This window comes from Vipera berus (genome assembly GCF_964194415.1).
Source record: "Vipera berus genome assembly, chromosome: 2".
NCBI classification, from domain to species: domain Eukaryota; kingdom Metazoa; phylum Chordata; class Lepidosauria; order Squamata; family Viperidae; genus Vipera; species Vipera berus.
Window position 1 is genome coordinate 104,069,754 of NC_138203.1, and position 68,561 is coordinate 104,138,314.

At 39.1% G+C, this 68,561-nt stretch overlaps 1 protein-coding gene across 1 annotated transcript; it reads left to right on the plus strand.

Moving 5' to 3' along the window:
* Nucleotides 1-8,753: 8,753 nt before the first annotated feature.
* On the plus strand, nt 8,754-58,148 carry RAP1GAP (RAP1 GTPase activating protein; the record flags this gene model as incomplete). Its single annotated transcript, XM_081321592.1, has 17 exons — nt 8,754-8,771; nt 9,725-9,772; nt 13,146-13,184; nt 13,549-13,740; nt 16,037-16,140; nt 16,524-16,602; nt 18,880-18,933; nt 19,023-19,106; nt 20,953-21,053; nt 32,065-32,194; nt 33,433-33,588; nt 35,462-35,533; nt 42,123-42,209; nt 43,893-44,027; nt 48,840-48,998; nt 51,704-51,807; nt 58,028-58,148. 17 exons carry the CDS (start codon nt 8,754-8,756, stop codon nt 58,146-58,148), a joined length of 1,683 nt encoding a protein of 560 aa, XP_081177718.1.
* Nucleotides 58,149-68,561: the final 10,413 nt, after the last annotated feature.

Sequence of the window (68,561 nt, forward strand, 5' to 3'; positions counted from 1 at the left end):
TGGTGAGGAAGAGGAGTGTGCTTCATTATTTCAGGATGCTTTTGCCTCGGTTTCTCTCTCTCCCTTCCCCAACTTGGTTCTCTCCAGGGATGTTGGAAATGAAGCTCTTAAAATTGGTAGCTAATGCTAATGTTGCTTGGATTTGTTGGAGTTGCTATCCCAGTAAGTCTGGAAGGAACCAGTTTATGGAGAGTTGGCCTACATAGTTTTGGAAATGTAGAAATGGCTAAATTTGATTGTTCATAAGGCATTACCATTAAAATGTGTAGATACAGCAGGACTTTGTAGTCTTCAGTTATGAATTAGACTGGAGATGGAGGGCTAAAGCAAAGGAAGTTTTCATTCCATTTACATTTTTACGAAAGACCTAATGGTATGCTTAGAAGTCCAGAGTATCAATATAAATTAACCCAGGGTAGGCAACCAAATGTGTTATTTAATGTTATTATTAATAGGATACTTATTTTTATAAACTAAAGCACCTCGTGTCAATTAGCCCCAGAAGATGGGAGTTTTGCTCTTCTTGGCAAAGCACTGCAGGCTAAGAGCAATTAGGAATCATTTCTGCCTGCACATTCCACTGCAAGTCAGTAGAACAAAAATATTTTATCACTTGTTTTGCCTCCCCCCCTCCGCAACTCCTCGGAGGGGAACATCCAGTAAGTATGGAAGGTGGGTGGGTAGTGGAAGTATTCTATTTCCTTCATCGCTCTGCATCCATCACCAGTTTTTGTATACTGTCCATGTGTTCATGGACATTTGTTCTGTGTTCCTGTAGGCTCCTCTGCACAACTTAGAAATCTGCATTCTCAATTGGGCAAGGAGTGTCCAGAAATACAAAAATCCCCTTGAGGAAGAGAGTCATTCTCCCAAATATGATAAACAGTTGTGAATACTAGCAAAAGGGGGTTTGAAGCAAATGAGTTCTCCCTTGTACTCACCTCATTTTTTTTATTCTTAAAAGTCAAGAGTGCCATTGCTGACATCATTTGAAATCTTGCTTTAGCCACAAATCCAAAAGATAGCTTTAGGCAAGTCTTCTTAATATTGAACTCTTCTCTTTACTTTGGATTATTATGAGGGAAGGGTCTAGCCCCATTATTTCCTTTCATTTTTTTACTGGAGAGGATTTGTGGAAGATGGAAGGGCTGCCCAATTTATTTTGACTTCTAATGCTGTGAGTGATCTGGAGGCTACAACATATGAAGAACAGCTGCAGGAAATGGGCATGTCTAGTCTAATGAAGAGAAGGATTAGGAGTGACTTGGTAGCAGTCTTTCAGTATCTAAGGGGCCGCCACACAGAAGAGAGACTCAACCTATTGTGAAGGCAGAACAAGAAGCAACAGATGGAAACTTGTCAAGAAGAGATCCAACTTAGAACTAAGGAGAAATTTCCTGACAGTGAGAACAATTAATCAGTGGAACAGCTTGCTTTCAAAAGTTGTGGGTGCTCCATCACTGGAAGTTTTTAAGAAGAGATTGGACAGCCATTTCACATGGTATTGGATCTCCTTCTTGAACAGGAAGTTGGACTAGAAGGCCTCCGAGGCCCCTATCAACTTTATTCATTATTCTGCTAGAAACTGTTTGGAAATATAATGGCTATATAAAGGCTTTATGGTACAGAATCCTGGGAAATAGTGGGACTTCTCCCAAATATTCCTGTTTCATTAAAATCTCAAAGGTATCATTTCTAACATGACTGTGTCTGGATCTTGGAGCTCCCTGCAGAAAGGGGATAATGCATTATTATGATCACTTTGATCAGTCAAATAAGCTATAGAAACATTCAGGGTCTGAACTTCATGTCTTCCAAAAGTTTTGGACTATAAATAGTCCCTGGTCACTGTCTGACCATGCTGAATGTAGTTGATGGAAACTGAATGCCAAAACCACTGGAGGACACCAAGCTGCCTTCTCCTGCAAATGTTCTCTTTTTTTATTACTATTGAAACTTGCCAGATAGCCATTATTCTGTGGTACCAATCAAATATCCCACTGTTGGAGGGTTTTAAAAGCTAATATATTTTAGTGGCCACTCAACAAGAGTTTTATTGTTGGCCTCTGGCTGTTGATCCTATCCTTTCTTTTTGATCAGTCGATATTTCTGGGTTCAGTTCCCATTATTTCTTGTTCCCAGGAAATTAACATTTTTAGTTTGAAGTAGATTGTTCTGGTAATTGTTGAGATGTCTCAGAATTAGATTTGCAATAGGCAACTTCGGGTAACCCAGCTCTTCTTATTTGATTTTGTAGCTGCTTTAAATCCACATTACAAAGCTTACATTGAACACTTTAATTTGCATTAGACACAAATGGTTTACCTATGTGAATGAGCCATGATGAGGTAATTTTTTTCCCTAGTGCACATTTGTTCTAGAAGCACACTGTGGATCAGGCTCTTCTAGGAAATCCTGAAAGTGGGTTTATTGGAAGCAGTAATGGCTCCTTGCTGTGCAAAGTCTGCCTTGCCCTTTTACATGATTATCTGTGATAAACTGATGTGAAGGCAGAGCTGCTTCCTCTTTACATATAGGTAGTCCTTCAGGTTCAAAGAAGACATGCTGTTGTGCAGTTCATCTGCAGCTACTGTTATGACCCAGGTGGTCAAGGCAAGGCAGACCTCTAGAGCATCCTTTATTGCTTTAAATAAATGTTCCAATAAACAGCCTTCCAACGACTGGTAAGGCTCCACCCCACGCTACCCTAAAGGCTGCTACGTCAGTCCCCCAAACAATAGGCCGCATGTAACAGAGAAAGACCACAGAGTAGGAGCACGCTCACAGGGCAGGTTCCAGGGTTCCAAGGCCAGTCCACACAGCTAAGCAAGTCCATGAGGCAATCTGTAGTCCACAAGGCACATCAAGGCACAAGACAAAAGGCAGTCTTCAGGGCAAAGACAAGATACAAGGCAAAAAGCATCCTCAAAACAAGGGAAAGATACAAGGCAGAAGGTAGTCCTCAAGGCTAGGCAAAGCAAAAGGCACAAGTCAAAGCTGGGGGAGTATAAGCCAAAACAAAGAATTGTTCCTGGCAGAGACTAACTCCCCACGGCTTCTCCTTAAGTCAATCCACTCTAGGTGTCCCTTGTGAGGAGGGGTGGGGTGACCTTCTCCCAAATAGCCTTGCAGCCCATCTCTGAGCTTGCCTATGCTTTGCTCTCTTTGCCCTTGGATCAAATGGGGGAGGCAGCTGTTTCTCATCAGAGGGGATCTGCTGCCTATCAGCACCACTGCCTGTCAGCAGCCAATCCTTCCCTGTGTCTGTGAGGGCAGACAGGCAGCATCGTCCTCAGCCCATGGCCTCTCCAAACATGCCAAGGGAGATGTGCTATCTCCGTTGGATGATCGCGTTTCCAACTCTTCCTCCTCCGACCCAGGCTGCAATGCGGCCATGATAGATACAGAGATGGCTCTGCAGTCCCAGTCTGGAAATGCAGCGTCTAACACAATGGAGGCACTGAAAGTCCATTGTTGCAGTAACTATGGATGCTGTTATGTGTTGCAGTTCACAGTTTTCTATCAGCTTTTGTCAGCACCTTTCTTCAAAGCTGACAAAAGGAGGCTTCATAGCACAGAGCTGACTAACAGGTTATGTCAGCAACCAGAGCTTCTGGCTCACTTAGCGGAATGTTACAGTGGTGTTAGTTTTCTTCAGAACATCATTGTAAATGTTTGGGTGAATTACCTCAAGGTCTCTTTCCAGCCTCCAGTACATCATAGAACAGTTGGTGAGGTGTACAATGGCCATCCATTTGGATGACATGTCCCACCCACTGCATCTTGGCTCTGATAATAAGGGACTCAATGCTGGTGGACTTTGTGTGACCCAGGAGCTCCAGGTTGGAAACAAGGTCTTGCCATCAAATGTCAGGGATGAAGCTGAGAGCACCCGTGTGAAACTTCTCCAGTTGTTTGATACATCATTGATACAGAATTCACTTCCATATAGGAGAGAAGGGATAATCACAACTCTGTAGACTTTGTGAATGTACGGACATTGTGTAATTGAGCACTCTAGTATGCAGCTGCTGGCCTTGCTGAAGTCAGTTTCTTTGTCCAAAGAGCCACCACTCAAGAAAATACTTCCCAAGTATTTGAAGCTGTTTGCATTTGTCAACTGGGTGTCATCAACAGTGATCTTTGGTTCTATGGGATTGGTATTTGGCACAGTCTGGTCAAGTATTTCTGTCTTATTTAGGTTTATAGTCAGACCGAAGAACATAGCAGAGTCTGAGAATTTACATAATACTGCTAATAATAGAAATTTACATAATACTGCTAATAATAGAAAATTTACATAATACTGCATAATAATACTCTTTACATAATACCGCTATTAATGCAGGTAAGCTCTCTTCTGTACAACTAAACCACAGCTTATTCACTGAATCCTAGACAGAGTGTATAGCAGACTGCAGCTAGAGGTAATCCAGACAGAAGTGCATCTGGAGCAGTGAAATATGTATCCTGGCATTCTCTATGCAAATGGATCATACTCAGAAGTAATTCTTACTATAGTACTGGATGAGTCTTTTTATTGCTTTGATAAATGATCCTTGACATCCAAGCATATTTCACTAGCTACAGATAATGCCTGCCACTTTGGAGTGGAGAAGTAGGTTGCTGGTTGCTATCTTGTGCCTTTTAGGATGGGGAGAGCTGTCATTTGTAAGTAATTCAGCTGCTATGTCCTGTTAAGATAGATGTCTGCAAAGTACTGCCAAAAGGTAGGCTTTAAGAGAAAAAAAACTGTGTGGAAATTTTGTTACCTGAATTCCAAAACATATATTAAAGCATTTGGACCTTGAGGGCCCAAATGAGGGCAGATAAGAAAAGATCCAATAGAAGCATATAAAATAATGTTGAGCATTGATGGAAAACATGGCAGAGATGTATTTTTCTGCCTCCCTTTTTCCTTGTGCAAGGAGATTCAGGACTCAAGGAAATACATGATTATACAGAAACAAATAGGAAAGATGTAAGATGGATGTAAAAGAAGACACTTCACGCTTAGATGGTTGTTAAAAGAAGACACTTCATGGAGGACAGGACTTTCATTGGCTACTAAGCTAGTAAATTACTCTAGAATCAAACACAGCCTATCTTAAAATACCAGCTGTTGGAGACCAAACATAGGGAGCTTGTTGCTAAGGACCACAAGATAAATTAACACATAAATCAAAGGCTATTGCTATTATGTCCTAATTCTGAACTTTGTGGATGTACGTGTCAGCTGCTGGGGTACAGAACGTTGGAGTAGATGGTCTTTTGTTTTACTGACAGGTATTTTGTCATGTATTGTAAGAACTTCTATACTGTTACATTGTGGTTTTGTATGCATAGAAACAGATATTTCACGCATACCAAATAGGAGGCCTTTCTATATCAAAGGAGGATTTTTTTTGTGGTAAAAAGTTAAATCAGGTCAAACTATTATTTGCAGGACTTCCACGTCAAGCAACTTTGGGGGGAATCATTCCAGGAAGATGGCTATTTTTTATTCATAGCATTCTCCTTTTTTATTTATGAATGATCCCAATATGATTCTTCAGGATTTCTCTTTCTAATTATACTTTCCTGAACATCCCATCCATGTGTGGGAGAAGAGGTGGAGAAGTAATTTGTCACTGCAGCAAGTGAGAGTCCTGAGCATCTGAAATGGAATGTGAAAAATCAGGAGTCTGGCAGCACCTTTTTTGACACATTTTATTAAAAGGCATCAGCATTCACCAGTTGCAAGTCACTTCATCAGATGCATAGAGTGGCTAGACTGATGTAGGATTTAAATGGGGATGAGGTGGGGGGAAGAAACATGTTATGTATGCAACAGATTATCTTATCAGTTAATTATTGTAGCATGTTAAAACCCCTTGTGCTTGCTGAGATCTTCTGAGATTGGCTGGAACTTTTTGATATATGTGAGTTCAACCATTTTTCATTCAGTGGCACTGTTAAAGTCTCCCAAGCAGTTGCTTTGCATGAAAGGGAAAAGGCAGCTGTGATAGAAGGCTGACATGGCAGACAGGATAATATATAAAAGGTCTCAGTCAAGGGGTGATGTCATGCTGGCCACAAGACACTGGAAACATCTCCAGACATTGCTGGCTTTTTGGCTTAAGAAATGGAGATGAGCATGGCCCCCTAAAGTCAGTCACAACTTGCAGGGATACCTTTACCTCACTCCAGGAATGGGAGGGAGAGATAGTGCTTAAGGGGTGCACTGGCATTAGGGAGGCTTAGGTCCAAGTCTATCCTCAGCCATAGAAGCTTCCTGGGTGGCTTGGGGGCCAGTCATTCTCTCTCAGCCTAACTCAGACATGTCAAACACAAGGCCCGGGGGCCAGATCTGGCCCGCGAAGTGGTTTCATGTGGCCCGCGAAGCCATCCTGGGAACAGTCAGGGAACGGCCCCCACTGCCTTGGCCCTGGCCCAGAGACCCTCCTCCTGCCAGAGACCCTCAGATCTGTTCCACTCCTGCCCAGGCCCCCATAGGCACCCTTGATGCGAACGATGTAGAGCTGGCCACGCCCACCCAGTAGGCCATACGCACTCTAGCCACGCCTACCCAGTAGGCCACGCCCACCCTGGGCACACCCACCCGGCCCCCTGAGGGCAACCGCAGTGCTGATGCGGCCCTCAATGAAATTGAGTTTGACACCCCTGGCCTAACTGATCTCACTGGGTTGCTGCTGTGTAGAGGAAATGGGAAGAGGTAGCATACATACACTGCTTAAGCTCCTGAATGAAAGGTGATTTGAATCTAATAAATAATAAATAAACCAGAATGCAAGCGGGAATGCAACAATGGATTGGCAAGGATGATTTGTGATTGCATGTATAGCTGTACAAGCTCTGTTCTTGGTTTTTAAACATGCTTCTATTTGGCTACTCACTGAGGTTTAATTGCGAGATGGCTTCTGCCTCTGAAATCATATTCAGTGTTGAATGCTTGTGTGAGGCGCATTAATAAATGTATGCCTGTGATGACTAGGGGAATTTACCTAGGGCTTCTTTCTTTTAGTGCTAAGCTTTGCCTAGATATCATTTAAAACCTTCTCTTCCTGCCCATTAACAGCTGTAATCTTTCCTTAAAAAGAATTATGTATATTTTCCTAAATGGATTTTATAAAAATACGGTCTAGGCCTTGTCTGAACTGCAGTCAGGCCAGTTCCTAAGCTTACTGTATGAAAAAGGGTGTCAGCATCTGGGAAAGGTGACAGTTCTGCAGCTGTTGTTTGTTTTTAATTATGCTAACTGGCATGTCCTCCTTTTCATACAGGAGATCTGATGAAGCAGAACACTGCATCAGTGACATCTTAGATTCACCTATTCAGGACTCTCAGGCTTCCCTTAATCTAGGTGTTCAGAATAAGGTAAGGAGTGCACTTGCTTTCTGCCTATCACTAATAGTACAGATGTGCTTATGTATTGTCTTTGCTTAGGAGCTTCAAATAATCCTCGTTACCCTTAGGGATATAACTTAGCTTGAGAGAGAAGCCAGTCTAAGGTCACCCAGACAGTTTTCTGGCTGACTGAGGATCTTCTAAACCGAATGCAATTAGCATCTGCCTCCTCAGGGACAGGAACTGGGTTAGCACAGCTGGATAAGCTCTTTCAACTGGCTAAGCTTAGAACATCAGTTCTTGGCACCCAAGTGTCAAAGGTTGAAAATGGAACTGATATATCTAGGGATTTGGGAAAGTTTGGAGCATACTGTTTTTCCACAAAAGCTCTAGTCTCTTTCGATCATGTTTAGGTGTTTATATAACAAACCTACCTTTTCTATCTCAATTTGATGCTGTCAGTAATATAATTCTTTTTTGACCTTATATATATTGCTAAGTCAATATTATTTCCTGTGTTTTGTCTATGAAAAAGCATCATCAAGTGTTTAATGAACAAAGGAGAAGGTTCTATTCAGCCTTCTCTCATGAAGGTACTATGTGTACAGGTAGTCTTCAATTTAGGACTAGTCATTTAAGAGATGGAAGCCAGGAAAATATTGATGAGAAATATGTCAGTTGTATCTGACAGTTTGAAAGATATTCATGTTGAATATGCAGTAGATTAATTTCTTTTGTCTTGATGAGAAATATATGGAATCAAGCAGAGGTAATTTTTTGGCTAAAATGTAGAACTTTTAATGGTAACAGACTGCCTTAAATAGGATACTTGATGCCCCTTAAAGTGTTTAAGCAAAGCTGGGCAGCCTTATGCACACCACCTGGAGTCACTCTGAGAGTGAGATGGGTGGTATCTAAATTAGATGAGTGAGTGAGTGAGAGAAAGTGAGAGAGAGATGATTGATAGATAAAATATGTTAGGAGTGCTATAGTGCTTGTCCTGCTTTTAGCAGATACTTGGACTTTCCAGGGTGTCTTCCAATTATAGTTTTTTAAGGTTTAGAATTTAAAGGTTGTCCTTTAAATGGCAAAATATTTGGTTCTTTTTAGATAAAAAGAAGTATCTGAGTAAGGAATACAATAGTGATGAGCAGCTCACTAAAAGGTATAAGACATGACACTTTTCCAAAATGGCCTGGTTTCCAGATAATTAGAGCTTATACAAGATGCTTTTCTCTGTTCTGAGACAGCAGCTATCAGGAAGCGCTCTGTATTTTGTGTTTTCATAGACACTGCGGTTTTGAAGACACAATCTAATGAAACAGTAATTATGATCTAAAGTTGGGGGGTCTGCAAATTGATTTCTTATTTTATGTGATTCCATACAGGTAGTCGACTTATTTGAAATGATTGAAAAAATGCAGGTATGTTTTTCTTGTTTCATGATCAAAATTTGAACTTCTAATAACAAGCTGCTTCTGCTATAGAATTGTCCTGGCACCTGAACTTTACCATAACCCAAATGCAATAATTACTTCAAAGGTCTCTACCCTGTCTATAGCTGTGTAAGCTGTGTAAGCTATTTCACACTTCCTGTTCCTGTGCGATGTTTCTGTTGGTTCATCTGGCTCCTGTGAGATTCTCCTTGTAATTTACGAAAATGTTTTTTACCTCTCTGCTGTGACTGTTTGTTAGAAATGGATGCTTTCTTTCTGCTGTACTTCTGGAAGCCTGTAACTCCAATAGCTATGCTCTCTCTCAGCGGTACCTCAGTTCTCTTGCTCTCCCTGTTTTCATTTGGGCCTGGTGATTATCTGGCTGCAGGAGGCCAAATATGCAGAGATACCTACCTACATGAGGGAAATATGTTGGGTGAAATGTTTTTTTTGGCTCCTCTCTTGTTTCTTATGTACTGGAATTTAAATTAAAATCACTCTACGTCTTTGATAAGCTCAATTCAAATTTGTGAAATGAATTATAAAAAAACCCAACTTGCTTTCCAGGGCAAATTGTGTGGTAGATATCACATAAAGTCTGACCCTAACACATGTAGATGTGCTACCTAGAGTAAGCTTTTGGTAATGTGATGAATGAAATTTGTCTTCCCATTTGATGCTCTCAGAGGAAAGTGGATGGGGAAGGTAAATTAGGAGAAGATTTAGTTTCATTGAGTTACTACTCTGATGAGTTATTATCCTTGCCCCAGAATTTTTGGAGTATTGCCCCCACCATGTTATTCAAAGGCCAAATGGACTTTCAACAACCTTCCCGCTCTGAGGGAGAGGGAAAAATAAAGCAGAGATTGATTGATTTCTTCTTTCCTCCTTCCTTCCACTCTTTCTTCCGGCCTTCCTTGTCTCCTTATCTGTCTGTCTAGAGAAGTCGTTTGGATGAGCAAAGATGTTCACTTCCAGCAACATTGAAGGTCAGTTACCATTGCTCATTGCATTTTTTTTGAATTAGGAATGATAAACCCCAGCAAAGTTCTGCACATTATTCTATGCACCCTAGTATTTCAGCCGAATTTCAATCAACGAACAACCCAGCTGGAGGCTTTGCAGATAAGATTTGTGGGGAGGGGCTGTTCTTAAGGACTTCACTCCCAATTGAGTGGAATCCTCTCTTTCTCCACCATGGAATGAATAGCAGTTTTATATTTCTGTACAACTGTGGAGTTAGAAGAGCTGGTGCAGGGAATGGACATCCTTAGAGGAATGGGAGCAAGGCTTACAATTTTGGGGAGGGCAGAAGTCACAATGTATTGTATAGTTTGGGAGTAGGCTCACATATTTTTGGACCTGTGCCCAATTTGGATTACCTCTGTCTTTGATTTTCTTCCTTAAGTTAAACCTCATCTATGGCTTGCATTATACTTTTAATGAATTTCACATCTCAAGATGTCAGAGAACTATACCATGACTTTTCAGGATTGTACCACTAAAGTTTAGTGGTGCTGCCAGGGGAAGCCCAAGATCTGCGGGCATCACTGTGATTAGAGGCAAATTGGAGTAGGGTGAGAGTTATAGTCCAGGTGAGGGAAAAAGAGAAATAAAAGAAATAGAAATTATTATAGAAATAAAGGAAAATTAATATTAATGTAAATCAATACTCCTTATGCATTAGTATTGGCTTATTATGAGCTTTGAAGTTGTATTACTTTAGTCATGCTATCTGGGAATTCTTGGCCCTAAGGGGAAGGCAGAAAACAGAGCAAGGCAAACCACCATTGTTTGTGTATATATTTCAGTGTTCAGGAAAGTAGACCAATTTGGTCTAGTGGTTAAGGCACCAGTCTAGAAACCCAAACGTCTGTGAATTCCAGTTCCACCTTAGGCATGAGAGTTTCTCTCATGACTAAGTCACTCTCTCTTAGCCCAACCCACCTGACAGGGTTGTTGTGCAAAAAATAGGAAGAACAAAGAATATTGGGTATTCACCAATTTGAATTATTTATTAAAATAATAAATGTGGGAGATTAATTAAAAACAATTAAATGAGGTGTTCCAAAGGAAACTAATCTTCCCTGACACCTTCTAATTGTACTGAGACTGCAGGGCCAAGAATTCCCAGTTAGCATGAACAGAATAATATAACTTCAAAGTTCATAATAAGCCAATACTACCATATAAGGGGCTTTAATTCAGGAATACTTCCAAATAACTCTGGAAGAGTAAGAATGGCAGAGATGAAAAGGAAAAGTCACTCTTTGCACCTATTTCCTGTTCTCTTGTGATTGTTAGGGTAATTTTGTGCCGATCTAGCAATGGTACTATTTTAGTTGAATGCTTCATTATGCATGCTACTAATTAGTAAAATATCCCTCTGATTTTTTTCTTCCATTCAATCATGTCTGATTCTTCAAGACTGTCTTGACAAGTTTTCTTGGCAACGTTTTTTCCCCCAGAATTGGTTTACCCATTGCCTCCTTCCTCACTGAGAGAAAGTGACTGGCTCAAGGTTACTCAGCTGGCTTTGTGCCTAAAGTAGGACTAGAAGTCACAGTCTCCCAGTTTCTAGCCTAACTTCTTAACCACTACCCAAACTGGCTCTCTTCACTATAATTTACAATAGAGCATGAAACCAAAGTTAAGCAAAAGATGCCATTCTAAGAACTATTCAATTATGCAAGGATGCAACTCTTGGTTGCAACAAAGGCTAATAAACGTGGAAGGTTGAGAAGATTATTTTTTTAAAAATTAACACTTATTCTTTCCTCATTTACTGGAATATAAGGAGGAAATCAAAAACAACTTTGATGACATAAATGACCATATCTCCAATCTAAACTTACAATTAAAAAAAATATCTCAGAAAATGATGATAAAGAATGAACAAACAAATCAGATAATAGAACACAAACTTGAAGAAAATGACTTAAACAGTGAAGCTACAAATGAAGAGAATTACAACTTAATACAAACAGGAAAAAATCTACAAGATTTTGCCATAACAATAAAAATGGAAAAGATATTTTATTTGTCAGGACATCAAAAGAAGAAAGAAGATTTAATAAAATGAATTATAGAACTGCTAGGAGAATCATTAGAGTTTGAGAGACAAAAAGCACATATCCTATGCAATTTGTCTTTCTCACTCCCAATAATACCCACAAAAATATAGGAACTTCTTGGCAAACGAAATATATTAACTTGGGAAGCTACTTGGCAAAAGAATAAGGCCAGAATTAGATTCAAAAGATTTACTCGCCTTACCAGATGGAATATTTCATGAGCAAACACCTGTTTGAATATGGTTAAAAGAGCAAAACAAAATGGATATAAAGGGGCTTGGATATATTAATGGACTCTGTAGTAAGAGGGATAAGAGATATAAGTAGTATAGTATCTTCTACAATATATGAAATGTAAAAATATTGGGATGATATATGTAAATGAAAAATTTGAAATTTAAAGGTTATTAATTTGAAGAGAACTAGGAATGACCGAAATATTGAGAGGAAATTAAGCTTAAACAAGAATTTTTGAAAACAGGATATATATCAGTAGTTCCTTAACAAGATAACTGTTACAAATATAAGTGAAATATAAGCCGATCAAAAAAGATATTGTATGTAGGTTTTATAAGATAGATAAGTAGTATAATATCCTTATAAAATATGAAATATGAAAATATTGGGATGGTGTATGTAAATGGCAAGCTTGAATATTTAGATAATATTGAGAAAATTATGACTGATAAAAATGGTTTAAATATTAAGGGGAAATTAAGCTTAAATAAGAATTATGAAAATACAATGCATGATGAATCAATAACATGATTTTTATAAATACAAGTTGATTAGAAAAAACATCATATATAGACATTATTTCTACAAATATGAAAAAAATGAAAATATTAAGAATTATACTTGTTTAAGGTTGACGAAGGAGAATGTCTGAGATGGTATGAGGACTTCTGTCTTGGTCAGGGGGTTGGACTGGAAGACTCGTAAGGTCTTTTCCTACCATGTGATTCTACAAAATGCTTCAGAAATTGCCACTCAGCAGGGTGTCTAAATGCAAAAGCACCCTCTCTCTCTTGGAGCGCTGGCTAAGTCTAGTTTTGTGGAATTCTTAAAGGGTGTGTTTGTGCATGCTTTTGAGGAACCAAGGTAAGATTTCTCTCTATAAAAGACTCTTAGAAAAGACTCAAACTGGGTGATTTCTGACAGTTGATTCTATACATTGTGCTCTCAGAAATAAACTTTACCTCTGGTTCAAACAACTGCCTGCATTCTTTATTATTATAATATTTCTTTCCAACATTAGTATTTAGTAATGGCCTCTATGCGTTTTCAGAGAGAAGAGGAATACATCCCATATCCCAGCATCCATGAGGTGAGTCAATGATGGTTTGAGTTCATATGTTTTAATTGAACAGAGCTAATTCTGGCTCAGGTTTTTCAGCTGAAGAAGGATAAAGTATCACTTTGGGTGATTGCACATCTGAGTTTTTTGATAGGATTTTCTTTTCTGCTGGTCTAGTTTTTTTATTATTATTAATCCATGGCTATTTCATGAGGATGAACTCCTGGAGCTCTGAAGTAGAAGGAGGATGCTGAGATATACTTGACAAAAGTTGTAATCCAATTCATGTGGAAGAAGTGGATTGAGGAGGGGTGATTTAAAGTGTTCAGATGTGTATAGCTATGGAATTTGATTAATTTCAAATGCAAGTGCAGATTCCCTTCTTTCTTAAAAGGTATTGCAGAGGGGCTGGCCATACCCTCTAATCATCTTACCACAGTTTGGGGGTTACTGGATTGAAGGGACTTCTCACAGCCTACCGGTATCAGGCCCTGAGTTGCAAGACTTGCCATCTCCTTGCAGTGGCAAAGTGAGGTTGGAGTGTGATCCAACAGCAAAGCTGTACCGCAAACACTTCTTAGGAAAGGTAAAAGTTTATATTACTTTAACATACTCCAAGCCTTTATATTTTAGGTATTTTCTTTGTAGTAATTTGCAGTATAAATCTGTGGATACAACTTGGTTAAGAAAGCAAAACATTATACAGCAATGTTAAAAATGTTACTTTTCAAGTAATTTTATTAGAGATTCAAATTTGAACTTTACTATGTCAACTTAATTTTTAATTTTATTATAGTAGAATATGGTACTCTAGTAGAGTAGAGAAGGAAAGGTATATATATATTAATAGTATAACATAACCTCAAAATTAATCATCATAAAAAAACAAAAAAAGGGTTAGGAAATTATGTAATCAACAGAACAGTTCCAAAACTTTGTTTTTATTGCTTGAAAGTCTTTCACTATACTAGAAAAAATGAATTCAAATATTGACAGACAACATATACCCTGTAAATCAGGAATAGATATTTTTTTGTCCCAGCATGTAGCTAATCCCATGCCCCTCAAAGTCAAAATTCTTGATGGTTTGATTGATTTATGATATGCTCTGATAAGGTACACTAATAGTTAGAATCAAGAAGAACATAAGCATCTTGTATGCTTAATATTTATCCATATTAATATATTTATCCTATTAATGTTAGACCCAAATGTGGTTGTAACAGAACAAATGCAAAGCATCTGTGTTAATGTTCCAACTCATGATTGCAAACAGTCCTTATTAGCAAGATAATTGCAATGAACCTTTAATAAACATTTTTGAGCTATACAGTAAGCATGAAGCTTTTAAAAATTAATCTCGTTTAATTAAAAAGCTAATGCCATGTTATTTAAAACAACTCTTTACTATTTCACTAAGACAAGACATTCAAGCTCATTATTCTGAAGTCACACAAATAACTAATATCAACTTCCTTCAGCTCCCAAAAAGATTTACTGACTTAGGAGCTATACTTAGTTCCTCTATAAGGTCCAATCACCATACATCTTAAAAAACAACAATAGCATCTGGACATGTGCTTGAATTGAATGAATTGCCAATGCAAGCACCATATGAAATATTAATTTATTAATTTTCTAAAAAGTATTTTAAATGTCTTCTTCAGAATTGAACTGATCCAAAGTAGTATTTATAAATAGCCCCAGTTTATGCAAAATTGGATTAACCAACTATTTTAAAACTGTACTATCCCATACTGTAACACTTTCATTAGAGCTGAAAAATGTATTGGCAACACAGTGTTTCAGTGTATATCTGCTGATTACATTCAGTATTGAAATGAAGTCTAAACACATATAAAACAATCCATTTGTTTGCCAGAATTGTTGCTATGATTCAACCGGATCCAACCTGGCTTCCTCTAATTTATAGAATAACTAAATACCATTGGATATTGTACATGTATTAATTAGAGTATGAAAACCTGTCTATAAAATACAATGTGTGTGTGTGTGTGTGTGTGTGTGTGTGTGTGAGAGAGAGAGAGAGAGAGAGAGAGAGAGAGAGAATACATTAAGAATTCAGAATTTGCGAGAACAATTTCCCTGATGTATAACTTGGCATAAACTAATACATTTATACAATAGCTATTAATTGTCACTTATGATGCACTGGTGGAGTGGATCATATCAATCCAAAGACTAAACTTACGGAGAAGCCCAAAATGAGTTAAAACCAAACTCAAAAACTTCCAAGAAACCTCATCAAAGACTTGTCAGCATCCAAAGAAATTATAGTATAGCTGCTGAGTCCCATCTATTTCAGACAGAGCTAGAATAAATATCAGTAAAGAAAACTTTAATAATGCTGGAATTTATATGTACATGTACAAATCTGGCCTGAACTGGTTGTTCAGTAGTCAGAAGAACAAAATATAATTTGTGGGCCAAAGCAGCTTTTACAAACTTAACTCCCATATTTATCAAGGAAATATATCTATAATTAGAACACAGAGAGATCATTTCCCATTATGACTATATTTGCCTCATTAAAAGCCAGGGATTTTTCCTTTGAAAAAGCTACAATATGCCTCTAGTAAAATAAAAGATATAAATAGCTGAAATACGTTTTGTATATCCACTGAAAAACCATGAAGTCTGGAGGACTTCCCCAATTTCAGGAATTTAATTATGACAGGGCTAGAATTCCCAGTCTCCAAAGTTTGTAGCCTGATGCCTCAACCTCTACAGCAAACTGACTCTCTCTCGTTACATCATAGCTGGGTTATCCAGCATTTGTAGGAGAGTCTGAGCCTGTTCATTTATTTGTTTATTTTGGAATATCATAAGATAAGACAAGCATTTCAATGTCTTTGTTTTAGGAGCATCAGAATTTCTATGCCAGTGATTCAGCTTTGGGCTACTTGGTTCTTTCTGTGAAGTACGAACAGGTGGAAGAGCAAGACCATCTTCATCTGTTGCTGAGGTAAAACTGCCCTTTGGTGCCACCACCCTCATGATATCACAGGGCTAGTCAGCCACCCTTTTCAGTAACTTCTCTTTCTGTTGGTTGGTTTTTCTAAAGCTTGTTTTAAATTGGCAACTGCCTGTCCTTGTCCCAGTCTGTTTTTTAAACCTTTTCTCAGTGACTTGTTTGGTTAGGTTCATTACTGCTGATATAAGAAATGTCCACAAGTCTCATCTGAATCCCTTTAGTGTGACAATTAATTTATGTGTAACAGAATTTGCCACTGTGTGTCTCTCTTTCCATCAGAATAGATTGTGGTGGGGGGAAAAGTGGGCTGTAGCCCATCCCCGATTGCTTGGTTGCTTTTTAATTTATTCTGCTTTTTCTTGTTGCTCAAATAGAGCCCGAGCCTCTACCAAGCATGATCTGATTCCCATATCCTGCCTGACAGAGTTTCCTAATGCTGTCCAAATGGCCAAGGTAAGTGTTCCAAACTTTATCTTTTACTCTCAAAGCCAGGCTTAAACTTTTGCGATTTAATGTTGCTTAATGTTGTTTTCTCTGTGATGTTTCAAAGGTTCCATGAAAACTCTGCCTCCTTCAGTTCATTATTGCACACTTCTTCAAGTTATGACAATTAGCATACTCTCAAAGGTTGGGTGGAGAACCTTTACCTGTTTGGGGATTACATGTGTATACAGACATTCATACATGGAGATATATGCTGCTCTTACATCCCTATCCTTCAAACATGTCCACATGCAGGATCATTGATCCAGATCAATGAATCTCTACAATCTATCAGCATTGGAGAAACAGCAGTGTGAAGTAACACTGGAAAGGAGAAGCTGCTAGATTGATTAGACCCAGGTCTCTGATGGATCTGGATAGTTTCCTGGATGTACTTGAGGAATTTCCTGCCTCACCAGTCAACAATATTGTTCAAACCCTGGGCAATCTGTTGAGCACAGCCAGCAATATGGCTATTATGGCCCTCTTTTTCCAGCAGCACGTTGGGTTTATCAAGAAGCTGAGTGCATTTAAGGAAATTGGTGGAGGGCTTGAGTATGGAACTAGTTTTATGACTGGGAGGTGATTAATTTCTCCATGAATGATATACAGTATGTCTTTCCCTTTAGTTGAAGGTCTCAATTATATGAACTTTATTTTTTTAAAAAGCCCTTACTGGACCTGGATAATCTTTGTAATTATAGAAATAGAAAGTATCTATTCTGGGATAAGGTGACTGAAAAGATAGGGGCATCAAAGTTCAGATGCTTCTTGACATAATTATTTGGATCCATTTCAAGTGAAGTTTTTCCTATGGTGCTAAGAAGGATTTGGTTGCCTCGGATTTTGTCCTATGGCAGAAAGTAGATGGAGATGAATGTGATCCTTCTAGTGTTCCTGGAAATCTTAAGAGCTGCAATTGTCATCCACAATGTGTCCTTGTGGACTGTATGCTGGAATTGGCCTTGAGTAATTCAGATCTTTTGGATGCACCCTAAATGTAAGGTTGTGTGAATTATTGCTCAACATCTAGATCACTGATTTACAGGAGTCCAGAGGACTCAGTCTCAGAGGGTTCAATCTCTTCCTCATGTTCTTTAACATCTACATGAAACTGTTGTGGGAGGTCATTTGCAACTTTGGGATGTCATAATGTCATCTCTACACTCCTCGTTATCTATTTCAAAGGAAGCAATTAGTACTTGGAATGTTGGTTAAATTCTGAATGGAGAAGAACAAGCTGAAGGTGCTACTGGTAAGAAGAATGTTTGACTTGAGGTTTAAATTGGAACCTGTTTGGAATGGCACTGTTCTTCAGAAAGAGCAGATTTCCAGTCTAAATAAGCTCCTGGACTTGAGCTGTCATTCAGTTATTAGGGGATAGCTGTGAAGAGAAGCATGCTTGCACAACTATAAGCAATGGGCTAATTGCCAGTCATTCCTACAGTCCTAATGATATTCTAGATACATCCTATCCCAACTATTGCTTTATGTGGAGCTGCTCTTAAAAAGTGTCTACAAATTGCAACTGATGTAAATTGCAGTGGACAAGCTACTGATTACTGCAAGGAACATCAATCATAAGATATCCAGACTGAGAGATCTTCATTGATTGTAAGTTGCTTACTGGAGCAATTTAAAATTTTGGTTTTGACCTTGGCATTCCTAAACAGCTTAGGTCAGGACGTGAATATCCGCTTTTCTCATTATGAAGCTTCCAATAACTTGGCATTCTGGCTCTTTTCTCACTGAATTCCTGCTTTTCTGTTGAATGGGCTCCTCTGCTCATTGAATCCTTTACTTTCATTCACCTAATGCAGCAATCTTTCCCAACTGGTAACTCTTTACTTTGCTACCTTTGAAAGATGAATGGAAGAGAGTTATTGACATTAATTATTAAGAGGTTTACTCTTGGAGAAGTATAATCATTTATTTTCAGCTAACTTGCATGTAAAACCCCCAAGTACATATGCTTAATCCAGTCTTGATAGTGTGACAGTTTAACCAATTGCAAGTTTAAAACCCACATTTAATTTCCAAAGTCATTCACTACATTTAAAATTTATAAATGTGAGTTTAATAATTGAACAAGAGAAGGAATAAATTAAAAGACAAATCCCTTGCAAATGCAAATCTTTTGAAAATGCAAAGCCTCCTGTGACTATTAATCATAATGGCATTTGTCCTTTGGCTAGGAAGTCAGGTTCCTACATTAGGAATGCTAAGTCTTCCTACTTTGCCTTGCAGTTACTCTGTGAAGATGTGAATGTTGACCGCTTCTTTCCTGTCCTGTATCCTAAGGTAACCCCTTTATGTTTCTAAACGTGCCATATAGATATTTTTTCTCCAAGCACTTGCCTGCTAATTCAAGCTCTTTCTCCATCTCCTAGGCTTCCCAACTTATTGTTGCATTCGATGAACATGTCATCAGCAATAACTTCAAGTTTGGTGTCATCTACCAAAACTTTGGGCAGGTAAAAATACTTTTCACTCTCACACTTGTTGCTCTGGGTTTCCATCCAATGTATACATGTGGGGAAATTGGAGACAAACCTCCATTCCTTCCATTGCATCCTCCCTCTCTTCTGCTGTTTGTATATAGTGACTTCTTCCTTGTTAATCTTATGCCTGGTCTTCTCAGCCACTTTTGCCTTATCTCAGTAATTGAAAACAGGAGCAGTGGGAAATAACAGTCAAGGTTTGTGGGGGAAAATTGCTTCAAAGGTTTACAGCCATTTCAGGACATATGTTACTCTTTTTGAAGAAAAGATCAGTTGCCTTTTGTTCCTTAATCTAAGTGGAAGACTACAGTATACCTATTACTAGAGATGTGGACTTTGGGGGATTTTTTTTTCTTCTGCAAATGAATATGATTCTACCTTAATGTCCTGCAAGTGTATTTGGGGCTACATTATTTGATGTGAAAACAATCAAACTCTATTTGATGAAGGTACAACTGTGCATTCAAAGAAATTAAAAGCTTTGATGTGTGGAGAAAAAATGTTTTAGTGTAATGTTGGAAACAATGTTGGGCAATAGATAATCAAACTCCATATAGTTTTGAAAGTGCTAAATTTGTTTGAAATGGAAAATATTCTGCAGAAAATTTTGATCTGATAAAGTTTTCTCATTCCACATCTTCGCAGCTTACAGCGCAATAACTCTGCCAGCATCTGTATCATCACGCTTTTGTTTTAAAGTGCAGAATAGAAAATGAGTATTCAAACAGCAATAAAAAAATTAAACAAAATTAATATTTTTTTAAAAGGTAAAAACATAGAGACTGTTTCATGCAGGAAGCCACACGATATGCCTCCTACCTTTGCTATAAACCTAATATTTATTTTTCCCATTGCATCTAGTTTGGCTGCATCTTTCTTAAAACCTGCACAGGGGGAAAGCAGGGTTGAGTATAGCCAGCAATTAGCAAATGTTCACTTGCCACACAAAGAGATGAGGCACACTGAAAAGTTATGATTTTTCCCGACCATAAAGAAACGTTTTTCAGACTAGAGTAAAGTAGATACTGAGTTTTCTGCTCCATGTTCAGGCCATACATATTCAGTATGGAGAATCTTTGTTATTGTTTGTAGAGCTGGTCAGATGAAGGGTGCGGGAAAGGTACTCCAAGAAGACTTAGAAGGGCCCTGGGCCAAGAATCACATAATAACTATATCATTTCAGACAAGACAACCGATATAAGAACTCCTACCTGAGCAGGGGGCTGGACTAGAAGACCTCCAAGGTCCCTTCCAGCTTTTATTATTGTTGTTGTTAACTAGAATAAGCATCAAAATCACTTTTCTTGGGTATTTAAGGCTGTGCTATGCATTAACATAAAGTTTACCGTGGTTTTTCATAGGCTTCATGAGGGCTACGGGCCAACCAAGAATAAAGACAGCTTGGTAGTGTCTCACAGGCCCTGCATTGGCAGCCTAAACCAGCACAGCATGTTTCATCATTCTGTGGGTCAGGGGAAAATGAGGAAGTATTGAACAGGAAGAGACAGTAGGAGTTTTATTTCTCTACTTACATTTTTTAATATATTTTTTTTGAAAATCAAACACTGGAATCCATATTTCACCCCAAATACATCTCACTCCTTTAACAACTCTTTAAGGAGGTTGACAAGGCTGGGAAAGTGGCTTGTCCAGAATCACTCGATGAGGTGAATAACTTACTGTGATTGAACCTAAGCACCTCAGCTATACACCATTTCGCACTTGCATCCTTTGTACACAAGGATCCTAGGATCATTTAAGAAAGAATGAGAAATGACTGTCTCCTCCCACTTTTCTTTTCTTCTCTTTTTCCCCCCAGACCACAGAGGAAGAAGTCTTCAGTAATACAGAAGAGAGTCTAGGCTTCTTAGAGTTTTTAGATCTCCTAGGTGATAGGATCCAGCTGCAGGATTTTCGTGGGTAAGTGCTTTCCATGTTACGCCTACTACCAAGTCATCTTTCCTGCATTGCCCTTGATGGCCTTCTTTTTAAAATATAATTTTTTAATAAAGTTTTTAATAAACACAGTAAAAACTAATACAAACTAAACTAGAAAGTGCAGAAGAGAAGAACAAAAGGAAAAGAAAAAAGCAGAAAAGAAAAAGGCAACAATAATAATTAGGAAGTGTCTTCCAAGTTTTGTCTCGCCAAGCATAATAACTTGTTGAAGGAAAAGTCTTCATCACGGTTCAGTCCAAGCTGGGGATAAGTCTTCATCAAACATTTCACCCTCTTTTAAAGTTACAAATAAAAACCCTTCTCCCCATAGCCTAACTTTTTATCTGCAGTTCAGATAAAGTCATCTTTTCAGATGGTTTAACAAAAGTCCATTAAGAATGACCAGAAATATTAAACAAATAATTTATCCCTGATCAAACAGTCCAACTTTATATTCTTTCTTTTTGCTCTTCACAATTTTAGCCCTTAACTCATTCCAGTGGATTTGATTTTTCATCAATCATTCATTGGCATCTAAGACGAGTCTTCAAAGCTTTCACTAGCCTACTTTATAAATCCCATAAAGAGACCTTGTCCAGGATTTCTTGTTGCAGCTGTTCCAGATCCTTTTCTTGATTTGTTCTTTTTGTATTCCCATTTTGGTGATCTCAATTTTGTTGTCTTTCATGCTTTCAAACTTCATAATATCCATACTATTTAAAAGTTTTTTATTTTTTTCTCATCTTTTAAAAATTTATCCATTGAAATTTGTATTTATTCTGAGATTTTAGTTAACATTTTGATCCACTTATCAAAAACTTTAGGATAAGAAAAGGTTATAGCCAACTTAGCCATTTTGACTTTTTTTTTTTGGCTTGGCCCTTTAGTTCCCTCTAGTGTACATTTGCAACTTTCATCAAGTCTCAGTTCCTAATATGGGTTTAGTTCCATTTTAGTCATTTTCAACAAGTATATTATTTAACTACCTACTTGTTTTTAGATCTTATAGCAAAAATAGCTAATATTCCAAGTCTCCTAATCTATTTTTCTTAAACCTTAATTTTTTTTGCTTACTGTATTTTATTTTCAATTCTTTTTTTTAAATAAAAATTTTATTAATTTTCTAATTTTACATTTAGGTATTTAAAAAGCAGTGTGGTGGCTGGGTTAATCAATAGCTCAGTAACATGCAAAAACTTTTAGTACAAATCTCAAACTACAGCTTCAAATATTTCCTCTCTTTTTCCCTTAATATCTACTATCTCATATTTAAGCTAATACAGTTCTTATTATTATCAAGTAAAAAGATCATTATAACATTTATCAATAATTTTTAGCTTATACATATCTTAATTGTGTTTACATTCAGTCCTTATATACAATCAATGTCTTGTTATTGCTTTTTTCCCAAGCTTTAATTTCCCATCAATATTCAAATTAACATTTAATATTTATAATTTCCAAGCTTTAGGTAACCAAAGTTTTCTTTATCTCAATTCATAACAGAATCTAATATTCAAAATACACATCTTGTCTATTTGGGTATAATCTTGTTCTATTTCCTAAACGTTATCTATTATCCCCCATCTTACACCATCTAATTAATAATACAATATCCCCTTTAATAAATCATAGCCCATTATATATATTGTCTGAGTTAATAAATCAAACATAGTCATAATATTTTTTTTCTTTTGGGTCTAATTTTTAAGTATTAAACAAATAGCATCCTTATTTTTGACTAATTTCCAAATATTTTAAATTTAATGTCCAAAATTTCCCTAATCTTAACTTCTCCCTTTGACCCTCTAATTAGTAATATGAAATCCCCTCTAATAAATCAAAACTCCAATTTTCTTCAGCCTTATTCTGGCTTCCTTTCTTTTTCAACTAGCCTTCCATGTCAACACTTTTAAATCATCAAATAAATCTCCCTCTATTATTATATATATTGTTTGGAATAAGAGAGACCATTTAGTTGCCATTTGTTTGGAAGGGCTAGCTAGCCCATTTGTATTCCTTAAATCGTCTCCCTATTATTCCAAATCCCCATAATTGTCCTGGTATGTTTATCTTCCATTCAGTCTGTTCTTCTTCTTGCTCCTCAAATTTCTTCCGGTTTATATAGAAAGTCTTTTCCATTTTCAGTGTTGTCAGTCCCTTTTCTGGATATTCCATTAACTGTATTTGTTGGTCAGTTGAGTCTTCTGTCTTAGTATTTGATTGTTCCACTTCTTCCGTTACCTTCTGCATTGTTAGTTCTTTAGTTATAGTTGGAATTTGATAATTTTATGATAATATGATAATTTTAAATCATATTTAATATCTATATTTAATTTCTTATCATTTAACAATCATTATTTCATATTATCCTTAATACTAAACATTAAACTCTAAAACTACAACCTATAAACACTTCCAAGTCCATTTCAAACTAGTTGATATAACAATATTTCTTCAAATAATCCTTGAATTTCTTCCAATCTTCTTCCACCAACTCTTCTCCCTGGTCACGGATTCTCCCAGTCAGTTCAGTGAGTTCCATATAGTCCATCTTGGCTACAAGATTGAAGAAGGTCCTTCAAGATCTTATTCATCATGATCAAGCAGGTTTTTTACCTGGTAGACATATGAAGGATAATATTAGGAATATAGTAGATATTTTGGAAAGGTTAGAGGTCAAAAAGAACTTTAAGGCTATGTTAATGTTTATTGATGTGGAGAAGGCCTTTGACAACATTTCTTGGAGTTTTATGAAGAAGAATTTTGAAAATATGGAGGTTGGGCAGAGTTTTATGAATGGTTTAAATGCAATCTATTTTGAGCAAAAAGCAAAAATTATAGTTAATAATGTGGTGTCAGAGGAAATTAGAATTGAAAAGGGTACCAGGCAAGGGTGCCCACTCTCCCCTCTGTTGTTTATTACGGTTCTGGAAGTCTTGCTGAATATGATAAGGAAAGAGGAAGGTGTGAAAGGGATTGTAGTGGGTTCGAAACAATATAAGGTAAAAGCCTTTGCTGACAATTTGGTGTTAACGTTACAAGATCCAGAAACCAGTGCAATTAAAGCACTGGAAATAATACAAGAGTTCGGACATGTTGCAGGTTTTAAATTGAATAAGAGTAAAACCAAAGTTTTAGGGAAAAACCTGTCATTAGAGGAAAAAAATAAGTTACAGGAAGCCACTGGTTTGATGTTTGTAAAAAAGGTGAAGTATCTGGGTGTAAATATGACGGCAAAAAATTTGAATTTGTATAAAGATAATTACGACAAAATGTGGAATGAAATTAAGAGAGATCTAGATATTTGGACAAATTTGAAATTGTCTTTGATGGGCCGAATTTCAGTTGTTAAGATGAATGTATTGCCAAAAATGTTTCTATTTCAAGTACTTCCAGTTATTGAAAAGTTGAATTGTTTTAAAGAATGGCAAAAGGTATTATCGAAATTTATCTGGCAGGGGAAAAAACCTGGAATTAAGTTCAAGCTATTAACAGATTCAAAAGATAGAGGGGGCTTTTCCCTGCCAGATTTGAAACTTTATTTTGAAGCTGCTGCTTTTTGCTGGTTGAGAGATTGGTTTGTGTTAGAGAATACAGATGTATTAGATTTGGAAGGTTTTGACAATGTATTTGGATGGCATGCATATTTATGGTACGATAAGATAAAGATCCACAAAGGCTTTAAAAATCATATAATTAGAAAGTCATTGATTAATGTGTGGATGAGATATAAAGACCTGTTAGAAAGTAAAACACCCAGGTGGATTTCACCACTAGAAGCTAAGACCCAGAAAAGGTCAAATATGGAAACCAAGTGGCTGAAATATAAGGATATATTGGTACAAGAAGGAGACCAATTCAAGATAAAAATATATGAGCAGTTGAAAGATAATGTGGATGATTGGTTTCAATATTACCAAATGAATGAAGTGTATAAAATGGATAAAAAAGAGGTTTTCAAATAGAGAAATCCAAATTGGAAACGTTACTGTTAGATACAAAATCAAAGAATCTTTCTAAGATGTATAATTTATTGCTGGAGTGGCACACGGAAGATGAACAAGTGAAATCAGTGATGATTGATTGGGCTAATGATGTGGGGCATAACATTATGATGGAGGACTGGGAGAGGATGTGGAAAAAGGGTATTAAGTTTACAGCATGCAATGTTTTGAAAGAAAATATGATGAAGATGATGTATAGGTGGTATTTAACACCGGTTAAACTTGCAAAAAATTATCATACACATGATAATAAATGCTGGGAATGTAAAGCTGTAGAAGGAACCTTTTACCACATGTGGTGGACTTGCCCCATAGTAAAAGACTTCTGGGAAAAGATTTATAATGAATTAAAGAAAGTTTTGAAAAACACATTTACTAAGATACCAGAAGCCTTCTTATTGGGTATAGTCGGAAAAGAAATTCCCAAAAAAGATGTTACTTTCTTTCTGTATGCCACAACAGCGGTGAGAATTTTGATAGCCAAGAATTGGAAGACACAAGAAATACCAATGGTGGAAGAATGGCAGATGAAAATGATGGACTATATGGAACTCGCCCAGCTGTTCTCTTACAGCTGAGTTTCTCACAGGTGGTGCCAAGGCCAGAAGAGTCTTATCTAAGGTCTGGGTTTCGAGCCAAGTCTCTTTTAGGAAATAACAAGTTGTAATACCAAACCTTGCCACAAGATGTCACCAATGCCGTTTAAAGTTTTTTAAGTCCAAAATTTTTATAATCCTTTTTTCAATTTTATTTCTTTTTTGTAGATAAAAGCAAAAGTCTCCAATAAAAATAGGAAAATTTTTGGTCCCCAAGTTTCAGGAACATATAAATCCAATTAGATTAAAGAAAAATATTCTTTTAGTGCTTTAATTCTCTTGGGTAGTCAATCGCCGCTATTCTTAGAGGGTGGGATAGAAATTCCCTTCCCTCTCTCCTCACAAGGGGAAAGATATTTTGGGCAGCTTTTACAGGAAAATAAAATACTTAGGGTAAAGAGAAGATTGGATCTCACCCAGTTTCATCCGCATTGCTTTCAAAGTGCTTGGTGGTAAGTTTTACTTCGGCTGTCTACAGCCTAGTGACGGGGCATATTACTATGGCTGGTCTTTCCTCCGCCAGTTTGGAGGGCTGCTCCAGTTCAAGCGGAAGGGCTGCCACCCTCCTGCGATCAAGTGGGGTTCCCCTCCGTGCTCATTGCCCCTACAGGGCGACTTTCAACCCTTTCCAGGGTCCCCCAGCAGAGTGAAACTGAACACGGAAGACAGAGCTCGCCTTCCAGCATCCATGGTGGCTGCGATGGCAAACTGGAAGTCCATTTTAATTTAAATTCTTAAGTCTCTATTTAAGCTTTCTTAAATTAAAAGAAGAAAGTAAAAGTCACAGGTTCCAAAATCATTTTGAAGGTCCCTAATATCCATGAAGGGATGCGGTGGCTCAGTGGGTTAGGATGCTGAGCTTGTCAATCAGAAGGTTGGCAGTTTGGCGGGTCGAATCCCGAGTGCCGCGTAACAGAGTGAGCGCCTGTTACTCGTCCCAGCTTCTGCCAACCTAGCAGTTCGAAAGCACGTAAAAATGCAAGTAGAAAAATAGGGACCACTACAGTGGGAAGGTGTAGGTCCGGATTACCTACGGCAACACCTGCGGCCGGCGTCAACTTCCCTCTGTCCAGTGCGCTCCCACAGAGAGGGCCTCCTCAGGGTGCCTCCGATCAAAGAATGTCGATTGGTGGCCCCCAGGGGGAGAGCGTTCTCTGTGGGCACGCCAGACCTATGGAACCGCTTGCCGGTTGAGCTCCGGACGGCCCCCGACCTTCGCTCCTTCCGGCGCGATCTAAAAATGTATCTATTTGAGCAGTCTGACCTGGTCTGATGGGTTAGGGTTGGGGTTTTAATACATCTTAACTATTGTTTTAACCTTGGGCATTTATTTAATTCGCTTTTAACTTTTGTATCCTGTTTTTGTATTTATTGCCCTGTACACCGCCCTGAGTCCTTCGGGAGAAGGGCGGTATAAAAATGTAATAAATAAATAAATAAATAAATAAATAAATAAATAAATAAATAAATAAATAAGGTAACAGCGTTCCATGCGCCTTTGGCATCTAGTCATGCCGGCCACATGACCACGGAGACGTCCTCAGACAAGCGCTGGCTCTTCGGCTTTGAAACGGAGATGAGCACCAGCCCCTAGAGTCAGAAACGACTAGCACGCATGTGCGGGGGAACCTTTACCTTTAATATCCATGAAGTCATTAAACTGAACATTTCCAAATATGATTAGAAAATAAGTTCAACTAGTTTAGTGTCCTTGTTAAAGGCTCTACCTTTGCTGAGAGCAAAGATGTTGTCTCCCTTGGCTCCTGGCACTCTAACCAGCAGGAAACCATTGTTTTATAGTCTCTTTATGAGGCACTACCATTCAGAGCACTTGTGGGCAATCTCCTGTTCTTTCCTCCTCTGGAGAATTTTGAAGGATCGGTCTACTTGCCAGTCTTTCATTCTACACAGCAGTCATCATCTCCACTCACTCAGTCTTCAGTCAAGCATGCTTCATAGTGGAAGCTAACAGTGAAGATTTCTCACCAGCCCCGAAAGGTACAAAATGACTCAGAATACTTGGAACAAAATAAGTACCTGATAGGAAGGGGTTTTAAGAGAAAAGCATCCTAGAAGGAAAAAAAGATGTGAAATGTGTAGTAATAAAGGGGAACCTAATAAAGGGCAAGTAATGGAAAGATATAGGAGGCAAAAAAATAAAGGAGAGAAGATATTTGCTCTATATGCTGGATAGAGAATTCTGTGAGGTAAAGTCAATATATCTTAAATTTGCTGAGGTTGAGAAACTTTGCTCTATATGAAAGAAAAAGCAAGTGCTTTTCCCTCAGGAAAATAGGCAAAAATATGTAGCAGCTTGGAGACCTAACTAAACCATGGGAAGTGGAAATGTAACTGAAAAAATGAGGAACCACAAACAAAAACCCCGAGGCTGAGAAATGTTATAGGATGTAGGGATGCAAGAACCAAGAAACAACCAATGTCCTGAAAGTGTTAGTCATTCCTTTATTTATTTTATCAATCACCTTCCTTTGGGAACTTAAGGTAGTCAACATCTCAGTTTTTATTTTTGGACCCAATCAGTGAAGATGGTTAGATTCAAAGATAGTGACTGACTATGGTATGGTTTGCTTACAATGATAAACCATGAAATAATAATAATAATAATAATAATAATAATAATAATAATAATAATAATAATTTATTTATTTTTTTTATTTTTATTCCATTTATATCCCGCCCTTCTCCGAAGACTCAGGGCGGCTTACAAGCTTAGCAGTAGCCTTCATTCTATGTATATGCCTGCTTATTAGGGCTTTCACACACACCCCAAGCGGCATTATTACAAAGTCAGCTTAATTGCCCCCAACAATCTGGGTCCTCATTTTACCTACCTCGGAAGGATGGAAGGCTGAGTCAACCTTGAGCCTGGTGGGATGCGAACCTGCAATAATTGCAGGCAGCTGGTGTTACTTAAGGAGGCATCAGCCCACTGCTCCACCAAGGCTCTATAATAATAATAATAATAATAATAATAATAATAATAATAATAATAATAATAATAATAATAATAATAATAATAATAATAATAATAATAATAATAATAATAAATAAGAAGAAGAAAAAGAAGAAGAAGAGGAGGAGGAGGAGGAGGAGGAGGAGGAGGAGGAGGAGGAGGAGGTAGTAGTAGTTGGAAGGTACCTTGGAAGTCATCTAGTCCAACCCCCTGCTCAGGCAGGAAACCCTATATCATTTCATATGACTTTTGTTTTCAGGCTAGCACAATGGGTGAGCCCATCCCAAGAAACAGCACATATTTTTATTTACTTATTTAAAATGTTTCTATAACCCTCTGTCTTTAAAAAATCTAGGTGGCTTACAAGCGATAAAACAGTATAACACAACATAAAACGGTATAAAACCAACAACAACACTAGAAAATCATGGCACCACAATTATTCTGCTCTAATGCATCCATATCCTGATCTTGCCCTGTCCCAATGCCTGGTGGAAGAGCCAGGTTTTAAGCCCTCTCCAGAATGATAGAAGGATAGGGGCCTGTTGGATTGCAATGGAAAAGATGTTCCATAGGACAGGAGCTGCAGCAGAAAAGGCATGGTTCTGAAGACCCACAAGGTGGCAACATGTAAGGGAAAGGACCTGCAGTGTGCCACCCTGTCTGCCCAAATGGGATGGAGAAACATATATGTACTCAGAAATAATATCCTCTGTAGGCTCCTTGTGAGTCTGTTCGTGCCATCAAATCAGTGTTGACTTCTGGCAAATGCCTGAATTAATGGCAAGGTTTTTCAGAAGTAGTTTGCCCTTTCCTGCTGTAAGGCTAAGAGCAGGGATGTCAAACTCGCCCTGTCACGTGACATGTGATGTATCATGACTTCTTTCACATTGCCGGATCTGGGATGGGCGTGGCCTCCACATGATGCAACTGACCCGCGGGCCAGCAGTTTGACACCCCTGGCTAAAAGAGAGTGACTGGCCCAAAGTCACCCAGCTGGCTTATACCCAAGGCAGGTGACTGGAACTAGAACTCACAGTCGGTACTTACGTGGGTGAAAGAATGGATCAATTTGAGGAACATAAGATTGCTGACACTAGAGGGACATGACCTTCAATTGGGATGGCACGCATTTCTACGGTATGGGAAGAGTGATATACATAGCTACTTTCAAAGACATTATATTAGGAATGCATTACTGCTAGTATGGACAAAAATTAAAAAACAACACTATTTGAAAATACCAGTCTGGTTATCTACAATAGAGGCCTTAATACATCCAAATGTAATCAATATGGAAAAAATTACAAGATATGATGACATACTAAATGAAAAGGGGAAACTTAAAACTATACAAAAACTTAAGGTGGTTGGCCTATCATGGTGGCCACAGTTCCAGATACAATCCAGATATGAAAAAGACAGGAAGTTATATGGCTTTTATAAAGAACCAACTGAACTGGATCAGATTCCAATGGGGATAGATGAGAAATTAATTAAAAAGGTATACAATTATTTATTAAGTACTAAATTTGAAGAAGAACAAGTAAAGGAGACAATGGTAATATGGTTGGAAGCAATGATAAAACAACATATAGATGTAAAATCAGAGATATTCTTACTGGGCATGTTACCAGGAAATTACAATAAAGGCAATACTTATTTAGTTTTACATATTCTAACAGCACAATTTTGGAAAAATGAAAAAACTCCTACAGAGGAGAATATAATTTTAAAAATACTGGAATGTGCCGAAATGGATAGGTTAATGTTAAAAATTAAAGAAAAACAAGAAACGAAATATTATATGACATGGGACTTATTTTACCAATGGTTAGTTGACAAAAACAGAGGTTAGAAAGTTGGAAATATGAGAATATGTGGATTATGTAAACAAGACTTATAATGGATTAGTAAATTGATTGTTATATAACTAATGTTAATGTGGGTAATACTATTTTTAATATTTTGATTGCTGTTTCTTAGTAAATAATAATAAAGTTGTAAGGGACCTTGGAGGTCATCTAGTCCAACCCCCTGCTCAGGCAGGAAACCCTATACCATTTTGGACAAATGGCTGTCCAGTCTCTTCTTAAAAACTTCCAGTGTTGGAGCATTCACCACTTCTGGAGGCATGTTGTTCCACTGGTTAATTGTTCTAACTGTCGGGAAGTTTCTCCTTAGTTCTAGGTTGCTTCTCTCCTTGATTAGTTTCCATCCGTTGCTTCTTGTCCTGCCTTCCGGTGCTTTGGAGAATAGCTTGACTCCCTCTTCTTTGGGGCAGCCCCTGAGATATTGGAACACTGCTATCATGTCCCCCCTCGTCCTTCTCTTCATTAAACTAGACATACCCAATTCCAGCAACCGTTCCTTATATGTTTTAGCGTCCAGTCCCCTAATCATCTTTGTTGCTCTTCTCTGTACTCTTTCTAGAGTCTCAACATCTTTTTTACATCGTGGTTACCAAAACTGGATACAGTATTCCAAGTGTGGCCTATCCAAGGCATTGCAAAGTGGTATTAATACTTCACGTGATCTTGATTCTATCCCTTTGTTAATGCAGCCCAGCACTGTGTTGGCTTTTTTGGCAGCTGCAGCACACTGCTGGCTCATATTGAAGTGATTGTCCACTAGGACTCCGAGATCCGTCTCACAGTTACTGCTATTGAGCAAGGTACCACCTATACTATACCTGTGCATTTGGTTTTTCTTGCCTAAGTGTGGAACCTTACTTTTTTCACCATTGAATTTCATTTTGTTAGATAGCGCCCAGTGTTCAAATCTATCCAGATCCTCCTGCATCTTAAGCCTATCTTCTGGAGTGTTAGCTATTCCTGCCAACTTGGTGTCATCTGCAAATTTGATGAGATCCCCATCTATATGATTGTATCTTGATAAGACTATTATGAATGTGATGATTATTATATTTTAATACTTGTATACCTAGACAACACACTGTTCAATATAGAAATGGATTTTTTTTATAATAATAATAATAGTAATAATAGAACTCACAGTCTCCTGGTTTCTAGCATGGTGCCTTAACCACTACAACACACCGACTCACAAGTGAGTTTATTTATCTTTACCATCTTAAAATAGCCCCTCTGGCTCAAGCTCAGCCCAAATGAGGGAAGGGTGCTATAATATGCTAATAGGTTAACTGATTCCTTTAAAATACTGAAAATAGAAGGGCAGTGAAGCAAATAACAATTTTCACTGATGTGGCCATAGGTTTCCTTAGTGGCCTATTTTTTTTCTCCTGAGATATGTATCAGACTAAAAGTTTTGACCAATAGTAGTAGATGTAATTATTACGGGCATGAATTAGGTCCCCATCTTTGATAATAAAAATAATAATTTTGTCCTTTTCTTGGCTTTCTTTCCCTTTGCCCTCCCTATGTTGTTCTGTTCAGATTCCGAGGTGGACTGGATGTCACAAGAGGTCAAACAGGAACAGAATCTGTCTACACAAATTTTCGGGGCAAAGAGATCATGTTCCATGTCTCTACAATGTTGCCTTTCACTGAGGGAGATGCCCAGCAGGTATGTTGAGTAGAATTGGGAAGAGGGCAGAGTTTGTCTTTGCATATTGTCAATTTGAGGCTAATAAAAATTCATAGAGAAGGACAGGATGGGCTGCAATGTCTCCTTGGGAACCTTCAAATTATCTAAATTGCTCATTTTTTCCAGAATGAGAAGGCAGCATGAACTCCCTTCTCAGTATTGGCAGGATAGATACTGTATCCTAAAACCCCATTAAATGAGTGCACTTCCTCATATGACTGGGGAAATTGAAACAACGCAGTCTGTTTGTTCTTACAGTGATCTCTGTGTTATGTTTTGGCCCTCTTATACTGATATTCTGCCAGAATGGATGTGTTAAATTGCTTCCTTTTAGACCCAAACATTCCGGCATGCTAGCCAAATAAACTATAGTAGCAGTGAAAACTAGGCAACAGATATTGTTGTTTTATGCCTTGTTTTATGTTTTATATGTTTTTGTAATTTTGCTAATTGTTTATTATAAATAAGTAAAAAAATCTGTACTTAAATCTAACTTTCAGCTGTGCATGAATTGGAATTTGCCAATAGTGATAAGCCAGGATTCAGGATCTAGTCTTAGATTCAAACTCTACTACATGGGTTATTTTGAAGTCATTCGTAAATTTCCCAATTTAGTTGGGTTATGGTCATTTTTAGTCCTGTGTGAAAAAAGAGAAAATAAAATGTATATGTGCAAAATATTCTGTCTTACAGAATTGAATAGCCAAACCCTGGCCCAGGGCTGAACAAACCTTTAGAAAAGACCACAGTCTCCACAGTGTACTGGTGGAGCTATGATTTTTGTAATTTCTTGGATTTGGTGGGAAGGAATTTGGCAATAATTCTTTATATCTAAATGTCATTAAGCCAATTTCAGGATTTACACCACAGTTTTAAGTTTAGGTTTAGGTTTCCTGTTCCAAAATAACAGAATATCACCATTGTTTTTGAGCAACAGGATTTGCATGGGGGAAAGTTCAAGTTGTAGAATAATGAACATTTTATTTTATTTTATTATATTATTATTATTATTTATTTTAATTTTATTATTTAATTTTATTATTTTTTAACAAATTTATTAATTTTTTTATGCCATCCATTTTCTACAAGGTGACTGTGGGCAGCTTAGAAGCTTGCTTGCTACAAACATTCCTCAATTTGGAATAGGATGGAATTGGTTTGAGGATTGCCTAAACTGTGTAGGATAGGTTATCATTTTGTGCAATCTTCCTTTTCAGCTCCAACGCAAGCGCCACATTGGGAACGATATTGTGGCCATTGTCTTCCAAGATGAAAATACTCCTTTTGTGCCCGATATGATTGCATCAAATTTTTTACATGCCTATATGGTGGTGCAACTCCATCACAATGCCAGTGGGGAGACTCTGTACAAGGTAAATGCACACACAGTCCACAATTTACCATTCCTGGGGAAGCCATATAATGTTCTGTGGCATTACAGTGCCCACTGCACTCTGAGTTCCTGTTTTATCGTTCTCTAACTTTTCTTTTGTTTCTACCGTTGGACTATCCTTCTTTTATTCCTCAGCAACAATCATTATAAAATATATGTATTTCTTCTTCCATTCATGTGTAGGGTAAAAAATATGCATTAGCCATAACATGGTGAGAGTAATTATTCTTGATGATAGTTTTCGGAAGAATTACTGCAATTGCATTAAAAGAGGCCTATTACTTTAATATCAATACTATACAAATATCTATGTAAAGTAATAGTATACAGCTTCTGTGATTGTGTGGGTCTATGTGCAAATGGCGGTCCTCTATCTCAATGGTGTGACCACCATCTTGCATGTTTTGACCCCCTGGTGGATGCTGTGGCCTTACTTGTCATGTAGATCAGGCATTCAGAAACCTAAAAAGAATAAGGGAACTAAATTAAAGGATACTAATAATCAATTTAGAATTTCAGAACGGCACTGCTTAAATTAACTAGAACTTCAAGCATCAATAGAATATGAACTGTATCAGGATCTAAACCAAATACTAAACCATCAGTAAATTTATATAAATCTTTATAATATAGTAAACATTATATGTTTTTAAAGAATAGGATAGGATAGGATAGGATAGGATAGGATAGGATAGGATAGGATAGGATAGAATAGAATAGAATAGAATAGAATAGAATAGAATAGAATAGAATACATTTATTGGCCAAGTGTGATCAGACACACAAGGATTTTTTCTCCAGTGCATAAGCTCACAGTAAAAATATGAACAGCAGGTAATAGATCATAGGTCATAATCATAGTTACAATCATTAATCATAAGTAACAAACAACTGATAAATCATAAGAAATCAATAGGAGAAGATAGGAAAGATGAGAAAAGATGAGAAATGAGACATTGTTTTGGGAATTAAGTGTTCATCAGAGTGATGGCACAGGGGGAAAAACTTATCTTTATCTGGTTGTTTTTGCACGCAATGCTCTATAGCAGCGTCCTCAGGGGACAAGTTGAAATAGATTATGTCCAGGATGTGAAGGGTCTGTAGATATTTTCTCACCCCTCTTTCTGGTTTGTGCAGTATACAGGTCCTCAATGGAAGGCAGCCTGCTTGCAATAGTTTTTTCTGCAGTCGTAACTATCCGTTGAAGTTTGTGTCTGTCCTGTTTGGTTGCTGTGCGAAACCTGACAGTTATTGAGGTATAAATGACAGACTCAATAATTCCTCTGTAGTATTGTATCAGCAGATCCTTGGGCCATCTGAGCTTTCTGAGTTGACGCAGGAAGAACATTCTTTGTTGTGTCTTCGTAATGAAGGTTTCTAATGTTAGGTGTCCTTTTCAAGTCCTTGAAGATAATAGAACCTAGAAAATTGAAGGTCTCTACTATTGATACTGTTTTGCCTAATATTGTAAGAGATAGAAAGGAAGGTATATGAAATCTAGCCAAAATTCCCTCCCCATGGAATTTGGAAATTTATGATTATTGTATTGGGCAATACAATAATCAAAGTGGTATAATAAATTAAAGTTAAAGCTAACTGCAAAGAACTAGAATAAAAAAAATTCAATAAACAATAGTTTGATCAAATGCTTGATTTTTTTAAAACAAGTTTTACAATGCTTCCTTCTTCTCCTGGGTCAACGTGGCATTAAAAATGAAACTTGTAACTGGAGTGTTGTCAGTCCCATGCTTTGGAGACAGGTTGGCAGAAATGTAATTTGGTTACTAATTCTTTTCTTAAGGCTGCAGTGGCCTTTCAGCTGTTTCTTAAACTGTTAATTATGATTGTTTCAGGTTTCTGTGACTGCCCGGGATGATGTTCCCTTTTTTGGACCCCCTCTTCCAAATCCAGCAGTATTCAAAAAGGTTAGTATGTCTGGTCCCTAGAGCAGCTTTTTTCAACACTGCAAGCTGGATATTTCTGCAGATTATCCAGGACTGGGAAAATCTTATGTCAAATGCTCTTAGTGATCTAATCCTTCATTCTGTAGTGTGCAATTCAACTGTCTGAGTAATAATCCTTCTTTCCCTTTTAACACAACAGCCAATTTGGAGGCAATGATTGCAGTTCATTTCACACTGTCAAACAGTGAATCGGTTAACTTCTTCCCCGAGGTGCCGGGAGCGAGGATGTGCAGCCTCTTGAGCTCCGGCTGGTGTACCTGAATGCCAGGTCCGTGGTTAATAAGGCTCCCCTGGTGCGGGATTTGGTGGAGGGTGAGCATGCGGACCTGGCTTGTATCACCGAGACCTGGTTGGGTCCAGAGGGTGGGGTCCCTTTGGTTGATCTTTGCCCACCAGGTTTCCGAGCGCTACACTGGCCTCGGGCTCAAGGTAGGGGCAGGGGAGTGGTGGTAGTTATCAGGGAGACCTTATGTCCGCGGGAGACCACCGTTCCTCAGATAGTTGGGTGTGAGTCTCTCTTTTTGAGGTTTGGTCCGGGGGCGCAGTTGGGCTTGCTGCTGGTGTACGTTTCGCCTAGTCACACAGCGGCAGCCCTGCCTGAGCTACTCGATGTCCTCTCCGGTTTGGTGATTGAGTTCCCCAAACTTTTAGTTTTGGGTGACTTCAATCTACCATCCCTGGGAGGGTCATCTGAGTTAGCCCGGGAGTTCATGGCTTCCATGACGGCCATGGACCTGACGCAGGTAATTTCTGAACCAACTCATGAGGGAGGCCACACCCTTGACCTGGTTTTTTTATCTGGATGGTGGTTGGATGATCTTGGTGGGGGCTTTCCATTTATTATGCCCCTGTCATGGACCAATCATCACCTCCTGTGGCTGGTCTTCCGTTTTGCCACCCCCCGCCGTGGGGATGCGGAACCAACTAGATGGTACCGCCCCAGGCGCTTAATGGACCCTGACGGGTTCCAGGCAGCGCTGGGATCCCCACCTGCCTCCGTCGCTCACAACTCGGCGGATGCCTTAGTGGAAGCCTGGGAAAGGGCAGCCACTGAGGCACTGGACCGAGTTGTACCCTTGCGGCCCCTGACCCGGTGCAGATCCCAACGAGCTCCATGGTTTTCCGCGGAGCTCCGGGAGATGAAGCGTCGGAAACGGGGCCTAGAGAGCTGCTGGAGGTCCAGCCGATCCGAATCCGACCGGTTGCGGTTAAGAACCTATATTAGGTCTTATCTCGCAGCGATGAGGGCGGCAAGGGAGAGGACACGAGGCTGGTTCCAGGTGGTTATATCTGCTTCTTTGAGTGAGGGTAATTTCCCCACCGTCTTGAAGGAGGCGGTGGTGAGACCCCTCCTCAAGAAGCCTGCCTTGGACCCAGCTGTGTTGAACAACTTTCGTCCAGTCTCCAACCTTCGCTTTCTTGCGAAGGTTGTTGAGAGTGTGGTGGCGCATCAGCTCCCTCTGGTCCTGGATGAAGCGGATTATCTGGACCCGTACCAATCGGGTTTCAGGCCCGGGTACAGCACGGAGACGGCATTGGTCGCTCTGGTGAATGATCTCTGGAGGGCCCGGGATAGGGGATATTCCTCTGTCCTAGTCCTATTAGACCTCTCGGCGGCTTTCGATACCATCGACCATGGTATCCTGCTGCGGCGTCTCAGGGGATTGGGAGTGGGAGGCACGGTTCTTCGGTGCTTCTCCTCCTATCTCCTGGGACGTTCGCAGTCGGTGTTGGCAGGGGGGCAGAGATCGGCCCCTAGGTCTCTTGTTTGTGGAGTTCCTCAGGGGTCGGTTCTCTCGCCTCTCCTGTTCAACATCTACATGAAACCGCTGGGTGAGATCATTCGTGGTTTTGGAGTTGGGTATCATCAATATGCCGATGATACCCAACTTTTTATTTCGACCCCAAACCACCCCAGTGATGCCCTCGCTGTGATGTCCCGTTGCCTGGAGGCGGTTCGGGTCTGGATGGGGAGGAACAGACTTCAACTCAACCCTGACAAGACTGAGTGGCTGTACATTCCGGCATCCCGGGACATTCAAAATGTTCCATCGCTTTCTATGGGGGGTGAGTCTTTACCCCCCGTGGATAGGGCTCGCAACTTGGGAGTCCTCCTAGATTCATGGCTTACCTTAGAAGATCATATAGTAGCCGTGACTAGGGGGGCTTTCGCTCAGGTTCGCCTGGTGCGTCAGTTGCGGCCCTATCTAGACCGGGATGCCCTGTGTACGGTCACTCATGTGCTCGTGACCTCTCGTCTTGACTATTGCAATGCTCTCTACATGGGGCTTCCCTTGAAGACCACTCGGAGGCTCCAACTGGTACAGAATGCAGCCGCGAGAGTTGTCTTGGGAGTTTCCCGGTACTCCCATGTTACACCTTTGCTCCGCGAGCTGCATTGGTTACCAGTTGTCTTCCGGGTGAGGTTCAAGGTCTTAGTGATGGTTTTTAAGTCCTTACATGGCATGGGTCCGGAATACCTCGGGGACCACCTGCTGCCGGCGTCGACTCCCCTCCGCCCTGTGCGTTCCCACAGAGAGGGCCTCCTCAGGGTGCCTCCGGTCAAAGAATGCCGGCTGGTGGCCCCCAGGGGGAGGGCCTTCTCTGTGGGCGCCCCGGCTCTGTGGAATCAACTGCCGGATGGCACCGGATCTCCGCTCCTTCCGGCGCGGGTTAAAGACCCATTTATTCGAACAAGCTGGCCTGGCCTGATGGGGAGTTAACTTAGGGTTTTAATATTTGTATATTTTTACTGTTTTATTTTGGGCAATAATTTAATTCTTTTTTAACTTTTGTACTTTTGTATTTTTATTATATGCCCTGTTCACCGCCCTGAGTCGGTATAAAAATTTAATAAAACTTAAACTTAAAACTTAAACTTAACAACAAGAACAACAGCATCATACAGTTAATCTTACAAACAGATCTTGCTTTTCTTCTTTTTAGACCTACCTGGGCAAATCTGAAATCTATTTTTTCAGATTTGGGGACTGTTTCAATTTATATCCAATGGGGGTACAGAGCAAATTCCAGCTGGAAGGATTTAGAGTTTGCTGCAGTAAGGAGTCAGCAAACAGGAGCAGGGAGATTTTTATAGATTTGGCTTTGCTGTTCCTAAGTCACGGGTGCATTGCATTGACAGGTACAAGAGCATTGACTGAATTCATGTTCTACTGATGCTCATTCATGTCGCAGTCCCCAGTATATATCCTGAGGCAATAGGAACAATTGAGACACCAGTGAAACCTTGGTTAGGTAAATCTCTTGGGTCTTATAGGAAGTACTTGACTTATGACTGGTCACTTAGCTACTGTTCAAAGTTACGACGGATCTCCCAGTGGTTCTTACAACCCAGTCCCAAATACCACTCCCCTACAGTCATATGACTGCTTTTCTTGGCAACTGGCCCATATTTATGACTAGTTGCAATGTCCCACAGTTATATGACCGCATTTTATGATGTTTTGGTAAAAAGTGGCATTTACTCCTGGTTTTTGGCAAAAAAAAAACACCATCCCATAGTGAACTGACTGTTTAATGACCAACTTTAAACATTAAAGGTCATAATATCCAGGTTGGAAGCTTGGGCGTCCCACTTTACAAACATCAGGCTGTATTACAGTTGTAAGTTAAAAACTACCTGTATTACACATTCCTGCTGTCTATGTTCTCCTCTGTGCAAAAGAATTCCACGTCTGAAGAAAAGCTCACACTCTTTTTATATAGAAGAGGATTTTTTTCCCTATGAGAATCATGTGCAATACATTATCGGGGGGGGGGGGGAGAGCGACTTCATAGCCACACAGTCCAAACAAGGCCTTATTAAAGTATATTTCAATGCATTCATCAAGTATATGCTGTGGATGGAATCATATTCTTAAGACATTCTTCTGGGTTCTTGTATTTCCACAAAGTCCATGTTAATTTGGCTTGCTAAAAAGCATTCCCAATCCTCCATTCTTTTTTATATATAATATTTTATTAGTTTTCTAATTTTACAATTAAGTATTTAGAAAGCAACATGGTGACTGGGTTAATAGTTCAATAACATACATAAATCTTTAGTACAAATCTCAAGTTACAACACCAAATATTTCCTCTCTTTTTCCCTTAATATCTACTATCTTGTATTAGGCTAATACAGTTCTTATTATTATCAAGTAAAAACATCATTATTACATTTATCAATATTTTTTAGCTTATACATATCTTAATTGTGTTTACATTCAGTCCTTATATACAATCAATGTCCTGTTATTGTTTTTTTCCCAAGCTTTAATTTCCCATCAATATTCAAATTAACGTTTAATATTTATAATTTCCAAGCTTTAGGTAACCAAAGTTTCCCTTATCTCAATTCATGACAAAATCTAATATTCTAAATACACATTTTATCTATTTTAGTATAGTCTTGTTCTGTTTTCTAAAAGTTATCTATTTTCCACCATATTAAATCATCTAATTAATAATACAGTATCCCCTTCAATAAATCAAAACCATTATATATATTATCTGGGTTAACCAGTAAATCAATAATATTCATATTTTTTTTCATTTGGGTCTAATTTTTAAAAGTTCAAATACTCCCTCTCTTTTTCTGGTAATATCTTTTATCTCATATTAAACAAACAGAATTCTTATTTTCAACTGATTTCCAAATATTTTAAATTAGGTGACCAAAATTCCCCTTATCTCAACTTCTCCCTTTTTCCCTTTTCATACCAAGGTCTATTACACATCTTACCTATTCAGTTATAATTATAATTATACTTTATCTTCTAAAAAAATTCTATTTTCTACCATATTCAACCCTCTAATTAGTAATATGAAATCCCCTCTAATAAATTAAAACCCTAATTTTCTTCAGCCTTTTTTTGGCTTTCTTCCTTTGCCAACTAGCCTTCCATGTTAGTGCTTTTAAATCATCAAATAGATCTCCCTCTATTATTATATATTATTTGAAATAAGAAAGACCATTTAGTTGCAGAACTAGCCCATTGGTATTCAGTAGATCGCCTCCCTATTACTCCAATGTCCCACAATTGTCCTGATATGTTTATCTTCCATTCAATCTGTTCTTCTTCCTTCTCCTCAAATTTCTTCTGATTTATATCGAAAGTCTTTTCCATTTTCAGTGTTATCACTCCCTTTTCTGAATTTTCCATTGGCTGGATTTGTTGGTCGATTGAGTCCTCTGTCTTAGTGTTTGGCTGTTCCACTTCTCCTGTTATTTTCTGCATTGTTAGTTCTTTGGTTGTAGTCAAGATCTGGGTTTGTATATTTAAGCTGGCATCTTGTTCCTTTATATTGCATCTTATTTTGTCACAAGCTGAAATAATGGTTTCGTCTATTGCTTTCAACATGGAAAGGATTTTTTCCTGATCTTCATCCATATTCTCTTAATAGTGTGTTAAGTTGAAGACTCTAAAATCAGACGTTAAAAATAATTTTTGTAACTAGTTATGGGACATCTATTTCACATGTTATAGGTGTCTTTATAGTGGAAGTTATTTGTCAAATAAGAATTTATAATCCAAGGTATTCCATCATCTCGTGTAATAACAGATGTTTCTCATGTAAAGAAATAGGAAAGCAATTCCCCACCTATAGCTCTGAAAGTCAGTAAAGGTTTACATTCAAAGTTCAAGCAGGCCAAATATGCTTCCCAGAAGTTCTCTTTACAGCTGAGTTTTTCACAGGTGATATCTGTCAAGGTCAGAAGAGTTTTATCTGGAGTCTGGACTTCAAGCCAAGTCTCTTTTAGGCAATAACAATTGTAATACCATACTTCAAGCCAAGTCTCTTTTAGGCAATAATGAATTATAATACCATACTTCGCCACAAGATGTCACTAATGCCATTTAAAGCTTTGTAAGTCCAAAAATTTTATTATCATTTTTCAAGTTTTATTTCTTTTTTTAGATAAAAACAAAGATCTCCAGTAAGAATAGGAAAATTTTTAGTTCCCAAATTTCAGAAGCATATAGATCCACTCAGATTAAAATTGTTCTTATAGTGCTTTGATTCCCCTGGGTAGTCAGTCGCCGCTGTTCTTAGAGGGTGGGGTAGAAATTCCCTTCCCTCTTTCCTTACAGGGGGAAAATATACTTTGGGCAGCTTTTACAGGAAAAAAATATTTAAAATCTTAAAGAGAAGATCAGATCTCACCCAGTTTCATCCCCGTTGCTTTAAAGGTGCTTGATGGTAATTTTGACTTTGGCTGTCAGCAGCTTAGTGACAAGCTATATTGCTATGCCCCGGAACAAGCGGAAGGGCTGCTGCCCTTCCGTGATAAAGCAGGGGTCCCCTCCTTGCTCGTTGCCCCTACAGGGTGACTTTTGACCCTTTCCAGGGTCCCCCAGTGGGACGAAATTGGGCGCGGAAGATGGAGCTTGCCTTCCAGTGTCCGGAGGGGCCACAATGGCAAACCCGAAGCACCAACACTCCATTCTTAAACCAGAATGGTTATGGTTCTCATTGGTTAAAGTGAGAAGAGACCCTACAGAATGTCCAACATTATGGTGGACCCTTCCTTTTTTCCTCCTTACAGGGCGCAGATTTCCGTGAATTTCTTCTGGCAAAGCTTATCAATGCGGAGTATAGCTGTTACCATGCTGAGAAATTTGCCAAGTTGGAAGTAAGTCTGGTTACTTAATATGTTTGTATTAATAACTTCTCAAGCAAATATGTATATGAAACAAAATATATGAAATGAAAATGCACAATTAGCAATGTGTATAAATTGCTGAAATATCAGCTTTGGAAAATTCCTCCCAATGTTATTCACATTTAAGATTCCTAATGGTTAGGAAGGGATGAAAAGAATTTGATGCCCTTTTAACATTTCCCTCAAGAAAAGGATAATTTCTCAAGTAAGGACATAATCACATGATATACATTTTTTGCCATCATTTCTGGCTTTAATGTCTTACAGTAACTATCATCAATTACTGTACCCTGAAACATTTGGATGAAGCTGGATGAGAGACTGGCTGTATTTGGAAGTGGAGTGGTTAAAGGCTTTCCTGAAATATTTGTACAGTTTGGTCCATGCGAATCTGCTTGAATATATCAGCAGTTGATTTGTATGAACTCTGTCCAATAAGATAATATTTAATTTGCTACTATTTGCTAGTTTAGCTGTACAGGCATTTAGCTTTCAGAAATAAATAGAGAAGTTACTGATTACAGTCATTTCGATTGATTTGTTTCTCCTAAGCGCCCCAGTTTAAACTACCAAATTCACAAAATTGAGAAATCACAAAACTTCAGCAAATCCAAAATGAAAAATAGATGTTCTTATTTTCCTTTTTAAGAAATTCACCCAAAATCTGATGCCTTCTGATTTGCCCACTTTTGGCCCTATTAGTTATGGGCCTAAAATCCAGCTGGTTAATAATATGGTAACCTTCTTTAAATAATGTTCAGAATAATTTTAAAAAGGGAAGTGGATGACTGTATTTATATGATGTTTTTGGCAGATGCATTCTGACTCTTATTTGGAACCTAGATGAAACCATCCAGAAAAAAAGCTTTTCAATAACATATTATTTCTGCTGACTCTATGGTATACAGATGTGTTGTGTAAAAGAAGAGTAAAAACAACAACAAAAATCAAAGGAAAGCCTGAACTTACTGGCAACAAGAATAAATTATTTTTTACCTTAAAACTAGTAATTATTTTCATCATCAACTTGTCAAGATATAGATCTTCATTTTCTGGCAAAATTCAGCTAGGAAACATTCTATAGCATCACCACAGAAAGATTTCTTTCTCAAAAGATCTCTTGCTGAATCTCTGAGAAGGGATCTAGATTAAGGCTTTTGATATTAATGATAGTTTTCCTGCAGGCATTTATGAAATAGTTGCTCAGGCAGGTGGGCAGTCTTTTTGAACTGGAATTTGGAATTTTGAAAGCATAGCTGGATGTTCTCTCAAAATGACTGCCCAGATTTCCTTTTAAGTAGAACCTACGTTTATCCGCCATCTTCCTATTCTTCCTTTTTACTGGTAGGATCAGGCAGGCAGAATATCCTCATAAGCTTATTTGCCCCTTCTAGTGTTGGCCCCTTTTAAATGAAAACTACCGTTAACATACGTTTAAGTAAATAAATAGGAGACTTTTGAACTGAACGCAATATCATACAGGACAACACTGGAGGATGTCAGCTAAGAACAGTGACTCAACAGATTATGTAACCCATCCAGACATAAAAACGCCTTCTGTTTTGCCTCTTCCTCTTTTCAACATGCACTCCCATAGTTTGACTTGAAATCTTTGACAACATGCTTCTTTTTGTTTCTCTCTTCCTGGAGCAGGAGCGCACCCGCAGTGCACTTTTGGAAAGCCTTTATGAAGAACTTCAGATTCGTAGCCGCAGTATGATGGGCCTGGCCTCGGGGGACGAGGACAAAATAGAGAATGGGGGTGGTGGCTTCTTTGAGAATTTCAAGGTGAGATATAGCATAAATACTGAATTTCTCAATATCCTTCCATATTTACTAACCTGATGCTTGCTCTGGGTAGTATGGTTATAATATTTCACATGTTTCTAAGGGTTTATGCCCTGACCATATTTAGTCTTTTATTTCAATTTATATGGTCACCCATCTCAACTTCATGACTCTGGGCAGCTAGTAATAATTAAAATGGCATATAAACATAAAACAGTAAAGAAACAACGCATAATCTGTTACATACACAGACCCAAGGTAAAAAAGCTACAACACAAATCCTCACAGGTATTGCTTGGACTGACATTCAGTTCCCCAAGCCCAGTGACAAAACTGTGTCTTTAAAGCCAAGCAAAAGGCCCACAGAGTCAGGGGCAATTTAGTCTTGGGGAAAGGATGTTCCAAGCAAAAGTTGCCAGATTGGAAAAGGTTCCCTTGCCCCATCAAATGGTACTTCCTAGTAAACAGAAAGTCTTTATCGGCACCTTGAATTGCACTCAGAAGTACCGGCAACCAACACAACTGACATGAACAGAGCCTCTCACTCCAAGAATGGAAACAGTTGGTGCACAAGATAAAGTTGTGCAAAGGCACACTTGGTCACTTACCTCCAACTTTAAAATAGTGCAATAGATAGGCCTATAAATATATGCTCATATTATGTTTGGTGCTTGGGGGAGAGGATTCCAAGGCTGAAAAGGAAGTCACAAAATTTTTCACCTCAGAACTGTTAGGTGCTATGCTAGCTATCAGTCTATTCATTTTTCTTGGAAAATAAGGCCATGGAAAATCCCCACTTGATGTTTTGAGGACAAATTGTAATATCTGTAATATAACTCCCACCTGGCATCTATATATATCTGAATCTGTACATTAGCTGGAAATGAAAGTGTATTTGATCATTATGTGGAAGGGAAAGTCTATTTGATCATTAATACTTGAAATATAGCACATTTTACATTCTAGGGGAAAATTCTTTATTTAACTTGGAACTTTCTGTCTCCCTCCCAGATGGAGTCTGGACAGTGTACAATAAATTATTTAAACATAGAAACAATACATACATTCTCAAGAAAGCTTTCTCTTTGTCCAGTTTATGTAGTCTTGCCTCCCCCACTATCAATACAGTGGAGGAGAACGGGCATGAGAAATTGGAGAATATGTTGGAAATCTGGAGGCCTAATCATGATGATGCTGTTCCTAAAAATGCTGAAATATGTGTTGTGATATCACAGCATAAGAACTGCCCTCTCATGCTAGCATCCCTGCACTGTATGAACATATATAAGGGGGAGGGCTGGTATCATGGTCCATGTTTCCTCACCTCTGCTTGCCCTCCCACACCCATGCCTGTGTTTGAAATAAGCAAAATGTCATGAGGCTTAATTGTGTTTCAGAGGGTATTCCTTTCCACAGCTATGTAGCAGTAGCCAGGATCAATTATATGTTGTATATTTGAGTGAAGTGACTAGACTAGACTAGAAAAGGGAATCCAACTCTAGTCTAGAGTTTTGTAGTAGGTACAAAAAGGCATGCTCTTTGGTATTTCATGTGTGAATCAAATCAAGGATTTGAAGGATTTCAGGCTACAAATCACACACAAAAATATTATATTGGGGGTTTTTTTTGCTCTGTGCTATATGCCATCACAAAGAAAATTGTTTTGCATTTTAGACTGAGAACATGCTGTTCTTTTTTTACTCAGCATAGAATCTGCTTCTGTACTGGTGCTACAGGCCTGGAAAGTTTTGTTTATTTATTTAGCTAGTTAGCTTTCTTTAGGCACCAGAGGAAGAAAACAAAGCTTTCTTTCCAGTGCTACCATATATGCTACATAATTCTTTATTCAAATAGGTAATGTAATATTTATGGTTGTGGAAATATATTGTCAGAAAAGTGCAATTGTCGTTATTTTCCATTTTTCTGTATCTGCACAGAATAATAAGACCTGTGTGTCCCTTCCCTCAACAGAGCTTCTTTGACACATCTGTAGAGAGTTTTGAAAAGACTTTAGCATAACAGTTTTGTGTTTGCATCCTGCAATTCTTATGCAGGAATGTATTACAGTAGTATGTCTGGTGTAAAGTGATAAAAATCTGGCCACAACAAGACATTTCCCTAAGAAAGTAGGATACCTTTTTATGGCAAATCTTTCTATGGAATCCCCCCTGCTTCCAGTCATGAGGTAGGGAAAAAAACTGAAGGAATTACTCTACAATTATTCCAATTCAGACTGCAGACTGGGTTGATGTCAGGTTAAAAAGGAAATTCCACCAACTTTAATGGGCAATACTACAGGCTATGTGCTTAGGATTGTAGCTTTACATTTGTAATGGTCATACTTTGTACATATTCAGGTACTAGAGACCCCTACTTAATCATCCTCAGAAAACTCCAAGTCTTTGCTTTCTTTGTTAGAAAGCCTTAATATGAAATCCATGTAAAATAGATATATGCAGGTGATGTACAGGTAGTCCTTGACTTACAACAGTTCATTTAGTGACTGTTCAAAGTTGCAGCAACACTTAAAAAAGTGACTTATGACCATTTTTCACACTTACTACTACTGCAATATCCCCATGCTCACATGATCAAAATTCAGATGCTTGGCAGCTGACTCATTTGTTGTTGTTAGCTGCAAAGTCGTGTCCGACCCATCGTGACCCCATGGACAATGTTCCTCCAGGCCTTCCTGTCCTCTACCATCTTCTGGAGTCCATTTAAGCTATCCTACTGCTTCAGTGACTCCATCCAGCCACCTCATTCTCTGTCGTCCCCTTCTTTTCTTGCCCTCAACCTTTCCCAGCATGAGGCTCTTCTCCATTGAGTCCTTCCTTCTCATTAGGTGGCCAAAGTATTTGAGTTTCAACTTCAGGATCTGGCCTTCTAAAGAACAGTCAGGGTTGATCTCCTCTAGGACTGACCGGTTTGATCGCCTTGCAGTCCAAGGGACTCGCAGGAGTCTTCTCCAGCACCATAGTTCAAAGGCCTCAATTCTTTGGCGCTCAGCCTTTCTTATGGTCCAACTTTCACTGCCATACATTGCAACTGGGAAGACCATAGCCTTGACTATATGCACTTTTGTTGACAGGGTGATGTCTCTGCTTTTTAGTGTGCTGTCTAGATTTGCCATTGCTTTCCTCCCCAAGAGCAAGCGTCTTTTAATTTCTTGGCTACAGTCCCCATCTGCAGTGATCTTGGAGCCCAGGAAAATAAAATCTGTCCATTTCTTCCCCACCTATTTGCCAGGAATTGAGAGGGCCGGATGCCATGATCTTGGTTTTCTTAATGTTAAGTTTCAACCCAACTTTGGCACTCTCCTTCTTCACCCGCAACAAGAGGCTCTTTGGTTCTTTAGCCGACTCATATTTATGACAATTGCAGTGTCCCAGGGTCATGTGATTACCTTTTGTGACCTTCTGACAAACAAAGTCAATGCTGAACCAAGATTCACTTAACTACCATGTTACTAGCTGAACAATTGCAGTGATTCACTTAACAACTGTGGCAAGAAAGGTTGTAAAATGGGGCAAAATTGTATAGATATGATCTCAGAATAGTACATAGTTTGGACATTCCCCAGGATGTGCTAATTTGTATTGGGAAGCTTTCAATTTCTAGTTGACTTCCTGAAAACATTTTAAGGAAAGGTTGAATTATAGTCATATAACATGGGATTTCTAATTCTTTAACTTGTTTTGTGCTTGAGCAGTACACAGATATAAAACATATCACCTGGACATGGTTTAGAGGAAGGAATGTGGGAGGGCAGGAAAGGCTCAAAGTAAAAAAAAAGGTCATGGTTTCGATAGAGGAGAATATTTGCAGCTCAGCGTTGAAATGAGGGGTCCTTGGTGCTCTCTGAGCTTGGTTGTTTTCTTGCAGATGTTCCATTAGTCAAACTAGATAATATCTTCAGTACTATCACTGTCAATATTGCAAAACTTGAATGAAATGAAAGACATTTCAATATAGGCTGCAAGCAGTGCTTCCTGGTATAATGTCATTTTTGTGGAAGAGCAGTTGAATAGCTGAAAGAAATACATTTCCTACAAAAGTAAAAAGTGAAAGATAAGAGATGTGGTTATGTGTAAAACTGTTCCCAACATAATGGAAGTCAGTACCACTTTTATTGTTTTATGCCATTAATTGAAAATCATGAGTATCTTGATTTAAAATACAATATACCATCATTTTACTTTATTAAATTAATAATTATTTTTCAGTAATTGGAGCGGAAGTACTATCTTGGAAAAGAGTTTAATTTTCACTGATGACATTTTCAGATAAGAAACTTAAGGATAAATATTACCTTCAGGATAAATATTAAATTTGACATGAAAGTTGTTAAATGTCAGGGTGAGTATTCAGAGCATCAGAAGGAGTAATTGATGCTTACATTCAGGAATTCAGGATATGTGGCTCCTCTGCTTTTCATTATACAGTGCTGCTTGTCTTACTTTCAGTACTATAATGTAGATTTGGTATCCCAGCTTGTATCTTCAAGGTTCATACAATAAAGGAAAGAGTTAAGCTGGAGAATCATGATTGCATCTGGTCAGTATCACCTAGAGGAAAGCAAGAAAGTTCTTAATGAAGATTGTAGCCTTGGAGAGTTTGGGCAGATTCTGTCTACTTGGATATTGGGGAAAAAATACTTTCTTTGCTTGAGAACCAGTACTGAGGGGAAGTCCAGGGTTAGTTTTCTTTGCCTCCCAGTTCTTATCCACCAGCATTTCTGCTACTCTGTGCTTTCCTTGTGTGTGTATGTCAATGTCTCTGTGTCTGTTTCCCTGTTGCCCTTCTCTCCAGCGGGTGATCCGAGGCCGTAGCCAGAGCCTGGACACTATGGGGATAGCCATGAGGAAACAGCAGCAGCAGCAGCCCCCAGCAACTCTACCCAGCCGCCCAGCTACTGCAGGCCTTGCCCTCAACTCAAGTGTCGCCGAGGGTCCCAAGGCTATTGCTGCGGTAAGGTTTTGTGGGGTAGGGACTGGGGAGGCTAATCAGCATGCCTTCAGCCCTCCTTCCCCATTTTTCTCTAGACCTGCTGCTTGTCAGCGCTCTTTGCTGGTAGCTGTAATTCCATAAAAATACCTCAGATGTCTATATGGATTTGTTTTCATGTCTCTATGTTCATTTGTCATTCATAGTCCTCTGTCTCTGGAACCCGACTCCATTAATTTGAAAAGTGGTATAGTGGAAGAACTTGACAATAGGGAGATAAGCTAAGGTAAAAGTCAACAAAATTTGAACTGTCACTAATACACCAGATATTTTAAAGGCTAGAAAAATAACAAGCTTTTATCCTAACACCAAAAGACATCAGATTGTTTCCTACCAGCCTCAGATGCCAGTAGCATTAGAGGAGGGCTTTGGGAAAAGATCTTGGTGCAAGAAAGATGATCGTTGAGAGAAATTCAACAAGGGCCCAAAATGGGCAATGATGTATCAGAAAAGCACTGGAACTTTGAAACTGTATTTGTAAATGGCTTCATACATAATAGTAGGTTGTCATATACATTTTCTGGAAGACTGATGGTTGTCAGAATATGGAACATTCTGGCCATTTTATCTCTGGGAAAAAATTAAAAGTGTCCCTTGAGGCTTCAGTAACAAAGCTTAATTAGTAAGCAACAATATGTTTAAATGAAGGAGCTTGAAAATCCCACATGACCAAGCTAAGTGATTTCTTATAGATAATTGTGTGAAACCAGATGGAACTCTTGGGGATATTTCATGTTAATGTCCTTAGTCTAAACTGTGATTTCATGGCACTTCCTTGTAAAACCAATTCCATCAAAACATTATGTTTTCAATTCTCCATCCAATTCAACTAAAGACTTTTCCTCAATGCTGAACTGAAGTGTTTCCCACCCATTAACAGAAATCCATGCCAGCATGAAATTTACTGTCCCTGTTACCCATCCCAATTTTCCTTACATAGTCCCTCTTTCCTCTCATTGCCAGCCAATTTCACTGTGTTCTTGACTGGCCATGTTGCGGAGGCATATCAGGAATTAAGGAGATTGCAGGGCATGTTTATGTCAGGTTAGGAAGTTGGGAAGGACCCAAGTAAAAGAATGCCATGATACTGAAATTCTTAAAAAATGAAATAGAATTGTATTTCCCCTGTTCTCTGTTTTGGCAGTTTTCTGAACCTTTAATTTCACATGCTCTTATTAAGGATAATTTGGTAGGGGATATAGCAAATAAAGCCTGTTTCATGATTATTTGACAGCCTCAAATGAAGGAAATAGGAGCAACTAGGATAAGGTTGTTTTCATCAGGCATTAAACCTGATGATGTGCACTGAAATAGTTCAGGTTGAATTCTAAGCATGCAAGTAACATTTCTGGTTTAACAGGCATGGAAAGCATGTGGAGAAAGCTTCCTATAGACAAACTGGGCAATTAGGATGGAGTTGTCACTATTGTTTGAAAATACGTGGATTATTAGTTAGTCTGACTTGGCCACAGATATGCTTGGGAGGTTTTGGCTGGGATCTACTGCCTTCAAATCATATGTTCTTCCATTCAACCATGGCTCAGTCCACTGTTAATGAAAAACAAGCCTTCCCCCCAACACTGAACTTGCAGATCTGGGTCGGCGTACGCATGTGAAGCTGCTGTTTACAATTAATTCTGGGTATTGGAATCACTCGTCTTAGGGGACTACAGTTTTAATTTGTAGCCTGAAGATGACACTGAGATCCATAGTTACAAATCTATGCCAAGATGCTAATTACTTCCTTTCTCTGACCACAGCTGTAGATTTCTAGGTCCCAAACTACTTGTTGGAAGGAACGCCAGGAGAGGAAATCTCCATTTGGAGAAATTATGTACACAGAAAATAAATGCTAGAATGACATGTAGATATTGATAATTCTGTTCAAGATGTGTGTTGCTTGTTATCAGTGATATAACAAAAAATTGTTTTGAAGGAGGAGGGAAGTTCTGCTGGATATTCAGGAAGGGAATGACACTAGACCAGGGGTCAGCAACCTGAAACAGTGAAAGAGCCACTCGGAACCGGTTCCCTCACAAAAGGAAAAACTGGGAGCCGCAAAAAATGTGTGCGCAGAGTGGAGCCAAGGCAAGATATGCACCTACCCTGCATATTTGAATTGATTGGTGGAACTTTTTTAGTCCCACTTTTTTTGGGGGGGACTGCACATGGCAGAGGACTGGGAGCCACAGGAGATGGCTGAAAGAGCCGCATGCGGCTCCGGAGCCGCGGGTTTTAGACCTGTGCACTAGACCATCGTAGTTGAAACTTACTTTAAACTCAAAGTGTGGTTCTGCATACTTTTCCCTCTATTTTCCTTTCTCCTTCAATCTATATTGTCTCTCCTGTCTTGGCGCCAGTATCACTCTATATATCTAAAGTATTTCTCACTGTTTTCTCTGCAGTTACTAGTTTATTGCTTTTAGTGTATTGCTTTTTCTTTTCTTACTCTACATTTTTCTCTATTGAATTAGCTTATCTAGCTTTCTAAGTAGCGCCATGTCATATATACTGTCTGGCATGCTGCACAGATTGATTTGTTAGCATTAAATGTATAGGCAGAATCTGGAAATCTAGTTCTCCATCTTTTGCTCCTGTTCCAACTCGTGCTTTTCTATTTCTTTCCTCCTCCCTCTTTTTTTTCCTTTCTATCACTTCCTCTCCACTAGTCCTTTGCCCTGCCTGGGAGAAGCCCATCGCGCAACCGAGGCAGCCGTTTCAGTGGGAGACGTAGTAGTGCCATTGGCATTGAGAACATCCAAGAGGAAAAGAGGTATGGACCACGGGAAGAATGGCAAGACTAGAAATAAAGCAGGGGGAGAAAACAGTGTTTGGTACAAGAGTTAATCCAACTTTGTACCCTCAAGGTCTAGTGGAACTGCATCTGCCAGAATTCCTAGCTATCGTGGCATTTAACCAATATGTAAGAGAGGTGCAGTCTGTATATATCAGGAGGGCACTAATTTTGAAAGATGGGGTTAGTATGTCTATAGGTAAGTTTTTGGCACGACAGGTCTTTAGTGCACTTAAAAGGTAATTTTGTTTGTTGCAGAGTAGCAATTTCAGCTGTAACTTTTAATCTACTTTTGTGACTCATGGACTCTAGTTTTATTCCAAGAACCAAGAGCACTTCTGTCCAAAGCTACTTGCTTATCAAACCAACAAAGCGTTCCTCTTTGTTTATCATGCAGCCTGTTGACTCCATTTTCTTCATCTGTGTATCAGTTATTTTGTTTCTGATGTGTTATCCTGGAGTCTATCGGGATAACTTTGCCAACAGTTCTGTGATTTCGGTAGTAAGCACCTTAATGCTTTCATGGGACGATTTCATAGCAGTTCTGAATTTAATTTCTGGAACAATTGAAAACTCAAGTTCTGAACTGGGCATAGAACATAATTTTTGGTTGCAGAATATAGCTTAAATATATTAAGAGAACACTAGGTTGAGAAGAGAATCTCCATAGAGAGATGAGAAAGATTCAAGGGAAAAGAAGCAAGAGAGGAAGGAACAAATATCATGATTGACATGAGGATTAAAAATAAGAGAAGGAGAGGCACTGTTTTGCTTGAATCTGGGCCTAAACAATTATCTCACTGTGTTTTTCTGATCAAATTACAAACATGCTCCAAAATTATAGTAAACTGATTTGGGGACATGCTATGGCACCACAAATTAAGCAAAAAGGTCTAAAAGAAACTGATTTCATTAATGCATTTGTTGACTTAGCTCAGGTTAGGCAACTGTTTTCTGGCTAGGAGCTGCACATATAAAATCAAGATGGTTCCTGAGAGCCAAGGAGGGCATGATAGTGATGTGATATAACAAAAACAATTTCTTTAGCCCATTGTCATGTTTGTATTTTTGAGTGGGGAGGATTAATTCTGCCTTTTTTGCCTTTTTGTCTTAAGTGCAAACCTGTGCCATTGAAATGATTTGTTTTCACTTAAATTTTATAGCTGGATCTTGGAGGGCAACACAAAATATGAGGCTCTGTGGCTCCATTAAATTTCTGGGGTGCCTGCTACTGGTCTAGATGGACAGATGCATGTACAAGACAGTAATTTTTGAAGAGCTGAACGATGACATATTCTTAGTATATTCTTTCCGTTGTGTGGCCTATTAACAATTAACCTTGTATCTGTAAATAATGATAACCCTGATCCATATTGGATGCTTACTCTTTTATAACTAATTTACCTGCTTCTCTTTGTCTGATTACCAGATGAACATGGTCTATAATAGTAATTATTTTGGAACAGTACTCTTAATTACTCTGTGCAGCTCCTCACCAACCTTTCAGCTTGTTCACAGTGTACAAATAACTTACGGAAGCAGTGCCACTGTTACATACCCTTCAGCCCCTCAGAATAAAAACAAATAAAACGTAAAATCCCTTTTTTCTATCCTGAAAATGGAATGAAAGCACAAGAAAGAAAAACTTAATAAAAGGAGTGGTATTCGGTCATAAAAGCAACACAGATGTTTTTTTGCAAAAGCATGCTGAAGTCTTGCAAATGTAATTATATGGAAAATGTCATGCTATTGTAATTTGGTGTTAAAGTTTGCATAAAAGTTCTACTTTAGTGGGGGCTTCCGGTGGCGACGCGACGCCGAAGACAGCCGTTTTCGGGCTGCCCGCTCTGCAGCTGTGTTTTTCCATCGTAAACAGCGCCGATCAGCTGTTTAGATGGATTTGAAGCCCCCTCCTCGGGAGAAGAGGGGGTGAGGCCCCAGGTAGGGGTTGAGCTTTCCGGGGTCGCCTGAGCTGAGAGTTTGGGCGGCTGAAGGATTGAGCCCCCCCGAAGCCTGGGTTGCTCCGAGCTGCGCAGCGCCCCTGCTCCGGGATTTATGGAGCAGAGCCAGGCGTTAGCAACCACCCCTGCCAAAAGGAAATACTTTTGATTATCAAGATGCAGGCAGAGCGGTACAGGAGGTCAAGGTGATGTGGACTCTTATCTTTACTCTCTAGCTCAATGGATTTTATAGCTTTAAAGTGAAAGTGCGCAATAAGTGAAAGTGGGGGAAGATGGCGGCTAAAACTTCTAAAGCTCTTCGGAGTGCGGAGTCTTCCCTGGTGCAACAGACCTCATTGCAAGCTTTGCTTCCTCCTGCACCTCCTCCGGCATTGACACTTAAGGATTTACAAGACGCTCTTGGAAAGCATTCACAATTGATGTCTGACATGATGGATGAAAAGCTGAAAAAGTTGGAGGAGAAACTGGAGAAGAAGATGGAAGAGAAGTTTAGAGCAATGAGGGTGGACATGTTGTCTATGATTGAATCTGTAGCTGAATGTGTGCAACAGCTGGATGAAAAAGTGAAGGATCTCAGTCAAAAGAACTCTATATTAGAAGCAAAGGTATTAGAAAATGAAAATATAAGGGATAAAATGGACGGAGAATTGAGCCTTGCTCAGTATCATCAGATGCAGTATGCTATTAGAATCAGGGGTTTAAAGGAGAACTGTAAAGAAGATTTAAAGCAGCTGATTTCTGAGGCTCTGGAAGGGGTATTGGGCCAGCCAGCATCTGAAATTGAGGGAAATATGGACAAAATTTTTCGTGTAAATTCATGGATTGCAAGACAAAGGAAGTTACCCAGAGATGTGGTGGTCTATTTTACAAAGAGAGTAATTAGAGATGAAGTTATTCAAGCTGCTTATGATACTAAACTGGTAGTGGCTGAGCAAGAAGTCTTGGTTTTAAAAGAGATTCCTCCGAAGATTTTAAGGAGAAGGAAAGATTTTGCATTTTTAGTACAGGAACTTAAGAAATGTGATATTAAGTTTAGATGGGAGATTCCAGTTGGACTGGTGGTGACGCATGAAGGTAAAAGACATCGTCTGGTTACTGTGGCCCAGGCACGTGATTTTTATAGCAATGTGTTAAAAGCAACCCCCCTATCATTTTTGGAAGCTGTTAAGGGATACGGCGAGGGAAAGCTTCAAGATGTTGCAGACAGACAGATAGAGGACAATGGTGTTGGAGGGGATCAAGATACAGTTTCATTGGATGTTGCAGGAGGCCAGAGGAAGACGCGTGCCGCCTTAAGAAGAGCGAGACGAGAGCAAGAGCAAGACCAGCAGATAGTTATGGAATCTCCAAAGTGTATTTACAGTGAAGATGTGGGAGGGGCGCGGTCCAAAGAAGTTTTGGGGGTCATGACAGACGTGCTCCAAAAGTTTTGGGGCGTTAAGATTGCTGATTAAATTTTTAAATTAGTATCTTAATGGATTAAATTTATCATAGAGGAGAAAGAAAGTTTTTTTTTAATATTTAACACAATTTAAGATGGATGTTATTTGCTTGTTAGAAAAGTATATTAGGGTTATGGACTAAAAGTATGTGTTGAACTAAGAATGGGTATGCAAGCTCCTAATTAACAACAAGTTGTCTTACAGACTGCTTAAACCTTTTTTTTTTTTTACTCTTTTTATTTGAACTCAAGGATGACTTGGAACTACGAGACATTTGGTGCGATACATGCAAGAATTATTTTTGATTATGGTTTAGTTTGGTTGGAGATTATTAAGGCTAATAGATAGGCGCTTTTGGCGCGTAACTGAGAATTTGTTTATTTTTTTATTTGAAATTAATATGAATAAGGACTGGGATTAAGAAAATCTATTCTGAGTAAAGCTCCTTTCTGTTTTTCTCTTTTTCTTTTTTACCTTATTTGTAATATTAATATTGTTTGTATTCATTTTATATGAGCTAGAGGGAGATAGAACTAATAGTTTATTGCTGATAACATAGGGGTGCTTATGTTTGTTTTTTGATTTTATACCCTGTATTTAGCTCTGGGAAGTGGGGGGGGAGGAGGGAATGGGGGGAAGGGATAGGGAGGGTTGGGTGGGGGGGGAGGGGGGGATTAAAGTCAAAATGTATTGTAAAACTTTTTAAATAAAAAAAAAGTTCTACTTTAGTGGTATTATTGGTCACGTTTTTAAACTGAGGAAGGATGATTAAATGTTTCCTCTTCCTCCAAGGAAGAGACAGAGGACAACAGGCTGTGGCTGAGCAGAGACTTTGTGGTTCACTTCCACACTTCCCTTGCCTCCGCCTGGTCAATAGCCATGGTGCCATTGGTAGGTGCACAATGGTTTGTGGGGAATGAATTTAATCCAGTTTCCTGCTAGGCTAATCTAGGATCAAGTCCAACAACTTCTCAAAATGGAGGAGGAGGAGGACCCAAAATAGAACTAGTTCCTTCAATGCTAGCAGATGTGGCAAGAATGATATACATTTTTGCAAAGTGAGAGAAACTTCAACTAATGTTAGGTTTGATGGGAGATCCAAACAACATTTCTGGAGAATGTCTTCTTGCTTTAGTGCAAAACTCAGGGAACTTGTTTTCTTCTTACAAAGAAAGTTAGGAACACTGACGGAAGGAAAGGGGCTAGTTTCCCTTGCCATATTTGGTTTAAATTAAATTTAGCATGTGTTGTAGCTGCTTTACTTTTAATCAATATGAAAAGGCAACACTGCAGCCTGTCTCCTGAGGTCAGAATACTGTCTCTGCAGTCTTTCTTTCTCCACTACAGTGGATCAAGGAGATAATTAGCTTACCCACAAAACAATTGCCTTCTCCCGAGTTGCCTCATTGCCTTCCCCTGTTCTGTTCTGCTGGATTGCCTCCGGCTCCTAGCGTCCCTGAATAGATCCAGCTGTGAATCATCTACATCCAATACTTCATGCTCACACGGCTGAGTCTGAAGAGGAACATGACGGGAGGGGCCTGGCTGAGAGTCCTGCAGTGCATCAGAACCTCCCTCTGATACCAAAGGCTCTCCAAACTCCTCCTCCTCTTCAGAATCATCAGACTCAGCTGCCGATACCACAGGCTGACGCTGAATCAACAATCACATCTCACGCTAGCAAACTTCAGACTTGAATTAAGCATTGTGTAAATCAATTGATCAATTGCAGTCCAAACAAATGCGATATGGGCAGGTCCCTATGAGTATTTTTCTTTAAACTAAAACGGCTGGGACATAACTGCTTCTGGTCATCTGAGACATAAAAAACAGTGCAGCTCTCAGCCATAACAAAATTTTTCAGCCCAGCTCTAGGGACATATATTTTACAATGAACTGGGAAGGTAATTGTAATGATGACACTTTTGTGCTCTGGTGGACACAATCAGAATTTTATCATACTAGAAGTGCTTTTGCAAAATGGTAGCTGGGAGGCTTATTCATTCACTGGATAGTTGCTATGGAAATTTATCAGAGCATTACTTCCCACTTGCCTTAACCACCACTACCACCATGATGCCAGGTACTCCCTATAAGCTCTGCTTATCTTTGTCCTTTTCACATGTGAATGCAGTAGTGGGATTCAGCCAATTCACACCAGTTTGACAGAACCGGTAGCTAATTTTTTGTTGCCTAGGCCCAGAATGGACTTCCAGAAGCGGCATCCACACAGAGAACCGCTTGTTCACATATTTGAATCCCACCACTGGGAGAATGGATCCATTTCTGAACAAACACTGAATTGCAAAAGTCTTTCATTTACTTGAGAAACCGTACTGGGCCCAGAGACACTTTTGGAAGTAAAAAAAAAAAGGTGCAAGAGATTAATACTTTGTTTTACAGCTAGCCAATATCCCACTGTTCAGTTTTATTTATTAGAGATTAATGAATCTTGACAAATTCCAAGAGGGCTGTTACAGAGTAGCTAGTGTTTTTGTTTCACATTGTGGAGGTCCCAAGATTATGAAAAGTAGTTGGATTTCTGGGAAAGGGCCAACCTTTATTCTGAAGTTTAGAAATCCATAAAATCAGGGCTTTTTTCCTCATAGAACGCTCAGAACGGAGTTCCGGCACCTTTTTTGGATGGAACCTTGTAGGGTAGGCAAGGCAGGTTGTATGACGTGTGTGAGTTCCAGCACCTTTTTCTTTTACAAAAAAAGCACTGCATAAAATTATTCATGAATCTCATAGAAGGCTTCTATTCTCTGTAATAAACACTTATTCTTTTCTCTCTAGCAAAGATGTGGCTGAAAGGATACAGAAGGTATTGGAGAGTCCTGGACCCTTCTTTGATCTCAAATCAGATGGCTCCTCCAGTCCTAGTTCACCAGAATTCCCTAACAGGAAGAGCAAGTGAGTTGAATTTGAAAGATATATGGGCAGGAGGGATGATTTAAGATTATTTCCACAGAATAAAAAAAATGTTGCACCTGCCAGTGTTATTAGGGGAGACACCTTTCTTTAATCTACTAGAGCAGGGGTGTCAAACTGCCGGCCCACGGGCCAGTTGCATCATACGGAGGCCACGCCCACCCCAGATCCGGCAATGCAAAAAAAATCACGATACATCGCAACGCGTCACGTGACATGGCGAGTTTGACCCCCGTGTCCTAGAGGAAGCAGTAATTCAGATTGCTATGCTACATAGGCTGACTTTTGTCAGAAGGGAAGATTAATCTTTAGGATGGGCAAATGGCTCTTGAAGGTTGTGATTCTTCGGAGCTTGTGTTCCTTCAGCAGAGGTCTCTCCAATCAGACATCAGGATATTGTGTGATGCAGCCCTTGTCCCGTTCTTCATCTAATGTGAGCAGCTGTTGTAGTGGAGTGAGAGAGAATGAAACATCAGAGGAGGAGGAGAATGAAGCGGTCAGTGTGGGATCTTTTATTACACCCTTTAATTGAAGCAATCTTCCAGATACAGACTAAGTGACTTCTAAAACTCTTTCCCGTTTTTCTTGTGCAGGAGTTAATGTGTTCTCTTGAAGGTCCCCAGAAGCAGGATTCCCTGGTTCAGAATGCATGGTTAGATGACAATGTCTGTACACCCAGTAGTACCAGCTCACCAGGTAAACACTGAATGAGTTCATTTGTAGGGCAGGTCTGCTAGGCAGAGTAGATTCCTTTTATATTGTTGGTGTTGTTACAAAACTGTAACTGGCCTATGTTGTCCCACACAGCAGTGGTAGTGAATCATCTGGATTAGAAGGGAGTTTTCTGTGTTTGTGGTCCTCAAAGAGTGAAATGTAATCAAAACTCACACATAAGAAGAAAACACAGATTTTTGGGGGAGCATAACATTTATTTAGAAAAAGACTACTCCCTCACCCACCCTAAAAACAGCACCATGAAGGACTGAAGGTCCACAGAAGGTTGATCAATTGGGAGGGGAGGCATAATGAATAAAGTTCTATACCTGATTATTATGTTTTCTATCTAGGCTTCCCTTTCAGAGTAAATGGCAGATGAGAAAATGGAAGAAATGCACAGCATTAATCCCCCCCCCGATCTAAGTTCTGATATTCTCCTCCTTTTTCAAAACAGAGAAACAACACACATTTATGACAGGATTTGTCTATTGCTCATTTGGCCTAAAGAACGTCCTGTAACAGCAAGCATTGTAAATTACTAATGCATTATTAGAAATATGTACAATGGTACCTTGGTACTCACCTTTGTTGTTGTTGTTAGTTGCGAAGTCGTGTCCGACCCATCGCGACCCTATGGACAATGTTCCTCCAGGCCTTCCTGTCCTCTACCATCTTCTGGAGTCCATTTAAGCTCACGCCTACTGCTTCAGTGACTCCATCCAGCCACCTCATTCTCTGTCGTCCCCTTCTTCTATTGCCCTCAATCTTTCCCAGCATTAGGCTCTTCTCCAGTGAGTCCTTCCTTCTCATTAGGTGGCCAAAGTATTCACCTTTAATTAGTACCAAAAATGATCAAACACATTTTTCCCATAAGAAATAATCTAGTGAGTCACAAGACAGCCTACACCAACAAGTTCTACCTTGTGTGTTGAGTACCAAACAAATGATGAGTACCGGGACAAAATTTGTGTGTCAAAATGTGTTGAGTACCAAATTTGATGAGTTTCAAAGCTACCGAAGTACCACTTTGATTGAAGTATTACAATTTCTGAGCCTACTGTCAATCAGCTACATGTTTACCAGTAGAGTTTTCAGTATAATTTCATATATTTTTACCACCTTCTAGAATGGATACCGTGGTGGTACTAAAAGGTAAAATTTAATGAAGATTCTTTTTTTTACTTGTTCAGCAGATAGGCTACTTAGGGAACAGAAATGGTGTGGGTGTGTATCTGCACACACACACACACAAACACACAAACACACACACACACCTGCACTTAACCTCGTCAGTCCAAGATTGGTGCAGCCCTTACCCAATTGAATTGCAATCAGCATTTGTGAAATAATTTCAGACTGTAGTGACAGCTACATTCTAACTTTTTACCTGGTTTGGGGGGCTAAAACTCCCTTGGATGTCAGATAGGTGTCTATTCCAGCAGATGAATGTAGAAACTGCGAACATTTTCTCCTAGAACTCTTTTAATGAGCTTCTGAAGCTAGCATAAAAATAAGCTGAGATCGCATTTAGCTTGGCCATATTCTCAGAATTTTAAGATAGAAATGGCATTATTATTACTTGTGTATGCTCAGGATTTCCCCCCCCCTCCTCCCCTACCGCCCAAATAAGCTATACAAATGTTTAGGCAAGAATGTCGGTGTATCTTAAAGAGAAAGATGATTCCCCAATATTCCCCTTGGTTGTTTTTTTAATGATCTTTTAGATTCAATCAGGGGCTCTCTGTTGCTCCTTTCACGTCCCTTCTCTATGAATAGAAAATCTTTTTGTCATTTAGTCACTTTTTAGGCTTTCTTTCTAGATCTTTCCACTGAGATTGAATAGTGCCCAGCTGGCATTCATCTTCCTTGAAAGCTCCATCTTGTTGCTCTTCCCCCATCAAATATCACAGATTCCTTTTTCTACAATGTGGTCAGCTAGTATACCTACATACTATAAGCCAATGTCAATTCAGCCAGAGAAGCCCTGTGACAATATAGAATCCAATTACATTACATGCAGTCTTGATTTCTGCCATAAATTGCTAAAAGTGTAATTGTTTTTCCCACTTATTTAGGTTTATGATTAATCTGGCTATTTCTAATTTTGTAACCAAGGTGAGTAGTTGTGTGGGAATAATCAAGTGAACTGAGGGTCGTGCAGAAATACTGACACTTTTTCTCTATACTCTTGCCAAGAATATTTCCTTGGGGGCATTCCGCACCCCAACGATTACACATTAACCAAGTAAAGACTTCTTTGAGTAAGCTTGATTCCATGCTGTTTTCTTGAAGCAGCGTGGAAATAATTTGTCACAACCTTCTTTCAGGAAGTTTTATCTACAGCATTAGAAATCTCTGGTGCTCTCTAGCCCAAGTACTAAGCAGGTACAATCAATCTAAGAAAAGATTGGTTAGGCCAGGGGTCAGCAACCTGAAACAGTGAAAGAGCCACTCGGAACCGGTTCCCTCACAAAAGGAAAAACTGGGAGCCGCAAAAAATGTGTGCACATGCGCGTGCATGCGCGCATGCGCAGAACAGAGTTTGACTGAAGAGTGGAGCCAAGGCGAGATATGCACTTACCCTGCATATTTGAATTGATTGGTTGAACTTTTTTAGTCCCACTTTTTTTTTTTTTGACTACACATGGCAGAGGACTGGGAGCCGCAGGAGACGGCTGAAAGAGCTGCATGCGGCTCTGGAGCCGCGGGTTGCAGACCTGTGGGTTAGGCACTGCCACTACCTGACATTATATGTTATGTAAAAGTAGGGGCAAATATATTTTGTTTTAAACCCAAAACAAATACATTGTGCCTCAAGATTTTCACCAAGTTGTTGGGCTACAGTTTGACCAAACCAAAAATGGAATATTGTGGTGGTTCTGTTTTTCAATGAAGACAAATTCTGGAGGGTCTTTACTTGATGAACAGGACAATTGAGAAATGTGTTTCTTTCCTCAATTTAGGATAAGTTTGAACAATTGTATGCATTTTTTTTAAGGCTGCTAGCATGCATTTTTGAATGGACTTTTCCCTACCACGTTTATTAGTAATTTCTCTAATATGCATTATTAGACATTTGCAGTTTCTCTAATGTGTTCATTTTTAACAATGAACTAGTTCACAATATTCAGCCAGGAGCTGATCTCAGCATACACATTCGGTGCAAATTCAGTAACTTCACCTTAAAAAGTTAATCAAAAGATCATCACCAAGTATCATCACCACATAGGAGAAAGAAAAATATAATTTTACTAAGGAGCATTACCAAATGAGAAATATCCCCGATAAATGTGCCATTTGTGTATCATAGGTTGTTGATAATTGATTGATCCTATTCCCAGACTTTTTCCATCACAGCTGAACTCTCCCCAGAATATGCTTTAACTTACTGTTATTTTGTGCTTGGTTCCTTTCAGGAACTCAGCTGCTCCCTTCTAGCAATGCTGCAGGCTCCATGGAAAAGGGGAAAAGCAGTAAAGTGGATGCTCAACGTTACAGCCCAGTATGTTTTTATACTTTTTTAAACGCATGTAGGAAATTCAGGTAGGGAGGTGATTTGTGGGTTCTTCATATATAGGGAATCAGGGCAAGGAGAAGAAAGTTAAAGAAACTGCCACTTCCTTGTTCCACAGGCCTCCATTTTATGCTGTGTGTGATGCCATCGCTGGAGGGTATCTCAGTGCATGCTGGGTAATTCACAGGTAATCTGCTTCCTAGGGGGTCTCAATACCCTAGGACACAGGGGGATAAGGGCACGTAGGGAAAAAGTGACAGGAAAATTGATTATCTTTGCTACTCTCTACATATCCCACCTAGTTGGAAAACAGCCAGATGCTGTCTGGGACCTTTTTTTTTTGAGGTAGCCACTCAGTCCTTGCCTAACATGGTTTGTCAAACCACATCCATGTATCTATCAAGGCTTACTACATAACTTAGCTAACTCCTTAATACTGTATCTTGATTCCCACAGTGCCCTTTTCCAGCCCATCTCCTCCCATTGCTGTGACTTATTATTTGCTGAATCATCCTTTAGCTCACTAGCTAGTTTTGTGTGTTTCTGTCTATTTCTGCTTTTTCACTGTCATTGGGAGGTGTGCATCTTTTGTGGATTACTGCTTTCTAGGAAAGTGTGAAATGGTGAAGATTGGGAAAGAGAGCAGAAATTTCCCAAGGGGCGAGGGGACCTTTTTTCATGCAAATATGCATTTTCTTCCTTGATAATGTTTTTGAACACATTTCTCTGATGGAACATTACTTGTCCCCTGAGCATTGCAGAGAGACAAGTTTAAGGCTCCGTGAGTGCTGAATGGATATATCAAGTTGTGAAGCTATTCTGACAACTTTATAAAGATGTTACCACAATTAACAGGAAACCCTCTGAATCCAGCTCTGGTTGATCACTGCCTTCTGCCTACTTAATCCCCACAGCATTATCCTTATCAAATATAAGGTTATAGCTTCTTCTAGCTCCCCTATCCTTGCTCTGTAGAATACTGTATCCTCTGCAACAGAATAAGTAATTCTGATAAAGCTTTTAAGCAATCTACGTAGTTGTTTCCTTGTATTTCCTGTAAGATTGATTAGGGCAAGAGTTTGTTACTGAGCCCATGGAACCTCTTGGCTTACTAGCAGTTTTAAAGCTTGGTCAATTACTGGACTGTTTCCCAGGACTTTTATTTTCAAAGCTGCCAATATAAAAGTGGCCACCTTAGAGGAAACTTTACTCATCCAACTGTGTGCCTATTCACAAGTGGCTATTCTTTATGAAGTTGCTGAAAAAGATCTTTTGGTTTCCCAGTTGCTGTGATGAATGGTATAAGACATTATGATATAAGGCTGTATATTTATTGTCTCTCTTCATTAAGCCTATCCCTCTCAGCTGAAGTATAAGAGGAAAATGTGCCTGCAGCATCCGGTGATTGCATCTGTCCATTAGTGGATTCTTGAAGCTATCTTCATCTTTTCTCTGTATGTACCGTAGGATCTGCTGCTGAAGTGAGAACTCACAGCAGTTCACTTTGGAATTCAGAGGAAACAGTGGTGGATTCCCAGACACACCCGACCTGGCCCTTTTGCTTCATTGACAGCTGCACCACAGGCAGTCAGGAATCAGAGTCCAAATCTGGCATTTTACTCATCCATATGTATCATTCCGATTTAGCAACCTCAGGAGAGCAGAACCAATCTAAATCTTAAAAAAAGAAGAAAAAAAGGAGGGCTCTCCCATCTGCCATAGCTTTAGAAGCAAACAAAAGAGGAGTGCTTTTCTCTCTGTGTTATTACAGCTAAAATGTAGATATCCAACATCCCACCTGGAAGGATTTGGGTGTCCTACAGGGCCGTTTCCAGAAGGCTGTATTTGTGTTCATTCTTCAGCATGAAGGCCTCAAAAACGTAGGAGGAATATATATCTTAGTGCTCCCAGGATTATGCCTGGTTCATAAAACATCAGAGCTGCATTATGCAGCGTAGGCAGGACACATAGTGCCAAAGAGCATGTGTGTGTGTGACAGTTAAAGAGTATTTGTTTCATTATTCATCAGATTTCTCAAATCTGTTAAATATTTCACTGTACCACTGCCACCCTCTTTCCTGAGTCTTTGTGCCATCAAGAACCAAAACCTGTAAATGTGAATCTATGACTCCTTGTCCAATGCTTGTTGTGTCTGTGGTGTCTTGGGCTTGCAATAAAAGACTACTGTGACCAATTCACTCCTGAAGATTTTTTCTTTGTTTGTTTAAAGCTAACAAACATCTAAGGTTTTACCGTATTGAAAGGAGGAGGCCTAGAATCATAATGATCGGTAGCTTAGTCAACTCTTCAACATTTCACCTAAAATGTTTAATTATTTATTTATTATTATTTATTATTTTATTATTTATTTATTATTATTATTATTATTATTATTTATTATTTATTATTTGGATTTATATACCTCGGGGGACTCGGGGCGGTGTACAGGGCAATTAAAACACTATATACAACACATAATATACAAAAATTAAAATAAATTAAACCAAGTAGCCCTAAACAATAAAACACATTCTAAAATGTAAAATTTTAAATCTAAAATCCCAGTCCCTCAGTCCAGGCTGGCAAGTTCGAATAGCCAAGTCTTCAGGTCGCGGCGGAAAGAGCGAAGGTCGGGAGCCATCCGGAGCTCAACAGGGAGCTGATTCCAGAGGGCAGGCGCGCGCACAGAGAATGCTCTCCCCCTGGGGGCCGCCAGTCGACATTCCCTGACCGACGGCACCCTGAGGAGGCCCTCTCTGTGGGAGCACACAGGACGATGGGAAGTTAACGCCGGCAAAAGGTACTCTCGTAAATAATCCGGACCCATGCCATTTAGGGCTTTATAGGTCATCACCAGCACCTTGAATCTCACCCGGAAGACAGCTGGAAGCCAATGCAGCTCGCGGAGCAGAGGTGTTACATGGGAGTATCGGGAGACCCCCATCACAACTTGCGCGGCCGCATTCTGCACCAGCTGGAGCCTCCGAGTGGTATTCAAGGGTAGCCCCATGTAGAGCGCGTTGCAGTAGTCTATCCGAGAGGTCACGAGTGCATAGGGCATCTCGGTCCAAATAGGGACCGAGTTTGGGAGTTCACCAGCCCTAGTAGAAATGTATTCCACCAAATAATGTCTTGGTGAAAACTCTTAAATACAATGAAACAGGGTGGTTTGCATTGCTTGTATAGAACCTGTAAGAACCATTCTCAATGTCTGTATCACAACATATCATCTCTCCTACCCCCACGGTCTCTTAACAATTGTCTATTTAAGAATGTTAAAAGCTACTTTAATATCACTATTGTACTTACAGTCCTAAAGCTCGTTTAAAAAACTTGTTCTCAATCAAAGATTGTTCTCAGTTGTATTTGAATCAGAAAACCTCTTAATTTCCTTGAATGGTGCAGCGAGCCAAGGTGTTTTCATAAACCCTCCTCACAAGCAAGTGGGAATTCATTCAACCCATCCCTTAAACTATCTCTTGCCCCTTTCCTCAAACTTTGCCCTTCCACAGAAATGCAAATTTGCATATTATAAACTTCTGCCTTTCAATCAATGGATGCCCCCAGCTATGTGCACTCAAGTCCCATACCACCTACAATGATTTTTATAACTGGCTTAATACATGCCCTAAAATGACAGTCATTCCTAGTGGTTCTGTGTTATTACTCATACAACAGGTTTTCCAGGGCCAAGAAAGAAACAAATAATAAAAACATGTAAGAAAAAACTGAAAGACAAGTTTCCATATTACAATGAAACTAGTTTCGCAGACACCATTCAAGTACCTCATTCAGATTATTTCGGAGGTCATTGACCAAATTTCTATCTGGAGCATCTCCTTAAAAGTCCATAGCTTTAAAATATTCTGCAGTTAATTTATGCTGATTTTATGTCATTTGCATTATAGTGATCTATACCATTTGTGTAATGATGTCATCATGAAAATGAAAAATTCTATCAAGTCAATTTATGTAAAGGACATCATTTCTATCACTTATGGAATAACACATAAATGAAATAAATCAGTATGAGTACTGGAATTTGTTTTATAATGGACATTCCCTCCCTCACAACTGGCCTTTCAAATCAAATAATCATATAATGGTTATATTAGTACTCATAAACATGTACAGGTGAAACTTGAAAAATTAGAATATCGTGCAAAAGTTCATTTATTTCAGTAATGCAATTTAAAAGGGGAAACTATGAGATAGACTCATTACATGCAAAGCAAGATAGTTCAAGCTGTGATTTGTCATAATTGTGATGATTATGGCGTACAGCTCATGAAAACCCCAAATCCACAATCTTAGAAAATTAGAATATTGTGAAAAGGTGCAATATTCTAGGCTCAAAGTGTCCCACTCTAATCAGCTAATTAAGCCATAACACCTGCAAAGGGTTCCTGAGCCTTTAAATGGTCTCTCAGTCTGGTTCAGTAGGAATCACAATCATGGGGAAGACTGCTGACCTGACAGTTGTGCAGAAAACCATCACTGACACCCTCCATAAGGAGGGAAAGCCGCAAAAGGTAATTGCAAAAGAAGTTGGATGTTCCCAAAGTGCTGTATCAAACCACATTAATAGAAAGTTATGTGGAAGGGAAAAGTGTGGAAGAAAAAGGTGCACAAGCAGCAGGGATGACCGCAGCCTGGAGAGGATTGTCAGGAAAAGGCCATTCAAAAGTGTTGGGGACTTTCACAAGGAGTGGACTGAGGCTGGAGTCAGTGCATCAAGAGCCACCACACACAGACGGATCCTGGACATGGGCTTCAAATGTCGTCTTCCTCTTGTCAAGCCGCTCCTGAACAACAAACATCAGAAGCATCTTACCTGGGCTAAAGAAAAACAGACCTGGTCTGTTGCTCAGTGGTCCAAAGTCCTCTTTTCTGATGAGAGCAACTTTTGCATCTCATTTGGAAACCAAGGACCCAGAGTCTGGAGGAAGAATGGAGAAGAGATGCTTGAAGTCCAGTGTGAAGTTTCCAGTCTGTGTTGATTTGGGGAGCCATGTCATCTGCTGGTGTTGGTCCACCGTGCTTCATTAAGTCCAGGGTCAATGCAGCCGTCTACCAGGAGATTTTGGAGCACTTCATGCTTCCTTCCGCAGATGAGCTTTATGGGGATGCTGACTTCATTTTCCAGCAGGACTTGGCACCTGCCCACACTGCCAAAAGCACCAAAACCTGGTTCAGTGACCGTGGGTTTACTGTGCTTGATTGGCCAGCAAACTCGCCTGACCTGAACCCCGTAGAGAAACTATGGGGCATTGCCAAGAGAAAGATGAGAGACATGAGACCGAACAATGCAGAAGAGCTGAAGGCTACTATTGAAGCATCCTGGTCTTCCATAACACCTCAGCAGTGCCACAGGCTGATAGCTTCCATGCCACGCTGCATTGAGGCAGTAATTGCTGCAAAAGGGGCCCAAACCAAGTACTGAGTACATATGCATGCTTATACTTTTCAGAGGTCTGATATTGTTCTATATACACTTCTTGTTTTATTGATTGCATGTAATATTCTAATTTTCTGAGATTGTGGATTTGGGGTTTTCATGAGCTGTAAGCCATAATCATCATAATTATGACAAATCACGGCTTGAACTATCTTGCTTTGCATGTAATGAGTCTATTGCATATATTTGTTTTCCCTTTTAAGTTGCATTACTGAAATAAATGAACTTTTGCACGATATTCTAATTTTTTGAGTTTCACCTGTATAACACACCACTGACATACATAACACATTCAAATTAATGGGTGTTTCCAGTGCAGTATTTGTTCCAGTTTGATAACCTCTGATTCCTTCACTGAAACACAGAAAACAAGTAGGGAACATCATGAGTCAATCAGTGCTCATAGATAAAAGGTGGGATATTCAATCACTCCTCAGTTAGCAACTACCTTGGTTAGTGGCCATTTGCAAATAAAACGGTAATAACTGGTAATAAAAAATCATTTTCTGACCAAATGCACATACATACATGAGCAAACTTCTCATGCCCAAGAATAATGCAAGCTGGAGTGAGAGTAATACTATCATAGTTGCATGAAAATTCATCTGAATGAGAAGGCAGCAATCAGTAATTTTCACAGCATCTTTCTTTCACATACACCTATTTAGAAACTATTTCCCTTAAAGACAAAAGTTGCCAGAACAATGCTG